Below are 72089 nucleotides of genomic sequence, written 5' to 3'. Positions count from 1 at the left end.
TGTAAAACTGCTTTGTATGCCGCATAACATGTAAAACGTAGAAGATTATTTAAGTTACTTAAAAATGTTTATTAATTAAGTTTATTTTTACCCGATCAATTAATGTTTCGATTATTGGATGTTAATTTGACTAAATCTCCGTTAACCAATCAGAAGCGTTGGCCAATCACATTAATTACTGAATCATAGTTGAGCACGGCGGCATAACGACGGACACTCTGGCTTGAGCGATCATCGAGGACACAGCTCCAAAGTGAAATAATATATAACAATTATTGAAAGTTATTACCGTGCTTAATTCAACTGACCCCATTACTTATAATATCAACACACATTACACTTTAAGTGTAAATCGAATTCTCGTTTTATAAATAAAAACATTTAGTTAAATGCATGCAACGTGTTTTTGTTTGTCTTTGCCGATTAGGGTTGTTTATTCAACGCTGCTAGCTCCTGAAAGTTTGATCACCTCGTGTTTTCACACTCTTTTGGGTAGGACCTGCTGGCTTAGGCATACTCTTCTTTTGAGAAGAATTGGAGATTACTCCTGGCCGACTTTGACTCGACATATGCATTTGTCTGGTCTTTAGCCGTTTTTTAAGTCGTAATTTTCGGTTAATATCGATATATTCCAATCACTGAGCCAATCAAGGTTTGATCCAATATATGAATAAATAAAAAAATGTTTGTTGCTTTGTATGTTTTGCGCTCCAAAACTATTCATTCTTCGGATTGAGTTTCAACTTTTTATACTGTCGTTGGCAATGAGAAGTATGACTGGTATTATATACATAATAAAATCAAATCAATCAATTTTAAGACAGACATATATTGAAACCAGTAATCTCATTCTAAATATTGATGTATATATAACTTATAATACTTAATATTAAATAAGAAAATTACGTTGTTTGCTTATAAAGTTTTTATATCTGAACTACACAACTGATCATTATGAAATTTTGCATGCACGTTGTCAGTGGGTTTACACGCAGTAAAGTAGTAGAATTTAGTTCAATATTTAGAAGCATTTCCATTTGATATTAGTGGACGTAGATACGTAATAAATTGAAAGCACATAAAATTAATGACAAGCAATAAATTTTACTACTCATTTATATTACCTTCGGCTAGTCATGAATCTTAATGGTTGTATATTGACCATTAATATTGACCATCAATGTAAATTGGCAATTTTCATTGGTCGATAGGATATGAACTCAGATTGCGAACGCAGACCATACCCTCAGATTATAAAACAAAAGTTAGATAGCGCGAGATGAACAGACACGAAAGTACGTATTAACAGTGTACAACAGTGTACGAAAAGAGGCGGCAGGAGAATCTTTCATTGATTCCCTCATCGTAGTATCTTTAATTGCGAAATAGGCGCTAAAAGTAATAACAAATAATTTAACATCTTAACACGTTTGATAAATATTCATTTACATAATAATTATTTATTATAAGGTCTTCAAAAATAATTACCCTAAAAATAGTTACCCTACAAATCAAGAATGCTTGAAATAGTTCTAGAATGTTTGCAGTATTTTCCAATTGAACCGCGATTCCGATTCTCTGGGCAAAAAATGTACCTATTACCTTCTGGTTAAGGTTCGATCTGTGTTTAATTTATCGAAACATCTTGTATATTCAGCAAAGTATGTTATTTATTTGTGTTTTTAATTTTGATATAGGTATGCGGACGGGCAAATAGGCCACCACCCACAGACAATAAAGCTGTAAGAAATATTAACCTAACTATTAAATATTAAGCCATCAAACTTGAGGGCTAAAACGTTATGTCTCTTGTGCCTGTAGTTAGACTTGCTAACTAACATTTCAAACACAACAATTATTGCTCCGTGGCGGTGGGTAGAGCGTATATGTATTTTAACCATATAATTTTTAAAATATAATATTTATTTTATACCAATCGTAACATTCTTCTAACAGAATATGACTCACTAACAGTTACCAATAATCCAACAATTACTAATTTGACATTAACTCCAAAGTTTCGTTATACGTAATAATTATAATGCATACATTACATTGTAAAATTACTTCTACTTGTGCCGACACAATACATATTTTGAATTTCAAAGGAATAAGTTATATAATATATAAGCACATACACGCCATAACTGTTCAATAAACTGACAGTACTTGTGACGTATTAACCACAATACGCTTCGAATCGTACTACAGGTGCAAAAGAAAGTTTTTAATATTTGCTCGTGAATATGTGTTTAGTTCTATTAACCGCTTTGATTTATTACACAAGCTTCACCTTCCATTTTTTTTTTAAAACCTGGAACTATAACAATTGTTACTGAACGATGGGAATCGCAATCGACACAGTCATTTTTAGGTCGTATAATCGTTACAAATTGTTGAAAGCGATTATAAATATTAAAAAAACAGCAACATCAGCTTTTTTTTCTTGTTTTCGGGTATTTTTTGTGTCTAGGTTTATTTGTTTCTGAACAGATGTCAGTTTCATTTTCTACCTTTGACTATAATTTATTAAAAAAAATGTTTAAATATGTCGAAAAAAAAATCGGTTTTAGCCTAACCTGTACTTGCTTCCTTATTAAAAAGAAAATGAATGGATATAATATGGAGAATTTATATATTATTTTTGTCAATAAAAGGAATAAGGCAAGGGTCGTAATCTAAGCACTTTGAAAGTAGTAAAGGTTTTTATCGCTAAAACCACGCACTACTTTATAGGTCGTCAAGCTACCATAATGGTCGCTATTGTTTAACGAGAAAGAGGCATTTGTTTCTTTAAAGTACCTTAGAAATAATAGATTTTGAACGAGGTCGCTTTATTTCACAATTTTTTACTTCAATCGTTATTGTGTGCTAATATTTGTTTATTCAGTTTAATTTGGGTGTTTATTTTGCGGACGTATTTATTTAATTGGTGGTTTACCTCCCATATCTACCTGCCCAGACGGGCTTGTGCCCATCTGGGTATGTATCACCCACTCATCAGATATTCTACCGCCAAACAGCAGTACTCAGTATTGTTGTGTTCCGGTTTGAAGGTTGAGTGAGCCAGTGTAACCATAGGCGCAAGGGACACAACATCTTAGTTCCCAGTGTTGGTGGCGAATTGACGATGTAACAAATGGTTAATATTTTTTACAGCACCATTGTCTATGGGCGATTGTGACCACTTAATATCAAGTGAACCCATTTACACCTCGCCAACGTATATAATAATTTAAAAATATATATATTTGTATATGTGTTAGTATTTATACATCTACATTATAGCGCCAGTGTGTGCGATTATTGTTGTGTGTTCGAGTAACTATATTAGCAGTCTTAAATCTAAAAGTTTGTAGTAGCGTAACGTATGATCTCACATTTCGCTTGTATTATATTATATTATATACTAGCTATCCTTCTCAGCTTTACACGGTTACAATAGTTGCCTTTATACAAGTTTTAGATTAAAAACATTAAAACAACTTTAACTTTTCCAATAATATAAATATATAAAAATGGTTATTATGGGTTATCCCTGAGAGATAGCTATATACCATCGCGAACTTTTATGTAGATTTTTTTGAGTTGTACAAAACTGTAGTACATTATTTTGATCTATGTTGTACGGTTCAGCCAGCGATTACAATGTAAGCGTTGTAAAGTGTGTTTATTTACAACATTGCAACACATTTATATAAACCTTCCCCTTGTATAACTTGCTTATTTATCAAAACCACATTAAAGTCAGTATTAATAACGTTGAATAAATATTACAGTACAAGAACGCTTGAAGCTCATTCCACAACTCTGCTCCCGTGTAGGTTGGTATATTTCCAAATAGCAGAATATCATCTGACACACGTTTCTGGTTCGCTTCTGGAATTTTCCTCTAAGACAGAGTGTTGAAAGAAATTAAATGTATATTGTAAAATAAATCACTATTGCGTTTTCATTATTCAATAGCTGTATTGGTAAAATTTTTGATTAGACTAGCTGTGCCTGTGACTTCGTGCGCGATTTAATTTAACAAAAAAATCAATTGTTCTGTTTGCAGATTTTACTTCAACTTGTTAATTCTGTTTTAGGCAGCTTTTGTGATATAAAGTCGTGGGTGGGAGGCACCCGAAGTGACGGAGTAGTAGCATGCGCGAGGGCAGCGAGTGACATACTTATTATTTTATGTATAATTCTAAAATAAAAGTAGTCTAAGTTACTCCTCATTACATCTCCTATCTAACCGGAACAAACAGAAAGACAGACAGACAAAAATTGTAACATATGTTATATTGGTATATGTACCGTGTATATACATATGCGTTTAGTAAAAAGTGGTTATGCTCGTTAAATATCACATAACTTTTGAATATAATAATATTAATAGCTGCTATGACATAAGTACTGAGTATATCAAACGTACCTGTGTTATAATTTATATAACTTAGGTAGGTATATTTGACATTTTATTGGTTAGCTTTTGTGTAAGTATGTGTAAGTACCGGGAGGTACTTACATATACTTACACAATGCTACACAATGCTTTTTGGCGCTAGAATATCTAATGAGTTCCCACTCATTAGATATTCTAGCGCCAAAAAGCAATACTTAGCATTGTTGTACTCTGGTATTAAGGATAAGTGAGCCTATTTAACTACAGGCACAAGGGACATAACATCTTAGATCCTAGCTTCTATAGGTCATTTAACATACATTAAATGCTTAGATTGTATATAAAACATTCCAATTTTGTAGGTAAAATATTTGTCTACATTAATGGTTTTCATATAAATATGAAAATAATCCTACTAAGTTAGGGTTCAAGGTAATAACGCTGTTAGTTCTAGTAATAAGATTTTAATTAAATTGCCGCTATCCGGAAAATATCCCAGTTTAAAGCTATTAAAACGACGATCTTTTATCAAATTATCACAAAGGAATTAAGTGCTATCTTTGCGTTTTAAATTATAAAGTTTATTTTTCAAACATATCGACGTCTCAGACAAAAAAAAAGGTCGAATCAAACTATAAACAAACATTTAATTATAGGAAATAAAATACTTACATCTAATCTTATAGAAAAAAAAATAACAAAATGTAATTAACAGATGATTAAAAATGTTGAAGTGTGAAGTCCAGTGAAGTGAAGTTTGATTGGTTCACGCGTCGGTTACTTGTCTTAACTGGAGGTATTTTTCTATAAATACCCTCTCAATTTTAAGTTAAGTTGTTGGGAGTATTATTTAGTTTACGCCGTTTTTTTGTGTAATTAATATTGTATTTATGATATTAATTGTATACTAAATTTGTTTGAAACTAATATCTGAAATATAAGCTCGGCTTTGTTTAAATATTAGTGAGCATCAAATAATGTATTAATTTTTACATTTACTGTTATGGCTAGATTAGTTTACATCAATATTATGTTACTATTTTTGCAAATAAAATTATTATTATTACAAAATTGTAATGATTATTAATATTTTTGTATAGTTTACGCATCGCTCATTGGTTACATATGACGTCGTAGCTTATATTGGCCAATGATAATATGTCATAAACAATTTAATTAGAAGTATTACACTTACTTATTGATTGTCAAATTAAATACGGTTCGGAAAAGAAAATACCGTGACCTGAGAAGAACCAGCGAAAGAAACTCAGTGGGTCGTTTTTTTCAATTTTTTAATAACATATTTACATATATTCAATATGAAAAGAAATATCCAGGAGGCGATCGTTTCATTCCCAAGGTATGCTATCAGTCATAAGCTCACTAATTGTATAATAACCTAATAAACAGCGTCCCTAAATATATATATTTTTAAATTGGCAACAGAGCCATTTTGACCGCTTTCTAGGATCCTGTTGTTGCAACGTACACATTGTCCCACAAAAGAGTTACGGACTCTAAGCAGTCGGGTAACAGGAGTAACAAGCTTATGTTTGTTCCTTGTTGTTACCAATGTTACCAATCACATTTACTCATAAAATTAATAATATTTTTCCGTATATACATAACATTACAGAAAATATATTGAGAAGCAACAGTCAATTTCTTGATTTCTTTAAATGATTGATTAACCTCAATGATTCTTTAGCTCCTAGGTTATAGATTGTGCCAATATCTGTAACACAAATATAGTATGTATAGCAGCTGCATTACCCCAGAGCATAATACCGTAAGACATTATACTGTGAAAGTAACTGAAATATACTAAGCTAGCCTTATCAACTCGTTAAATGATCTAATTTTTTTGACCGCAAATGCCGCAAAACTCAGTCTACTCGCCAATCCGTAATATGGGGTCCCATTGCAATTTGGCATCAACTGTAAGGCCAAAAAATTCAGCTGACTCAACTTGATACATCGATTCCCTATTGATAAGTAAATAAGCTTTTACATTTTGCACATTTGGCGTACTAAATTTTACAATTTTTATTATTTAGCCTACGATTATTTACGCTAAACCAGTGTACTACATCAGAGATAGCATTGTTTATTAATTTTGAAAATTAAAGATATATGTAGCAATCAGTACTATATCATGTTTGTTCCCAACAGGAAAGGGCAAGTCATTTATGTATATGAGGAATAGAAAAGGTCCAAGAATTGATCCTTGAGGGACCCCCATAGCAACTTAGACCTCAGAAGACCTTTTTCCTTTAACGTCAACCCTCTTAATTATATTGTTAAGATAAGAAGTCAGAAGGTCGAGCGCTCATTCTCTAATTCCGTAGTGATAAGTTTATTTAACATCACCGGTTTAGAAACTAAAGGATAGTAGTTAAATCTCTCGATTAATTATTTTAAATTGCTTAAACCAAAACGTAATGTGTACACTGTACATCTAAAATAGGTTTGTATTCAAATCAAATAAAAACAATAGTTACTTTATCAGTTGACAAAAAAATTAAGAATATATAATTTATCAAAAATAAAACGCATTCGATTTTTTTCTTTGAGTTAAAAATAGAACAAATAGGAATAATACTGACCCAAACGAAACATAAAACAATCGGTTCCTACATGACGGCGCTCTGAGGTGACAAACATAAAAATAACACAACCGATTAATGACCTCTTTCTTTTTATCAAATCAGTTGAAAAACATATAGGGTTAATTAATACTAGATAGGTATATTGAAATTGCGAAGTCTGTACGATAGGGCGCACTGTGAGCCCTCAAAGTATTATTCACGTACTGTAGTCGTAAGCTATTGCAGTGTATATAGACCTTAGATGTAGTTGTAGTTTTTCAACAAAAAATATGCTTCTTTTTTATAAAATCAAATTAAATATATTTTCAATATTTCATTCAAACTTTGGTCATGTGTGCAGTTTTTTGTGTAATTACTTATACACAAAAAACTACACACATGATATCTTTTTGCTTAAAATAATCCCTAAGAATTAATATTTAAATAATATGTCTGTTGCTAAAATTTACCCTCCAATAGAGTATTAAAGTTAAGATCAGAAGGATCAGAAGGAAGGAAGGGTAAGGATGACCATAGCCTGAGAGTTTAGAAGCGCAGCAAACTAATCGCTAGGCTATTCGTAAATCATTGAGCTATTGTGGTTTTTAATATGATTATGGATACTATATCCATACTTTTTTACGTACAAGTAAACAAATGTCACTGACATGGTGACTGAACTTTGCCCAAGCCTACAATTCACTCAACTATTCTAACAGCAATACTTAGTATAGTTGTGTTCTGCTTTGAAGGTAGACTAAGCTAGTGTAATTACAGGCAAAAGGAACATAATTTCATGTTTTTAAAATGGGTGGCACCAAAACATATGGGTGGTGGTGACCATTAATTACCATCAGTCACATTTAGCAATAACAATGAGATTAAAAAATATCTTCTTTATAATAACTATGTTGCAATAACAAATGTTTACGAACGCTGCGTTTTACAGCAGTGTTCGATCATTACGGCTAAAATTAATTTCATAATGGATATCAAAATTCACATACATAAGCTCAAATAGACACCTGTTGGATTTAAGTTAACATAACACGAGTAAATTTAGTTCGTATTAATCAGTAGCAATATTGTTCTGAAACGTTTCAACTGCTTAAAATATTTGTTGTAATATATTAACATATCATATATGACACATGAATTATTAAAAATTCTAAACAAAATACACACAGGCATAGAGCACTAAAAAACTTTTCTTTATCTGCAAGCCTTGCCTTGATGGATATTTTCGATAAAGCTGGTTTTTTAAGTTTCGTTGGTGTACAAGAAAGAGTATTATTATATTGAAACAGATTTGTACAATTATACTGTTTTTGATAGTTTTCTCACGTAAAATAAAAACGAGATAGTGGTGCGTGTACTTTAACTTGACTTATTGTACAAAAATATCCACAAAAAAAGAATATATATATACACTATACACATATAAAACTACTACTAAACTATACAGTTGTGTTGAGATGGTGGTTCTAATCTACTATTGGGAACGGTTTTGTACAATTTTAAATAAAGTTCCAATAGTAATAAATAACCAGGCTATAAACAACCAGGCTATAATAAATAAAATTATAAATCATGAGGCGATAAATTTTCTTCCTTCTACCTGATAGTATTATCTCCTATCAGCTTAATTAAAAACCACTATTTGCATGCCTAATGATATGTTGATCCCGTAACACGAAAGCCTTGAATAATTTCATTTCAGTAACCCATCCGTTCCTGTAAAACGGGATTTACGTAAACACTTTAACACTCCGGCTATACTGTAAAGCCTATTTCGTTAATTAAAACGTTGGATATCAATTGGCGTATAAATTGAACATTGCTACACTGAGCTCAATCCAACCTTGTCGTATAAAGATATTTCATGCATTTAATTTGTTTAAAACTAATATATTTTTATATAAATCTTATGTCCTTTTTATCGACGTTTTCTAAATATTAAAATTATTTAGAAAACGTCAACGATATTTAGAAATATATTAAAAATTTAATACACTTAATAAGATACACTTTACTCGGTAGTAGTAGGCTATAGGCTCTAAGTAGGAGCTAATCACTAATTATTCTACCGGAAAACAGTAATAGTTTGTAATATTGTAGGACTTTAAAATCAATTTTACTTTGTAAAATGAAGAATGAAAAATTCTTGCAGGAGAAAGAGGTACGGGACATATTTACCTACGGAACTATAGGAAGACCTACGTTGGGAAGCACATTGACTATGTTTTAAATGCTTCATATATATTTCTTTGTCCGAATTAATTCTGTCATTAATTTGATCCATTATATACAAATAAATTTATCACGATCTATTCGATTTGGTTATTGGTCGGATTTCGTCCACGACGACCATTATCAACATAGACCAGCTGGTACATTTTATAGTTATACGAAAACACAAGAACCCTGTCAAATTTCTGCACTCTTATAATCCGATGGGACGGCAAATCCGATACGACCGGTAAGAATATAGGCAAAGGATCAACGGCTTTTCGTGCTTCACGAGGCATAGGAGTGTAAACATTGACCAATTTCGTGACCCGGGGCTGCCGCTGAGAATTTCTTGACGGAACAAATCCATTACATTACGGTGCAATCCAGGGGTTTGATCTCAGGGCCACCTTATAAAATAGCCACTAGATCAGTTATAATTCCTCTGCTATATAATACTCATACCGGTACCGTGGTACCGTCGTTAATTCTGATTTTCCATAACACAAGTGATTTAGCTACTTACATTGGGATCAGAGTAATGTATGTGATATTGTCTAATATTTATTTTATTTATTATTTATTTACATAGTCGTAGAAATCTAAAAGGATGTTCATCAAGAGGTCTTTCACAAACCAATTTCTGCAAATCAATTAAACTGTGGAAACAATTGAATTAATTAGCAGTCGCTGCTGAAGAGATCTTAACCCCACTGATTCAAACTTAAGCTCTCTTGCTCAAACTTGAGCAATAGTATTGAGGTATCTTTATCCCAACACGGACCACAATTATTTGTTAAATAAGAAGTGTCATTGTTTGTTTTAAAGATCTTCTCTACTCCTCTATAAAACGAATATCATATGTAAATAGTTACATTTGTTATCAAATTCAGATTCGGACGATCATAAAGGCTTTACTAATAAATAAAAGTGTGCAGTCGGACTTATTCGAATGAGAGATTTCTTTTATATGAATTATTTTACTAACAATGCTCTTTGGTTTTATTCAGTTACTCCAGATCTATTCATTGGTTTTCTTTGATTACAAATGCTTTCAATAACCATCGATGTCTTACATCTGCCCGTCACGTGACAGTCACAAATGGTCCATATCGAATTCTGTATTCACAATTACATAATAGCAATATTTAATGCTGTTCTTCGTATTCGTTAATCTAATTTATTTGAACTTACATTAGATCTTGTCAAAGGCCGATTTTTAATCAAATTTATGGAAATGTCATTGACTAAAAAGGTGGAGTAGGATGATATGAGTATATCATATATACTGGTCAAGGCCAAGCGTGACCTTGACCTTGACCAGTATTAAACCTAACCGTACGTATGACTTGGAAAATATTAGGAAGATATTATACTTTTTGATTAACATTTATTTTTAAGTAGTTTTAAAATTAAGTTCAGATGTTGATTTGTTTTCTCTTTGTGAACGCTGTGATCTTCTATAAGTAACTGTGACACATAGAATAAAATTTTACTTTTGATATATTATATTATTTTAATCAGAGTACACTTTGTTGAAGAACCAAATAAAATAAATAAATAAATATTCTTTATAGTCAGTTTAGCCAACGTATTCGCACGTATAACACTTAGAAAGAGGAGGTGGAAAGAGCCCATGTTCCCACATTCCTTACTTCTGACATTAGAACCAAATCCCTCGTGCACCTCGACCGGCACACTTAGATTGCGCGTATTGTGTAACTCTTTACCACGTTGGCTTGTTGTCAAACATGAAAATTGCTGTCGCTATAACATGTACGTCTTTACTATAACGCAGTACCAAAATCGGAGATCCAGTATATAACTTTTAAACATTTATTCACGTACATATATTATTTTGAATACGTTGAAGCCTCGAGCACCTGGAATTTCATTACGAAATCCACTCGGATTCCGCGTAGACACTTTGTAAGCCACGCTCTGAAATCTGTTTAGTTATTTTGCAACGTAAACGAATTAACAGTCTGAAGATAGCTTTTACTCTTTTTTAATGTTTTTCAGTGTTCCGTATGTGAAGGGATAAATAGAATTTAGTATGACTTTTAATGGAATTTCTCAGTCACTTCTAGCTATATTGGTTTAAACTGTTGTAAAGGTTGTATCGTTGTATCGATAAAAATAAAACTTAGAAAAAAAAGGATACTTTTTTTAGAAAATGTCTAAGATATTTCTTAAAAGAAAGAAAAACAATATTAATTTGCTTTATTATTTTTACTTGACTTGACTTTTTCATTATTACACATTTTTTATTTTATTTTTTTTTCCCTAAAACTCTAAATCATCAAGAAATAAATTACTATCAACCTCAACGGAATTAATATAAGATGTTAGTTAAATATCGAGTATGATTTTCGAACTACAACATCACCTAAAGCGAATTAATAAAAACCAATAAAAATTAAAAAAAAAATCTACACGTATGTTTTGTTTGAAAAAAATATAACTTCACTGAGAGCAGTATTTTTAATTCGATTTGACATTACTAATGGGACTTCTTGTAAATTAAGTTTTATGCAACGTTATTATATATTGCGTGATGCCTTTGCAAGTAAATATACATACGTATATAACAACAATCTCAATAGTTGATATTAAATTAAATTGAACCAAAACTATATTCAAATTATCTTGTACAAGCACTTTTGAATTTAAATTCTACAAATATTTCCGCCAGGTCGTATTTCTGTTACTGAGTAAGACCATTTTTTTTTCAAACTTATTTGATAATTAAATCTAGTTTAGCTTTAATTGGATATCGAGGTCTATTAAAAGTAAAAAGTAAATTTTAATCAAGTTATTTTATTGCGTGGTTACGTACTTAGTTACAACTCAATTGTCGTACTGTAATTAAGAAAAGATTCTGTACTTATATCTTAGTGACATCTAAAGGGTTCATTTAATTCAACACTTCCAACAAAAAGCGTTCCTCCTATTTATTTTAAAGCATAATTAAAAAACAAGTACATATTAATTATTACCATAATAACACCATATAAAAAATAGTCGTAGAATGCATCCACTCTCACCCAAAGAAAACAACGTAATAAAATGACTCGATTTAAATAAACTTTTATTTTTGATTAATAACATCAAAGAACGTGTAAATTATGATATATCTGCGTAGGTTTTGTGCAAGTCTGTCTGTGTAGAAACTACTCATCATGTATTCTACCGACAATACTTAGTTCTGTTCTGTTTCGGTTTGAGTGATAAGTGAGCCAGTAGGTGCATTGGCCATATGTGGAATGATGTAATCCCATCAAAAACATAAATGTAAAAATGAGAGCCAAGTTAAATATTATGATATATACCTTGGTTGTTGTTTTCAACGACAAAAGAAGTGAGATCTAAATTTGTGCCAAGTTAAATAGCCCTTTCTGAAATTTATTTATAACTACATAAAATATCATTTCTTCTTATAACTTGGGATAATATACTGTTGCCTAAGGTCTGACTTGGCTAGTTCTCAAATACAAATTATATTATAGCCTTCGTAAGTTCTAAGCCTGTTACAAATGAATTATAAACACAAATTAAGCATGCAAATATTCAATGGTACTTGTCTGGATATGAACTCGCAATATCTGGTTAAGATTCATGTTTTCTAGTGACTGGACCATTGCAGCTCTTAATGTACGTTAATACTAACTAAGCAATACTGAGCTGTCCTCCATTCTTCTTAGATGTTCTGAGTTATAATTTGTTATTCTAAACACAAACTACAATTTGTGTTTATAAACAAATAAGAACTAGCCAAGTCAGACCTTAGGCAACAGTATATTATCCCAAGTTATAAGAAGAAATGATATTTTATGTAGTTATAAATAAATTTCAGAAAGGGCTATTTAACTTGGCACAAATTTAGATCTCACTTCTTTTGTCGTTGAAAACAACAACCAAGGTATATATCATAATATTTAACTTGGCTCTCATTTTTACATTTATGTTTTTGATGGGATATCACTACTTTTTGTATATAAATTATTAGTAGGTACTTATTAATAACAAAATTAATACCAAATGGTTTTTGTTAAACTATTCTATTTTCTTATGTTTACGGGATATAATTGTCTTTTTTTTATATTGGTTCTTATTTTTCTTGTAGGTACCTCTGAAATGTTCGAGTGAATTGCCCATTCAGTGACCGGATTTTTTTTACGCGTTTTCTGTTTATACTTAATTTGCCCAAGTAGGGTTGGTATAACGTGCGCAGGCGGTTGTACTCTACAATAGAGCTCTCTTGTGTCTTGATTTGACTTGCACCTAAATTGATAAGATGTACTCCATCTAAGTTTTTAACTCTAGAGAGGCCAACGTAAGCCTGCTCTTTACTTAATATAGAGGAGCCTATGTCGAAAAGAGCACCGTCAAGGCGAAGGCCTTGTGATTTGTGTATATTAGTAGAATATGCTAAGCAAATAGAGAATTGTTTCCTTTGAACATATATGTACATTACTTAATATCTGTAACTTGGTTTTGACTTCTAGTTCGCAAATTAAATTATGTTTAAATTGAATTATTATTTTACGTGCGCTATTGCTGTTGTCGACGTCCTCAATGTACTTTCTCTTTTTTCCATTGGACCCATTCACCAGTCCTTTGCTGACATCAGCATGCTTGCTCGATACTGTTCTTCCAAGCAATAAAGATCCCCGTTTGTAGCGTTAGAGTACAAACTGAAATCATTCCTGTTGCGATATACATACTCTACTACAGTCTCACGAAACCTATTTTATTGTTGTATACTAGTATACTCAAACAAAAATATGCAGTCGAATAGACTAGGCAGCTTCCATCGGAAAGCATTGAAATAATTCTTATGAGCGCGGTTGCCACTCGCTCAGACACGTCCGCGTTAAGGTTTAATCGCAACGCTCCTATCCCGCTGCTCCGGCGTCGCGTCGCGCGCCGTGTACCGAAATGCCTATTATTATTATTTTTTTAAGTATAATGATTTTGCACCATTTATGTGCGCTAAATGCTAGTTAATAACGTAATAAATACCAAAGTCGAAAATACCAAAACTTAAGGGTGGTATTCAACTTGTTATATATTCACGTGAAGACCTTAAAATCCACATTAAGACCGGCTGTCATAAGTTTTGATTGCTGGTTCTTACATCATTTTTTTTATTACAGTTGTATCGGAACAATAAGTATATAAGTGTTCCTATAGACCCAATAAAATGAAAATTTTAATAAAATGATAAAAAATTACCAGTTTCAGATTTTTCCCTTTATATTGGCCTAATTATCTACCTGCATGCCAAATTTCAACTTTCTAGGTCACCTGGAAGTAGGATATAGTTTTGATCTATAGGTCAGTCAGTGATAAAAATGACGATTTTTAGACGTTAATATCTAAATAACCATTTGAGATGCGTTTATGAAATTTGGAACACATATGTATCTTGCGAGTCTCAATATATGAGCCAAATTTGACACATTTATGTCAAACGGTTTTTGAGTTATGAGGAGGTCAAAAGTGGCTCCAAATGGTTCGTGTAATATTACACACGGTGCTACTCGCCAGTTCTGTTACTAGAACTTGGCTGACACGCTCCCGCGTGTCTAGATAATTAACATTTCCTAAAGTACCAATGTTATGGACAGTCGTGGTCACTTACTATCTGTTGATTTGCAAGTCCGTCTACCTATATGACATAAAAAAACGTCCCTAATTAATATTTTTCCAGACTGAAAAGGCTTTCCTGTTATAAATTTGTATGTAGACAACGAACCAAGTATTTTAATGTACGAAAACAGCTCGGTATTTTAGCGCTGTTTTACACAAACTAACGTAAGCTCTTAATTTTGTAGAAACGGCTTGACAGTGCTTCGCGGTAATAACGTTAAAATACGCTCTAAAATGTTCGTTTGTTTTCTTTGATATGTAATATTCTGTAAAAATCATATTATTTATTAAGTAAAATTTCTGTTTTAAACTTGTTCGAGTGACTTTTGTATTTAATGAACTTCCTCGTCGGTTTAGTGACTCACCGGAGATCCTAGTTTAAGTTCCGGGTTTAATAAATATTTGTTAAATTGTTTCTGTATGGAAATATCCATTTTTTTACCATTAACAGCTTGTAAATTTTCCACTGCTAGGCTAAGGCCTCCTCTCCCTTTGAGGAGAAGGTTTGGAGCGTATTCCACCACGCTGCTCCAATGCTGGTTGGTGGAATACATATGTGGCACAATGTCTTTGTAATTAGACACATGCAGGTTTCCTCACGATGTTTTTCTTCATCGCCGAGCACGAGATGAATTATAAACACAAATTAAGCACATGAAAATTCAGTGGTGCTTGGCTGGGTTTGAACCCGAAATCATCGGTTAAGATGCACGCGTTCTAACCACTTGACCATTTTGGCTCTTCTAAATATGGCTCTTCCATTAGCAGCTTGGAAAGGCTTCCAGCAAAAGCAGTCTGAAAGATGACTGTGTTGACATTCCCGTGCATGAAAAGACACGTAAAGTCGATGGTCGTACATCTGCCTTTCTTTTGTGCTTTCGGATATGTTATGACATGGTTAAAAATATATTCGCTTGCTGAATATTTTTAAGCATTCTTCTGTTATTGATTATACATAAAACAGCGAGACATTTACAGGCTGTAACGTTATTTACTACGTTCACTTCTTTTATCCACATATCGCACATAAATAAAATAAAGGCAGGCAAATTATGGTGTTCGTTTATTTTATAACGCGCAATTTTCAGTCACAATTATGTAAGATTATATCAATTACGAAACTCATGCTCTAACGTAACTTAAAATTAGATATTATACAAATTATCCACGTGACGTGTATTGTGAATGAATGAGCAGTAAGTACATTGAAACTCGTCCTACTGGAAGTTTTCCAGCGATTGCGCTTTCTCGCCCCGCCTCGCCTCCCCTCGCCCCGCCTCGCTACACAGCTTTGAGCTTATTTTCCGCTTTAAGAGTTCGTTTTCTTTCACTTGTTTACATTCCATCGGTTTTAGTTTACGATGTTTTGAGATTGTTTAAATTGTTTGATTTTTTTTTTTCAATTTATAGCTATGGTTAATTCTGCTAAAATACATCTTAAACAAATGGTTTTGATTCCGTTCCTATTTATAAGAAATATTTTTTTTTTATGAATAAAAATCCGACGAGTTCATTGGTCTATAAGCTAGCTCATTAAGTTGCGGATTTTGAGATTCAGCGTACACCCACACACATTTCAGGTGATTAAAAACTTTTTGGGTTTTTCTGTCAACAAATGCAGAGAAGCAGCCGGAAGTTAAAATTGACACTTCCACATCTCAGAAACCTTGCAAATCCATTGCTGTTACACCTTCTTCCGATGGTAGCCATCCTATCGGATTTCGAGACCGCGAGAATAGAATGCACACTCATACGATTTTATTTATTAAACAACTATATTAATCTTGTATGCTTGCTATGTCTCCATTGAACGCCGCCGTGATCAATTGGACAGAAAAACATCATCATTATAGTCAATTACTTTATGTTATTGCATGTATATTATAAGTACTAAACAATATTACGGTTAACATTAACAGCAAAAATATATTTTCAAATTATTTTCTTAATTTAAATTTAATCCTCAGCGGTGAAGCTCATAGCGAGGAAAACTGCATCTATCAGTTAATATTATAACAATAATGACGATAGATATTTGCGAGTAAATTAAAAAGTTGTCTTTAATAATTGTGCATATATAGCATTTAAGAAACTTACGATAATCTAACTTAAGGCGATATTTGCACGTACATTTAATAAAAGTATATAAAAACTCTAAAGTAGCTGAAACCACAAAATGAACTGGAACATATGATATTAATTATAAGTTAAAACCACAAGATTAATCCAATTTGAATTGAAGACAATATTATTCTCAACAATTTAAACAATGATAGACGATGTCAATGACATATCTATAAGGACTATTAAAAGGGACGAAATTAAGGGTTAATTGCTGAGCTTGGTATGTTTAAGGAGACATGACTGTGGCTGATCATTAAAACGGTTATAAGAGTCGTGTTAATTATAGTTATCGAAATGTGTTATTTAAATATTAGTTCTAATTTTTTTTTAAATTTTTAGATGCCAATATTTATATTGTTAATTCATCGTGTTTTTGGGGAAAATGTGAGGAAACCTGCATATGTCGAGTGAAAATGTTTCCCATAAGTATCCGTCAACTTGCTTTGAAGTTGAATGGTGAAATAGGCTCCAAAACGGAATATATTGCCAAAAGCAAAGTAGGAAAGTTTTTATTATATGTTGTATACAGTTATATATGTACCTATTATGCATATCTTTTATTTATATTTTTTGATCATTTTAGACAATATCAACAATTCTCATACAGTTTACACTTTTGTGGAAAACTATAATTTTGTTCCAACAGTAGGTATTTATATTTCATGCGCGTTAAATCTAGATTTACCAGCCTTACCAGTGAAATAGTTGTCATTTTGTTAAGATTATATAGAGAAAATTCTATATATTAAATCAGTTATATTTATTTGTATCCCTGTTTCCAAGAAACTTTTCTATTCTTTGAGGATCAAGTATTTCCATTCAGGCTTTGGAAATAGCTTGGACAGCAAACGATCGAACAATGTATACATTACGTACATATGGTGGTAGGACTTTGTGCAAGATAGAGAAGAGAGAAGAAGTTGTGAGAGGAAGCGATATTATTTAAATTTAGAACACAATAACTACCCATTAAAATGTTTATTGATAAATTTGACAAACGAAAACAAAAACATTGTTTAATTTAAAATTATAATTATAAATGCTCACGATGGAAATCACATTTGTGTCGTTTATTATAAACCGAATTATGTAATCGTAACTTCTAATCTTTTAAATAATGTTAATAAAAAATAATGGTACTTGTATTGACTTATAAGATCAGACGGCTGAGATTGGATATCTGAGATGTTTAGAAGGGATAATAAACTCACCCTTGGTCGGCCTTTTTGGATGCGCAATCCTTTTTTAAATTGCTTATTCTAAATAAATGCGAACTGAGATTGTTTAATTGTTTGTTGGTTTAGGCTTTTACGAAGCCAGTGTAGGTACCACCTAACATCAGGTATTCCGCCGCCAAGCAGTAATACTTCCTATTTTTGTGTTCTGGTTTGAAGGGCAAGTAAGCCAGTGTAACTACGAACACAGTGCACATAACACCTTAGTTCCCAAAGTTGGTGGCGCATTGGCGATTCAGGAATTGTTTATATTTCTTACAGCGCCAAAATCTTGCGGTGGAGGTGACCACTTATCAATGGCATTATTGCCCGTTTGCCTGCCTATATCATAAAAATATATATACATTTAATGAAAATCTAATTGAATACCAATTTCATAATAAATACAAAAAAATTATGGTTTACAAAAAAAATACTTCATAATATTTCTGTAGTCTCGTTACAATCTTAAAATACTTCGAAATATATTCATTGAAGAATACAAAAGGCTTTTTTCTGCCCGACCTATTACGTAACTAATATAATAGCGGGTTTCAACACGTTCTGATGATCCAATTAAAATTGATCCAACATTGGTTACCAATGTTGAAATTGAATCTACTGTGATATAATAACTATGTGATATTTTAAATCATTATGAGCGAGATTGCCAGAATGCGTGAATCTTAACCGAAGATAGTTTAAATTATTTTGTATGTAATATTCATTTTATATAAATAAAAATTATATTATAATAATAAACACCATTCTCATATTTACCATATTTCACCAATTTGTAATACTCAAAATCAAAATAAAAAAATACATTGTTCAAGTAGGACTTTGTAAGCATTCTTCAATCGAAATTTTTCGTCGTATTTAGTTGAAGTACCGCGATCGGTTCGGGATGTAGTTTCTACGGAATAGAACTGGCAAGAAACTCAGTAGTTACTCTACCAACATTTGAGATACATTGAGTTAAATAAAATTATATATATATAATATATCCTGCCTGAAAATTAACAAGTATTAGTTTCACGCCTTTTCATCTACGTATATAGTCATGTGTTGAATAATATACTTTATTTATTAATGTGTGTGTAATATAAATAACAATCTTTATATAATATTACTTGTGTTATAATGTTAATACAAATACAATAGAAATAACAGCTAATAATTTGTTTATGCTATCGATTCAAATGTAAATTAAAAAAAAATTAAATGGCAAGCTTTTGTTAAATCGATTTTTATTGCGTCGTTATTAAATGAGAATCGATTCGTATGAATATGCTATAATGATTATGTCTTGCTGGAAAGAAAGTAATAAAGATTCATTAAAGTTACCTTTGAAGTGTGAGTTTCATATACATCATGATATATTGATATCAATGTACAAGCTTTTATTCATGCTTCAGAAAAAATCAGTCTTAAGTTTCTTAAGAAGTCTAGAAAGATTAATTTTCTTACGACAGCTGTAGACGTGTTTGAAATATTACAAGAATATATTAAGAACTTTTTGACTTCTTATTTTTACAGATATTTTTATACGACCTTCATAATTACATAATTATATACTTCAAATTTAATTAATTACGAAGAACAATATGTACCTACTAGAATAACTCTGCAGAAGATCATTTTTCTATATTTCTATAATATCATATCATTAGCAGCCTGTAAATTTCCCATTGCTGAGCTAAGGCCTCCTCTCCTTTTGAGGAGAGGGTTTGGAGCATATTCCACAACGCTGCTCCAATGCAGGTTGGTGGAATACACATGTGGCAGAATTTCGTTGAAATTAGACACATTTAGGTTTCCTCACAATGTTTTCCTTCACCGCCGAGCACGAGTTGAATTATAAACACAAATTAGGCACATGAAAATTTAGTGGTGCCTGCCTGTGTTTGAAACCGAAATCATCGGTTAAGAAGCACGCGTTCTAACCACCGGGCCATCTCGGCTCTATACCATCATATCATATTTCATATATCATATTTTTATATCATCAAATAATAGTTGTTGTGCATGTATTATAAAATAAATTACTATCTGAACAAAAGAAAAAAAAAAACATAAAATACCAATTTGTACAAATTTCATGGAGAAATGCAATGGGATGTGCTAAAGCGCTATCTAGCGGTGTTACAAATAGTATATAAACGTGTCCTTTTCCTTTTAAGAAGTATGTAATATACCTATGTTTTAACTTATATTTTAATCGATCAAACCGTGTTAAAGTATATTAATTTCAATCAGATATATCAAAATATTTTTTATTAAAGTAGATAGCACTGATTATGTCGAAAAAATTGGTAAATGTAAAGTTTTACACGAAAACATTTAAGGTAAGTACATTTTAAATTTATCTCCGCTCGAATAACAAGAAGAAGAACCATTAGATCGAAGCTATTTGTCTTATCCGATAGCCAACATTTAACTTCGTTTTCAGGCGAAAGAATTTGTTTAACGCAATTATTTTTTAAGTAAAGGAACATTCTTTTGAATTAAAGAAATTATCCTTTTAATATTACAAATAATAACCGATCTGCTATTGACTAAAATGAAAGTTTATTTTTAAAAAATACAAAGACACAGAAAATTTACCGAAAAATTCCCTTCACAGTGGTTTAGTAAATTATGAAAATATGTCATGTCTTGTAAATATCCCACTGTTGGTCAAAATACTCTTCTATCGATCTCTCAATTCAAGCCGGAGCACAACAATACTGAGCATTGATGTTTCGCAGTAGAATATCTGATAAGTGGGTGGTACGTACCTAGGCAGATTTCCACAACACCAAGTTAAATATATAACATTTAAAAAAATAAATTATTTTGAAAGCAAAATGTGTTTATATATTTTTAAATTAATGTGAACTGTCGGCATTTAGTCAATTTATTTGTACAAGTTAAAGTATTCGCAGTATATTGCCACGTGCAATTGCAGTGCGGTAAACTGGAAAAGTGATATAAACTTTAAACGAGTTTATTCTCAAACAAAACTAATTTGTTACGTTTCTTAATTCCAGCGCATTTAAGCTAACAATACTGAAACTTTTCATCACATTTGTTTTTAATTTAATTTGATTAACACTAATATATAAAAATGCTATATAAAAACCCAGCTTCGCTCGGATAAAATAAATTAAACTAAGCAAATACGGTTTATCATTTATTAATAACTAGCTGTATCCGCGATTTCTTTCGCGTTTGAATTTAACAAAAAAGTTATTATTGTAACCTAAGTCACTCTTTATTACAAGAGCTATCTGTAAGTCCCATCAAAATTGATCCAGTCGTTCCAGAGATTAGCCGGAAGAGACAGACAAACAGACAGCCAAAAATTTAAAAATATGTTATTTTGCTATATGTACCGTGTACATATATATAATTATGCATTTAGTAAAAGCGTTTTTTTTAAATATTACAAACAGACACTCCAATTTATTATATGTATAGAATAATTATTGTGGATAGTTTTCATTGAGTTTACCGTACCCTTGCACGAAATTATTATTTGAAACACACTTACTGTATGCAACCGTAAACGTCAAACATGGCCGCCTGTTGAACTTCATGTCATTGAATTTTATGTATGTAATATCGAAATATCTCGATTATACGAATCTTGTGGATATATGTTGTCGACTTAAAGATCATTATGTTTTAACGATCTATAATTTTGGATATGTTTCGTTCGGGTCTATCGTAGACCAGCATAAAATTATTATAAAATATATGTAGTAGATTTTTTTCATATATTGAAAAAATCGATTTTATCATATTGATTATTTGTTACAAGAAGCGCAGTTTGGCGGATAAGTCACGTTAAAGTGTAGTCTAGTGGCTAGCTTGTAAATCTGCAGATGGCAAGGTACTGGTAAGTAATAAGAGATTGAGAGAATACTGGTGCACTGTGTACCTGTTACAGAATTTTGTGATACCAAATAATATCTTCGGCAAAAAATATTTGCAGTGTAGAAACTTGAGATTGATTGGGTAGTCTTAAAAAGACTAGCAGGAGTTTTTATAGTCCACATTATAATATGTGTGAGCACTTACACTTGAGAATTATTTGTACCGTGACTTTCCCAGTTAAAAGAAAAATAAATTCGACACAACCGCAGAAATTTAAGGTGCAGGATCTTACGGTTTTTGTGTGTATTTCAAAGACCCGTCCAACATATTAAATTTCATATCACTGGCTACATACTAAAGTAGAGAGTAGAGTTTTTAACTAAACATATTATAGTTTTTAGCTGGCCATAAACGAGACTAATTATTATAAAGATTATACTTAATTTCTATATGTAATTGATTTCAATTTATTATATTGTAATTATATTATAACAATTGTTTCTTTTTTGTAACATAACGTATTAAATATATACAATTATGAATTAAAAATAGTTACTGAATAAATCGTGAACGTGTGGAATGGTTGCAAGAATGCTAGAGGTATTAGTAATGTGATTTACATAGTAGGATTAAAATACCAAGCCATAAATCAAAAACATGATATTCTCATGTGTGTCATAATACACTAATATCCTAATTGGATATCGCTGAAGTAATAAAGTCACAAGAATATATATTTTTATTCAAATTTCACAAAATCTCTCTCAATTTCTAGATGAAACTTATTCACAACACAAACTCGTACAAAAGAGACGCCTATTTTCAAAACGTCTCGTTTTACAAACTGGATCATAGCGTTCCGTTCTAGATTTATTTGGTTGGAATTGTTTAGAAAGTAATAAGGATGTGATGGCCTAAATATTGGTTTCACTTTCAACCGATACGACGTGGGAACCTTCAAGAAAAGAGCGTACTCCTTCCTTAAAGGCCGGCAACGCATCTGCAAACCCCCGGTGTTGCAGATGTTCATGGGCGGTGGTATTTACTTTCCATCAGGTGAGACTCCTGCTCGTTTGCCACCTATCATATTAAAAAAAGAAACGGAAACCAAAATAATTAAATAATAATAAGTTAGTAGCATGAGTTATGTTAAATTGTGTATTTTTCACATATAACTGTACTGGCGTATCGTGCATATAATAAGAAAGTTAAGTGTTATGCATGAACAAAATTAATTAGTTTCATCCAGCCGAATATATATTTTAGAGTATCAATTATAGACACAACATAAATAATTATCAATAAAAACAAATTACAATGCTTATAGTTTTTTACTCCTTCCAACAGATATTACGATACATCCTCTCATTTTACAACCAAAATCCACAATTAACTGTCAAACTCAAAAATATCCTTTTTTTAAATTTATTTATAAAACTTCAAATCAAAAAGTATTTATTACATTTATATAATTATATGATTGAATATGACTCAATGGCTAGGAGTAATACAACCTTCTGCTCAGTAAAAATCTGTTAGTTAAATTAAGTTTTATAATTTTATTAAACAGTATTTTATGTTAGGAAAATATTTGTATTCATAAAACAAAAGACGTTTTTAATGAAGAAAAAGAACCATTTAAAATTATTTACATTTTAATTTTAAGCATCACAAATATTGTCAAGTCAAGAGTTTATCTTAAAATACTGAATTATTTTAAGTTTACCGAATGTACACGTATAAAAAAAACATACTCGTTATGTCCAAGATGTGGAAATAATACGGCCCGAAGGAGCTGGCTTACTCTAGCACCTTAACGAGGATGGATTACTTCGGTAAAGTTAAGGGTATCAGGTAATATCAGACAAATATACAGTCTCGGGGGAGTGCTTTGTCTTTTACTTAAAAATAAATAAAATAGTCGCTAGCTTAGCATAAAACAGTACAGCTTCATAGCATAAAAAATTTACATACATTTATTTAAATTATGCAAGTTCAAGAAAATTACAGTTTTTTGCGAGATGAAGGAAAATTTCGTGAAATTTGTTGGGGTAAATGCCGTCGTGCATTGGACTAGTGGATGTCAAGAGGAGGGGAGGCCTTTGCCTAGTAGTGGGACATTTATGAGTGTTACTTGTACGTTACTTTACTGAATACCAAATAGATTTGCAATTGTTTTTGTTTGTTAAATATACAGACACATCTAATCATGCAATTATTATTGCAAACACTAAGATTGCTTAAGGTAATGCTATGAGCCGAGATGGCCCAGTGGTTAGCACGCGTGCATCTTAACCGATGATTGTGGGTTCAAACCCAGGCAGGCACCACTGAATTTTCATGTGCTTAATTTGTGTTTATAATTCATCTCGTGCTCGGCGGTGAAGGAAAACATTGTGAGGAAACCTGCATATGTCTAATTTCAACGAAATTCTGTCAAATGCAATACGCATCAAGCCGCATATGCTCCAAAACCTTCTCCTCATAGAGAGAGGGGGCCTTAGCCCAGCAGTGGGAAATTTACAGGCTGCTAATGTATGTATGTTTGTAAAATGCTATGAGGGATTATAACATCAAAATGGTCCTAAAATCAGACCTAATATTGTCTGAAGATAATTTTAATTCTATCCTACTTAATACTTAACTTATATACAAAAACGCAAATTAAATTAATATTTAAAGTATATAAAAAGTATACTACAATTTAAATTCACAATTGACTTAGTAATATAACACTTGAAAAATAAAGCATTATTAAAAAGGCCGCAAAAGTCTATGGAAATACAATCTACACCAATATTATAAATGCGAAAGTAACTTTCTTTTTGTCTGCTCTTTCACTTCCAAACCATAAAGCCGAATTAATTTGATATGAAGTTAACTTTGACGGACATAAGATTTTATATACCTAACCAAGACAAAGCCGCGGGTGACAACTGGTTATGATTAAAATAAAATCTATAACTAGCTGCCCATCCTAATCACATACGAGTAAAATGAGGATTTAATACATTGCTAATTTTTAACTTAGGAGATTCCATATAAACACCAGCCGATTTTAAAGATCTAAAAAATACTTACACAATCTTTGTGTATCTATTAACCTTGTGGCAGAGTTCACAGTGTCCGAATATCGCGCCTGGACTGTATATTCAAGTAAAATATTAAAAAATAACAATGTCACATAGTCTATGTCAATTCCGAAACTATAAATAATGTTATAACCGTTGCATAGCAATCATCAAAATATACGATTGTTTTAACAAAACTCAGCTCCTTATAATATTAGAATGATAATAAAAAAAAATCTACGTCGAATCGTATTAAATATATGAGACACACCTGTCCCTGTTTCCAATTTCAATATTATGGAATGTCTTTTTTAATATATCTAATGTATTTCCCTCCTTTTTTTCACAGACTAAGTTTTATCTATCTATAGCTTAGCTAGCAATTTTTCACGTCACGTAAATTTAATACGAAAATCGAAATATTTTACTCAGCGACCCTTTAAGAATTCAATTTGAATATTAGCAAAATTTTTCTACTTTTATTGTTCGAGTATATCGACCAATGTCTGCACACATTGTTAACACATTTAGTACACGTATTTTTTATATAAATTCTAAAGCCCAACTATTCACAATACCTTAAATTAACGGACTTACTGTAAATTTATTTTGCTATATTTAAGTTTTAACAAGATTGATGTAGGGGTTGCCTAAAAAACTTTTCAACCTTTTAGTATTTATAAAGACTCCTCTCAATACGTGGTAACAATTTTAAAACGTAGATTATTTTTATATATTTTATCTAAAAAGCGCCCCTTGGGAGTAAAACCGACTTGTACGCCCTGAAAGCCAACAGCATGATAGTCTCAATAAGTTTTTGCTCGTAATTATTTTCTCACTTATTGGGAAATCTAGAAATCGTTTCTTATACTCAACATAAATTATGAGATATGTGTCAAGCTAAATAATATCCATGCAAGCTAAATAATATTGAATATCGTTGAAGCAGAATTAAATAAGCTGAAACAAATATGTTCTTGTGAGGAGTGTATGTGTCAGGTATCTCATCATGGTCATCATGGTCCATATATATATCCTTGAAAGCGTGTAAGCAAAATTTCACGAGGAATTGGTGTATAGTTAAGACGAGACGTGAAAGCGTAATAAACAAACACACTTGGGAATTTATTATATGATATCCCCTAAACTCACTATACAAAAATTCATGTCTGAAAAAAACTAATCCATCCCACGGAAACCGTATAATTTCCGGGCTGTAAAGTAACCCAGGTACTGTCCTATATCTATCTATCTCGGTGCCAAATTTCATTGAGATCCGCTCAGCAGTTCTGAGGTGATTGAGTAAGAAACATCCATCCATCCTTAATTTCGCATTTATATTCATAAACTAGTAAGCTTCTAACACAAGTGGGTCGCACGCGAAACTTCTCTTTTATTCCACAGATTTTTACAAATGTAAACTGACGACGTATGTTCCCACGATTAACACTTATTTATATACAGCCATAGCGCTGATCTCTACGTGGCCAGTAAAATTTCCGCTCTCTAAAATTATTTGTTAAATCATAACAATTGAATAAATTGCAATCAAGAATCCTCTTTATTTTCCTGCACGTCTACGGCTGGAGCTCTTAAAAATGAGACTTTAATTGATTTTTATGTGCAGCTATCGTCCCATAATCACTGAGATATAAATCGGCTTACACTACTAATATATATAAGACGTGGCCGTCACGTGATCGTGACCTTCACGGCAAGTGTGAAACAAGGAAATTGATGGTTATTGAAGTAATTTATTATTTGAGAGAGCAATTAATTATGGGGTAAAATAAATTAAGCATAGTTTCGTTAATAATATAAATATATATTTCTCTTTAGTATTGCCTCGAGTTATAAATAGCTTGTTAATATTTTGATAAGGGAAGTGTAGTTTATTATTAAATAATGATCAAATTCCGTTGGCATTATTGACACCATTCCTAACGTTTATGATTTGAAGATAATTTAGTTTAACAATATTAATGTACTTAATTTAATGTTGTCAAATAATTTTATTTATAACCCTTCGGTATTTCATCTCAATTTAATACTAATTTTAAATATAATCTCTTAGTTGGCAGATCGTAATTAATGATTTATCTCAATTATAACAACGGTTTTAAGAGGTTGTCAGAAAGTTTATACAGAATAAACGCAAAAGTTATAAAGGTCAATTAGTAGTTGTCATTCGTGATAAATATTGAATTGTGTTAGTGACTTCACTTCAACAAAGAGCCGGCTAAATTGATGCTATTAGCACAAAATGAGAAAAGTTTTTCTTAATAGCTCCACAGGTTCTTTTACTAGCTCTTTCCTTGACGGTATGTTTAAATTTTAATTTCGAATGGGTGTACAAATAAAAATATCGCCGTCACGGACGCCTGCCTGATGGGTATTAAAGGATTTTTAATTAAAAAAAATAAGAATAGAGTAAAATAAACAAAACATAGAGTTTTGTTAGTAAAGTATATGTTTTTGCTGTGTCTTCAGTGTAGGTTGGTGTCCCCTTCATCTTTTTAGCAGAGAACTTCGTGGCATCGAAAAAGATCTGCACCCGTACGTAGTTACGAAACGATTTGCTTCCTCGTTTCTTCGAAGATTGGGAATACCCTCCCGACTTCCGTATTCCCCTACACATATAATATACGTACCTTCAAGTCTAGGCTGCACCATTACTTTCAATCAGGTGTGATAACAGTCAAACGCTAGCTTATATATTTAAAAAAAAGTACACACTCATTTGGAGAAGGTTCGTACAAATAATATACGCGCTGCGACACAAGACAGTAGATAACGGTAGCCGAATGGGGGGGCATGACGACATTAGAGAGCATTATGCCGTCTGCTATCACGACATACATGTCGATCTTACTCACTTACCCAGTAGGTGTTACACACCAAAAATTTGTACAAAATATCGCAACAACACAAATTTTATAAACTTAATGACCGATTATACGACAATAATATAACAAATGCGAATGACTTTAACAAAGCTTTCCCCAAAACAAAACATAGATGGTATATTCAATCTTATCGCGATTGTAATAAGTCATTTATTGCATCGAACGTATTTCGATAGCTGGTAACAGTTCAGTGAAATTGTTGTAATTAAATCGGCAGTTAATAGCGATTTAAAAGGATTGTTTAATGTAAATGTATCTGTTTTCGGTTTCTATGTAACAATACCGAATGGTAAAATTTACTGTAATTTTTATTAACACGAATCTTTAAACGATTACATGTTATCAACGTAATATATTTGAATTAAGACTTGATATCGTAAGAAAAAAATGTACAATCATTCGCATTTATAGTCATATTAGTAAGACGGATAACTAACTAAAAATTTATGTACAAAGTAAATATTTTGCGTTGATTAATAAATGATTAAATTAACTGATGTTTGTGTGTATCTTAATTGCTATTTATTAGAAGTTGTGACTTCAATCTATGTTCATATTAGGAATGCGAATGTAACTCTGTCTGTCTGTTACGCTTTCAACGGATAAACCACTAAACCTAATTAAATTAAATTTGTTAAGACGCAAACTCGAATCCCAAGAATGAGTATAGGTTACTTTTGTATAGCTAAAACCTACAACTCCCCAAAAGGAGAGCGATTTTAATAAATGATAATAATAATACCGTTATGGCCCAGTGGAGACAAGACATCAATTTCAACCGACGATTTTGAATTCAAACCTTGAAAATGCACCACTGAACACATATGCTTAATTCATGATTATATTTAATCTCGGTGGCGAAGGAAAACATTGGAAGAAACCTGCACGTGGCGGATAAGATTCTGCCATGTATTTCCACCAACGTGTATTAGAACAGCATTTTTTTTTTTTTTCGCTGGAAAAACGCGTTACGCGTTTCCCCCACGTGGAAGTGGGGGGGTATGTGGGACTCGCCGGTGCCCAAGATGTTAGCGGCACACCGGAATACCCACTAAAAAACCAGCGGTACCCTCTCCGTCTCATCGGTAGGCGCCACGGGATCGCTTTCGCATACTACCGTGACGCCCTGACGGTCGGCCCACCTATGCGGGCCTCCAATTCCTAGGGGGGATTCCCGGGGTACTGAGAACCCTCCTAGCTCCTGTGGCGCCTATTGAGGCGGGGGGAGAAGGTGCGCGTAGCGTTGTTTCCTCCTCCCCGGTCTTCTTCGGCGGATCGGGTCTGCAGCAGCATCCACCTCCCGCTCCCGTTCCGCTGCCTCCTTCTGCGACATAACGTTTTCGCAGAAGGAGCGCATTTCTGACCAGCACGCCTCGCTACCGAGCATTGCGATATTAGAACAGCATGGTGGAATAATGCTCAAACTTTTTTTCTTTCAATGAAACATTAACAGGCTCTTACGGAATTACTAAGAATAATTACTATGTTATGAACATTTATTTAGAGGTAAATTTTCCGAATAAATAAACAATTTTTTAAATTTTTGTATTTTTGCACGCGTTCTAACTGACCACTGATTTGCTTTAGACGGAATCTATTTCAATTGATGATATTTAAAAACAATAAATTCAAGATAAATATTTAACTCTCTATTAAAAAAATTGATTGCTATTTGGCTCTATTGTATAATACCATATCAAACTCTATTTATAAAAAGTAACACTAATTTATGTACATATATCAACACAATTACGCTGAGATACCCGAATGTTTAGAAAGTATTAATTATGAATCTCAGATCAAAATTGCATGTCCACATAAGAACTCTTAATTTATATTTATAATTCTTCTCGTTTGCATCCACCAGCATTAGGTTAAGATGGTGGAATAAACTCTAAATATTTTCCTCAAATGGGGAAGAGGCCTTAGGAACGCTTTGGAATATTTACATGCCGTTACTAAAACAAAGTTAATCTTTAAATATACGTAGTGAAAGCTTGAACCAAATGATTAATTCGTCCTTCAAATTCCATGTCGTGACCTTTTAATTAAATATTTTACTGGCAATACTAAATTCGAGATTCAAAATTGATCGTTCTGTGATAAGGCGTGTAGATTGGCTCATCATAATAGGATTTAGTTTGTTCTTGACCCAAATCTGATCGATGGAAAGTGACAAGGCCGATCTTGAAGCACGCTTGCTTCACTTCACTCAGCTGTATCGATGAATTTTTAGTTTTATTTAGTTTGTATCGGTATTCCGTGTTTTATATTTATCGTGTGTTCAAAGTAAGAAAATAATGCTTATTTTTTAAAATTTTATCTTATTTTAAAATTTATTTTCTAATGCTTTGATAGGGTTTGTAAAAATAAAGTAAAGGCTGCTTCTACTGAGAATTTGTCAAGAGAAAACCCAATAAATTTTAATGGCACTAACGTGGGTTTGATTCCAGAACGGGATCAGTAACCTTATAAGCTAGCCACTAGACCAACGAAGCAAAAATAATTTAACAAATAAATGCTGGTACAAAGCTAGTCACTTAAGCCAATTTGAGTTTGAGTTCGGATTATGAATTTACCCTAACTAAGACCAGCGATGTATTCATAATATAATTTTAACAGATCGATTGATATCTCATCCCTTCAACCTTTATGAGTGTCCGAAGAAGTGTGGAGTGAGTGAGTAAGGAGGTAAATAATAATAATTATAAAACCTTTTTATTTCCTTGACATAGATAGAAAAAAAAAAAAAAAAAAAAACATTAGAATACATACATTTAAAATGTGAAATGTAAATGTCTCCAACAGTTGCCAGGTTTTTCTTACCTATGCTTTCTTTATCCAGTCTTTTCCAGAATTGTATTTTATTTTTATTTTCATCTTTATCTTTCAAGATAGGGCTTCCTCTGGCTCTCTTGCCACTTGGACCGGATCAAAAAGGTGACCAATTTTGTCCACCTTCCATCTGTCGATCTCACCATGTGACCAGCCCTTTTCCACTTCAGTCGTTTCAAATGTTGGAGAGCATCTAGGTGTGATAGGTACCACTCACTAATAACATATTCTACCACTATAACAACAAATATACTTAATATTGTTGTATTCTATTTTATGGGGTGAATTAACCAGTTTTATTACAGGCACGAGTAACGTAGCTGTTTAGTTCCCAAGGTTGAAGGAACCTTGACGATGTGAGGAATGGGTTATATTTATTGCAGCGCAAATTACTATGGCTGGTGGTAACTTCTACCATCAGTTGTTTTTATACTATAAATGTCAAAGATAAACTAGATATTAGTTTTTTTAAATTAAATTGTTAAGTGGACGGGTAAATAAGCCACCTGATGGTAAGTGGTCACCACTGCCTTAAGACATTGGCGCCGTAAGAATTTAATGATTTCATTCATCTTCAATGCTCCACCAATCTTGGGAACTGTTATTATGTCCCTTGTGCGTGTAGTTTCACTGGCCCACTCATTCTACAAACACAAAAATACAAAATATTCTTACTTGGCTATATTAAACATGATGAGAGAGTAATATTTACCCAGATGAGTTCGCACAAAGCCCAACCACCAAGTACCAGTTAAAAACAAATCCCTGAGCTCTTCTGTCGGCTCTTTTGATCCGCGTAATGTAATTGACCGACCCGTGATATTTAAATAGAAATCATTTTCTTCATCAAAAAAGGTAAATTTAATTTAAAAATAAATAGGTAACAATGTTTTTAAATTTCAATTTATCGTCTACAAGATATATAGATAGATCGCATGATATTGAGCCTTTTTTGTTCTCGCTGGAAAAACGCATTACGCGTTTCTCGCAGTAGAGCGGAGGGGTATGTGGTACTCGACGGTCGCAGGACTGCGCTTAGTACACCGGAATACCCACTAAAAAACCAGCGGTACCCTCTCCATATTTTCAGCGGGCGTCACAGGATCGCTTTCGCATGCTACTGTGATGCTGATATTGAGCCTAGCGAATGTTACTTTTAAAAATATAAAACACTTGTAATTTCATACCATCATGGCAACGTCAACCATGAAATTTAAGATGGTATGTCTCTTGTGCCTGTCATTTCACAACTGTTTTCACCATTGAAATACCAGCAATACCAGCAATACAGAGTACTTTTATTTCATAGCAGAATAATTTTGTAAACTGCCTCGTTGATCTAGTGGCTTTATACAGGTGTATAAGGGCACAGATCTTGTGGGTTTAAACACCAGATCAGACCGATAAAAAGTTATTGAGTATTTCTATTGAAAAATTCTCATTAACAGCCCGAAGTCTAGAAGTTGGATGTGTGTAAATTCCCGTGCTTTGGATAGCACGTAAAGTCGTTGGTCCCATGCTTAAATCCTCATGATTTGCCGTCCCATCGGATTATGCGAGTTCATCTGTGTTTGCCCATATACTTGTACACAAATTATGCCCTATGTAATTGGCTGGGATTCCCAGTCTGGATGTCATCATCAATTTTGTTGAGTATCCTCAGAAAGATGGCTTAAATGAACTACGTAATCGGTTACTTGATGTGGCTGTGTGCAACCCCAACTCGGTACTCTACATCATATACTCTACCACCAATTGCGATACTTTGTATTATTGTGTTCCAGCTTAAAGAATGATTGAGTTCCCAAGGTTGGTTTTGCATGCTTGGAGTAAGGAATGATTAAAATTAGATGGTGCCAATGTCTATGGGCAGTCGTATCCACTTACTGCTGAAAAAAAATCTTTAACAATTTTTTTATGATATCGTTTGACGGATGTGTAAATTCGCCATCTGGTGGTAAGTGGTCACTATCGCCCACAGACAATGGCGCAAATATTTGCTATTCTTACATCGTTAATGCGCCACCAACCTTGGGAACTAAGTTGTTATGTCCCTTGTGCCTGCAGATACACTGGCTCAGTCACCCTTCAAACCAGAATACAACAATACTGAGTACTACTGTTTGGCGGTAGAATATACCTTCCCAGACGATCTTGCACAAAGCCCTACCACCAAGTACAAATACTTTATAGCTTATGTGGTGAGATCAAATGAAAAATATTATCATGACGTCATGGTTTCTAAATATCCCTTGCTAAGTGCTCCCCTATTTTTTTAAGATGAACTTTGTCGTTTTTGCTGTTACGCCGCCGGCTACAAATGTGAGAGAATTTCACATGCAGTATTCCTCGCGATGTTTTAACACGAATTAAACAAATGAAAATTCAATTGTGCTTGCTCAGCTCAAGCCCGGATCGGTTCAGATTTCCGTGTTCTAATCACCGGAACGTTTCAGCTCTTTGCACTTTACACAAGAACATTATAATTAATTATGAGAGTGATGTTAATCTGGATTTAACAATAGGCCATTATCTAAATTAAGCCGATATAAACGTTATGCAAATTGAATAGCGTTTTAACTAATACGGACAAACGTATCGATTCCGCGGTCGTTTGTATTCCATTTTATATATTATTTACGTACAGTTCCACTTTATTGATGAACCTCCGTAAATAAAAATGGTTATTTAAAATATATGTTTATTCTTTATATGAATAATAATAAATTATTTAGTTTTCTTAGTAATAGGGCTTTGTTTTGAACAAGTTTGTATGGGTAGGTACCATATGTTCTATGCGGCAAACATCCCAAGATCAGTGATAGACGATGGTTTTATGGTGTCTATTAAGTCTTATAGTGATAATTTATCTCGAAAAATGATGATGATTTATTATCAAACGAGTCTAAATTGGTTAAAAAGTCTATTCCGATGGATGGTCTAAAAATAATATATATATATATATATATATATATATATATATATATATATATATATATATATATATATATTATAATAAATAATATATATATATATATATATATATATATATATATATTATTTTAAATACAAAATCATCATTTACGAATTAATTTTTTTGCATACACAAAGAAATTATTAAATAAAACATAAATCGAACTTTTAGGTAAGGAGGGATTTATTTCAAAACCTTTTTACAAATTTAGATATGATTAACTATTTTATATATATCTTACTTTTTTTTTTAACATTAACTGCCTGTAAATTTCCCACTGTTGGACTAAGGCCTCCTTTTTCCTTTTGAGGAGAAGTTTGGAGCATATTCCACCACGCTGCTCCAATGCGAGTTGGTGGACACACATGTGGCAGAATTTCGTTGAAATTAGACACAAGCAGTTTTCCTCACGATGTTTTTCTCCACCGCCGAGCACGAAATGAATTATAAACACAAATTAGAGGTAACTTTGTGATTTTTGTGAATTCTGTGGTGCAAAGTGGTGCTTGAGTGGGTTTGAACACGCAATCATTGATTAAGATGCACACCTTCTAACCACTGGTCCATCTAAGTTAATTCCATATCTTAATTATAGACATAATCGTATTACGCCTCTGAGACGGCCTTATTAAAAATATGAATTGATCGCTTAAAGCCGTCTAACTAGACTTTAATCAATAAAATTTCAAAGGGAATTAAAGAAAATTAAGGCATAGAATTATTAGCCTTGGTACATATATGTAACATTGGTTATATTTTTGAGAATACTGAATGAAGTCCTGACCAATATCAGGGATCATCTTTGATATCGATGAGGACGCTTAGAATTAGATAAAATAGATAATTGCGCATGATACAAGTGCGCTCTCATATTCAGATGGAAAGGCGATCTGGGTGGGTGTTGCCAACTTGAATTTCTTTAAAAAGAAACCTAGTCATGATTCCAACCTAGGACTTTAACCTTTCAAGATTTGTAGCCTTATAACTATTTTTTTAATGAAATCGGTATTAGGACTGGTTTAAAAAACAGGCGCTGTGAACTATGTATAACTAAGATGTAATTTCCTGTGCCTGTATTTACACTGACTATAAAGTAAGTATTGTTTTTTGAAGGTAAAATATAGGATTAATGGGTAGTACATAATTAAAGGGGCAAACAAAGCTCTACTACTAAGTACTTGTAGCTAGTTGCTAGACTACATAGGTAGTAAATATAAATGTTTAAGATTTTAAATTAAGGGGACTACATGAGCTAAATGCAAGTTTTATAATGCAAAAAAGTATATGATCCAATGCAGTAAACCAAATGAAAAAAATATATGATAATCTTCAGGATACATGCTAAGTATTTGTTATTTTGAAAACATGATGTAATTAATTTGGTACGATAGAAAAAAATCACAAAGTTACCTCTAAAAAGATCTTTTAATCAATAATAACTATACTTATATACGTTCCATAATTTTGGTTTTTTGTCAGATTATTCTACAAGCAATATACTATTTAACCTGGGTGTCACTTTTTTAGTAAAATCAATAGATTTTTTTTAAATCCGATATTCTTATTTTCGAACAAAATGCGTACGCATGTGTGCGTAAACGCCGTGTACAGACAATGCCGGCCGAGGCCTGATGCTATATAGACGTGTCGATCTTTTCGCCGCATCATTCATTACGTTACGAGATATTTTTTTGTAATTTTAATTGTAAATTCATTGTTTCATGTTTTCTTATAATAAATTTTATTCTTTCTTGTAAATAAATATATTAAGTTAAAATAGTGTAGTAGTAATTAGGCATTTGTTTTTTTATTATATTATTTGTTATAAATTTTAATTGTGTAAATATGGGAAATAAAGTGAAACGCGTGAGGAAAACTAAAAAACGTTTATATAAATCAAGCGCCGAACATACATATGAACGATATTAAAAATTATGAATATTGAAAACATCTATTAGAAAAATGTGCAATCAGTTCGCATATAATCAGATTTTTCGAGCCATTCTTAATAATTACGATAGAGTATTTGGTCAAAGGAAGGAAAACATCAATTGACCATCATGGGGATCAAGTGACTACATTCGATCCCCATGAACTCTACTATGACATATTAAGATACATATTTTTTAAATACATAATTTTATAATTAATAAAAATGTAATTACTAACATATATTTATTTTTTACAGAATAAAGAAAGTCGAAAACAATAACACGGAAGCTATTTATATTGCGTAAGAGTTTAATTTTATCGATTGTATTATATAAGAATATATAAGAATTAAAGTTATGTATGAACTAATTTTAATAATAATAAAAAAAAGTAAAGTCGTAACAAAAAAAATGTAATTGTTGTGAACCAGAGAACTAGAATATTTAGAAGTGTCATTTGTACGTAATTCATAAATTTAAATTTTTTTGTAACGTCCGCCATATTGGATTGAATATAGCAGCAATTCATGAATCGTGCATTGTCATCGAGATTAAATATGTGTGCCAACTTTCAGCTGAAAGTGGGTGTAATATTTATTCCAAGATTCCAGGACATATGTAATAACATTAATACATACAAGTGAAATTAAATAAAAAAATAAAAAAAAAATTTAACACTAAATGTTTTTTTTTTGTAGTACTAAATATAAATAAAAATTATTTAAGTTTAATTAAATCAGTTTTATTTTTAATCATTTTCGAATAACAGTCAAAAGCACTACAAATAATTCTAATATCCTATCTATTTTTATGAGATTTATGATTAAACCTATTATGATTAACCTTTGATTCATCAATGATTCAACCAAATCGAATTGACAACATTTTTTTCTAGTAAATATTTAGATTTTTTTTTTTTAAATTGAATATATATTTTTTCTTTATGAACGAATATTAATAAAACGAACAAATACTACGCTATATGTTACCCCACGGTCACTACACTACAGATTTCGAACACTTACGATTTTATTATATAAATAGATCATTAAACTTTTATAAAATGCTAAAAATTGGTATGTTTCAATATTTAGTATAAGAACTAATTGTGGTATAATAATATAAATAATAGAAAAAAAAAGGTTAAAACTAACTGTATATTTTATTGTATACAAAATATAAATAAAAATATTGTAAGTTTAATTGAATCAGTTTTATTTTATAATCATTTGTTAACTAACATCGAAAGAAATAAAAATAATTCTGTTGTCCTATCTATTTTTTATGAGATTTATGATTGATCTTACGTCGCTCGGTTTGGCGCCATCTATTAGAATATTTGGGCGTAATCTCGTCACCTCGCTTAACCCTTAGTACACGGGCTTGCCGTTTTTGTCGTTTTTGTAAGTGTGTGCGTACGATTCTCAAGGGCACTTAGCTCTTGTAGTCCTCTTAACATGGTTATTTTTATTACTAACAGTGTTTAAAACGGGATATTTACCATGTTTTTTATTTTTATTTGGTGGAGCTCGATATTTTAACATTATCTACGAATGTCTTGTTCACGAGACTGACGTTTGCGGGTAGATGTTGACGGCATTAGAAGTGTCCATATAGTCGAGCTCCACCAAATAAAAATAAAAAACATGGTAAATATCCCGTTTTAAATACTGTTAGTAATAGAAATGTTTCCTTAATGCGGGTAAAAAATAAAGGACTTCATTTTAATCATCAATATCATACTTTGGCTGTGGATCAACAAAGATGTTCCATAATGAAGTTATGTTTATTTTATGCGTTACGAAACCATTGATCTGTTTGTGACGCAATTTGCTGAGTCGTTCTGCATATACTCGAGAAGGTTCTTGCCTTTTCTTTGAATATTGCCCTACAATATAAATTTGATATAGAACCTTATTATATCCGTGTGAATCTGGTACAGAAAGTTAGTAATAAATAAAATAAAAAAAAAAAGTTTATTATACTGTATATAAATATCTATAAGTTTTAAAGATCGTTGTTTTTGCGACATCTTGAAAGTTGAACTTAAATGACTTTGTGGTTAGATTGTGAGAATCTTACTCGATGATAGTGGATTCAACCCATTCAAGCACCTTTGAAATGTTATGTGCTTAATATGTGTTTATAGTGCAACTCTTGCTCGGCAATGAAAGAATGAAACACCAGGAAACCTGCATGCATCTAATTTCACTAAAATTCTGCCACTTGTATATCCACCAACCCACACAGTAGTGAGACATTCAACGATTTTTATACAGTCAAACATTGTTGGGAAACATGTTATATAATCTTCTAATCCATTAAGTAACTAAATACCCAATAATCGTTATTTCGTATAAAGACGGATTTACCAAATTTTTTGGTACCAGAAATACAATTCAAATACTATCACCCCAACTTCTCCTTTCCTATAACGCTTAATATTGTATTGAACGTATAATTCCTTCACAAATATTTATCGCAAGCACGTACACGAGTTTTTGGGTCTTTCAAAACGTACGTGTTTCCACAGCGTATATTATATACGAACACACAGTATACGAATAAAAAATAAGCAATAACATCTATGATATCATCAAATATTGTGTCTCGAATATTTTATTTTTAATACATTGCTTTGATCACTACTTATGCAGATATTTCAGCTTTAAATATACTTTAGAGACATCTAATCAACGTTGCACATAGATTTGCACTATTTCTGTGTTCCTGTTCGAAGGAAGTTTAAGCCAATGTACCGCTACAAATATCATACTTTTAGTTTTAGTTTCCATAGTGAACATTGATAGTGTATCGAATGTTTCTTGCGAGCAATAATAAGCATTATTGCTACCTTCCTATAAGAATGTAAAACCAAAATAAAATACTTATAAAAACACTTTTACTGAACTGAAAATACCTCTACTAATAATATTTTCTTTGAAGTAAATATTTATTCTAACCTATATATTTAAGCTGTGACACTAGAGATGTGCCGGTTAGAATATTGTTCCCGTATTCTCGCAGCAAATTGCTTGGGCACTTGAATTCGTGTGAAAAAACCTATGCAAATTCAATTGTGATACACAATACAGAACCATCGTTCTGCGGTTTACCCGAACGCTATCTTATTTAAGCTGTTATAAAGTATTTATTATACCCGAAAAAAAACGGGTAAAGCGATTTCTTTTTAAGTTTTAGTTTGTAAATATCCTATCGGTAAATGATATTATGATAAAGGGTGCAAAGCTGACCACGAAAAAATATGTAAATACAAATACAGTTATTACAAATTATTTATTACTGATATCCTCCACGCAAAAAGTCGTCACATGTTTTTTTTTTGGCAAAAAGAGATTTTGGTACTATAATGTAATATTTAATAAATACTGCACATCCGTGGAAACCATATTCTCATATCTTCTCTAAATACCGAGATTTTAATTCACTAATTGTCTTATTTAAAGGACCGCGCATATAGTCGTGTCCTCGGTTGCGACGATTTGCATTGACCTAGAGGACATGTGAACCATGGCTCAGTTCGGACGTCGTATAATGTAAAAGGAACAAAATATTACTACGGTGTTTAAAAATTTAAAAATACAAGAAGCTTTCTCTCTTTTATATTTTAATGTTAAAAATCTCCCTTCTGAAAAATCACAAACTTTGTCATAAGACTTAATGAGCGGACGGTGTCGATGTATTCCGACATTGATGAGAGAGATACTATTCATATTATCTCTGCCCAAGTATTATTTGTTCAATCCTTAGCTTAAGATACTATAACGTTGGTCAGGGAACAGGAATCTAAACGCTCATTGGACCTGACGTTTCAGAAATCCACTGTTAGTTAGTAGGTTAATCACCTAATAACTAACAGTGGATTGGCGTGAAAGAAGTAACAGACCTGGTTGTTATAAGTAAGTTTGATCTATGCCCAGCAATAAGATATATACAATATACATATATTATACCATGACGATACGACAAATATGAGCAAAATCAAAATCAAAATATACTTTATTCGAGTAGGCTTTTACAAGCATTTTGGATCGTCATTTAACAAACTATATTAAGTAAAGCTAATAGTAATTCGGAATGTAGATTCTACCGAGAAGAACCGGTAAGAAACTCAGTAGTTACTCATTTATCTAAAAATACAGTCATGTTAGTTAAATACAATTATATATGTATGTTATATATATTGCATGGGAGAGTACAAGCATTACGCGGCGTATCAATTAGAAAAAATATATTCGGCATGTATTCGGTATATAGCTATTATGAACAGTCCGTTATGGTCGCGTAGATACGACGACGTCACAAATGTTTTAATGTATACATACAGGTACGTAAATATATTTTTATTTTATTCGGTCAAGGACATTTCCGTGTCGTAACCCATAAGTTTCAGTTATTTCAAACTAACGTTCCATGAAACGAATTAATTAGTTTTAGTAATAGTTGAACTGTATTAAAATTAAGGTGTACCTAAACAAACACTAAATAGTTAACATAATTTGGTTAAACAAAATTATTAACATAAAATCAAAGTACATCTCTTTCCGTGTACGTGAATATTTGTATAATGTTTTGACGTTATTATTCGTACGGATTCAAAGTTGGATTATGAATGTACACGATGCTTAAACAATTTCGCAACGAAAGTGCGACTATCGTGATTTAATAGCCATTGCATATGAATTGTAATTCCGTTTACATAAAACATGTATTTACTAGCTTCCGTCGGTGGCTTCAATCACATGAATGATAGGTGGCAAACGAGCAGGAGGCTCACCTGATGGAAAGTGACTACCACCGTCCATGGACATCTGCATACACCGGGAGGCTTGCAGATGCGTTGCTGTCCTTTAAGGAGGAGTACGCTCTTTTCTTGAAGGTTCTCAAGTTGTATCGGCTTGGAAAAACCGACGGGGAAAGCTGATTCCACAGAGTTGTGCGAGGCAGAAAATGTCTTAAAAATCGCGCTGTTGTGGATTAAACAAATGTATTATGATTAAAGCAGATGTGTAAACAAATTCCATGATAATCGATTGAATAGTTAAGACATGAAAGCGTAACAAGAAAACTCACTTTCACATTTAATATAAGTTACCCTTAGGTGAACAGAGAAGTTATCGGCAGATATGAAACGTCGCAAGCGATGGGTATTGATATAAATTATAGTTAAAAAAAATGTTACTTAAATTTGTAAAATAAACAAACGAAATAATAAAAATATGTAGTGGCGTCGGTGAGGGGACGTGACGACATAAAAGAGGGATTTGACGTGATTAGCGTCACGGCATGCAATTCGATCTTACCCCCATGGCGTGCTAATAGAAATAATAACAAAAATTCAAAAAACGATATAGATAACACCAATAAGCAATTCTCACACCATACACAAATTTAAAAAAATACTTTTAGCATTGAATTATTTATTTTTTAATTCGCCTGAAAAGTGTTTCATAAAAATAAAAATAATAAATAAAAAATCATGTTGTTTCATAAAAATACTGACCACATCGATTTTAGGCCACCGTGATATATTTCAAAAAGAAAAATTGTTTCTACGCTCAATTAATAAATACACTTAACAAAATATCCTATTATTATAATATACTCTGCCAAAATCACAAGGACATCAGAAAAGGCCTAATTTAAAAAAAAAATTATCGGGTCGAATAGATGACTCATTAGGTACTCTTTTTCTGTCGTCATAAAATTGACATTTAAAATAAAGACACAACATTGTTTAACTTATCATCTCCTAAATTACATTTCTAAGTAAAGCGGCTTATGTTTTACAAAGTTACTGTATTACTTTAATATGTTTGGGATATATAACATGTGATAGGCGATTTCTTGGAAACGTGCGGTGAATTTTATATGAAAAAATATAAATCGGTACACGTCACAACAACGTTTTATTCTTGTTTTTATTTAAAAAAAAAAGAACAATTTTGGTTTTATAATAATTCTCATCGACGATCAGGAAATTATTGTCTATAGAATTTTGTTATTAAATTTCTTATCCTTTTTAACATTGATCCTCGTAAATATTTGCTAAACTTTGATATATATATTTGATATATATGTTATGCTATGTCAAATATGTATCTTGGAAATTAAATAATAAGTAATATTTAAACAAAAATCAGTATGTATGATCACTACACTGTTTAAAAATCGAGGTTGAAACAAAACAAAACCAAAATTTTTAACTAATTTTTTTCTGATCACGTAAACGCGCGCTTAATAGGTACCTTTACGCAATTGACCCAGCTAGGGTCAAGAACTAAATACAATTGTCGATAACATTATTTATCCCTAGTGTCTGTTCGTAAAGGTTAAAGGAGTTATTTATTTGGATCGCATTATGCGTATTCCTAACTTTCATAGAGTTAACGTGAAATTATACCGTCTGCCATTCTAGATTCCATCATTTGTGAAGTATGAGAGAACTAATTTTAGTTTTCGTTATAAATTGCTTCTAAAATATAATACCGGCATATAACTTCGATACACGGTTGGCAAGATGTGCGGGCTCTATCTTCTATGTTACTTTATAAAGAATAATTTTGAGCACTCCTAGAAGCCATGTCAAAAAAATTAAGTGCTCGAGATGTAGATTCACTGTATTACAGAGATGTCTATTACAAATACAAAACTCGAGTATTTTGGGCATATTAGGCGAAACAATAACACATATAAACTATTTTAACTTATCATGCGGTGGGAAGTGACAGGAAGGAGACGTATTGGTCTCAGAAGGACACTATGGGTTAAATTGAATTTTATATTCTTATTTATTTATAAAAAAAGAAAAAATAAAACACAATAAATACTTAGTACTAGTTGAAGTACAAGATGAATAACGAACTTAAATGAAGCTCATGAACATTCCGCTATATTTGCCAAAGGTATGTATTCCAACCACTGACATCTAGGCAGGTGCCCATTCAAATAAATTTATCGTTTTATCAACTCATCCGAAACTGATCAATCTTTTTTCAAAAGAGAATGGGAACAGTAATAATAGCAACAAGTTTCAGTTCCCAGCTTGAGGATAATTTGTCTCTTCCCGCGCCCCCGAAATAACAGTACCCTTCTTATCACCACAACCTAAATGTATAACAGCTATATCAAACATTGATTAATTATTGTTAAACACGGTTTTAAACGTGTGTGGAATCTGACTAAAGTGTTGAATAGTTCTCGTGGTTTTATAACTTATAATATGCTGAGAACTTTAAAAGACACACTACTACTCAGTCAAAGATACTTTTGACAACCAACCCAATGGTAAATTGATTCAAAAAGGAAGCACAAAAGATAACCAAGCAGCTTAGATAATTGTATTTGAACCAATAGCGCCAACATCTTAATATTAAAAAATTACCATTATATATTAAGCAAAGACCTCATAACGGGAATATAGTATTGGTCATATACGTTGGTAAAGAGTTACTTTAATTAAAAATAATTCATTCACTAATATCGCTCTTCGGCATTGTTGTGTTAAATACGATACAAATGTATTTCTTTCGATTTGTGTTTATATATACATCCTTATTTATGAACATCAGTTTTCATTAAAAAAATTCAATATTTCATACAAAAGATCTAAGTGGAAAGACTGATCAAAGGCTGTGGCAATTACTTGGACGTAGACAAAATATATGACCATCAAGGGAGCATAGATTTTATGTAGACCGCACTCGTTCTACACCTTCAGTAACTTATGTTGTAAGAAAATACGATATACTAATATTGTTAGTTGGAAGAAAATACTTTATTGATTTGGGCCTGTTTGCAACATACATTTACAGCCTGTAAATTTTCTACTGCTGGGCTAAGGCCTCCTCTCCCGTTGAAGAAAAGGTTTGAAGCATATTCCACTCCGGTGCTCCAATGCGGGTCTGTGGATAAACATTTGCAGGTTAGACAGATGCAGGTTTCCTCACGATGTTTTACTTCGCCGCCGAGCAAAAGATGAATTATAAACACAAATTAAGCACATAAAAATTCAGTAGAGCTTGCTTGGGTTTTAACTTGCAATCATAGGTTAAGACGCACGCGTTCTAACCACTGGGTCAGGAAGAAACTGGATCATCTCGGCTCTGTTTGCAACGAATGTCTAAAATTCATCTTTTTTATCTAACAAAGCGCACCTTGCGTTAAGAGTAGAACCAACAATAGTTACCAACGTATTAACATACTGTTTACCTTTTGGTCTGAACTAAAACTTTAACGTAAAATTACTACCAGTATTTAAAACGTGATATTTACCATGTTTTTTATTTATCGATATTTCGACATTATCTACAATTTATACAATGGTAGTGGTGACCAGTGTTTACGCAGCAAACGTACGAGAAAGGAGGTAGTCCGATATGAAACTTTAGTCTCGTGAACAAGACATTCGTAGACGTGTAATCATATTTTGATATTTAAAGATGCTACGCGTGTATGTACATATCATTTTCATTACGTGGAATTTTAATTTGGACTCTTAGTTTAATAAAATATGAATAGTGGGTTAAACTAATATTTAATGGGAAAATCTTTATAGATCTAAAAGCATAAGCTGCTTATATAGAGAACCAAATTTCCCGTGAGTGTCCCTTCGGTGTCCCAAGTTTATTGAAAGGACTTTCCAACAACATAGGCACGGGTCTGTGGGTTCTCTCAAAGGTTGACAAACATCACATCAAGTTTTTTTACATTTAATTTGACTAAGCGTAGTAACGAAGATGATTACAATGAATCAAAGATCAACAAATTTATTGACCTTTACCTTATTTTAATCATCACTTTGGAAGATATATTCAGTTGCAAGTTTTAATCGAATCGGAAACTATGTATATATGTGTATGTGAGCGATAAATGGACTGTATATTACTGAATGAATAAAGAGGGAGTTCTAAATCGAAACCGTAATCCGAGCTCTCACTCTCGAAGGTACTTTCTTCTTGGGAGCGCTTCCTTGGTCTTCACACACTTGATGAAGGCGAGCAAAGATGGATGATATTATTTATATGATAGCATAGAAAAAAAATTATCGATCGTTACATGAACTAACTTTATAGCGTAACGTACTTACAATACGTACGTAATACGTCAAAATCATACCATCTTATACATTAAAAGCTCGAGCCGATTTCTTCCCAGTGATGAATGGTACGAAAGCTGCACATAAAAAATTGGTTATGGTCTCTTTTTGAGGAGCTCCAACTATAGATGTGCAGAAAAATAAAGAGGTTTTACAAAGAATGAATATTAGAGAGCGGAAAGCTACTGGCCGGTTAGGGAGCAATACTGCGGCTGTATATGAAAAAAAAATGATGAATGTAAAAAAAATTAAAGTGTATACTTATTAACAAAACACCGATTCTAACTGAACTGATGTATACTATTTGACTTAAAAAAAAAAACATTTAAAAAAGTTTTAATCATTTCGGCGCCAAGTGTAGATAGTGACAGTGACTTGCCGTTTACAATGAAATGAAATAAAAACAAAACCTGTCATAGGTTTCGAAATTCCTAGAAAATATTTTGAATAAACGCAAAGTTTCGCGGGAGACCCACTAGTTGACAATAATCCACAAGTATCTTATATAAGTAGCTTTATCATAAATACAATACAGTATGTTAAATTGGTTACAATAATTACCACGTTCATACAAACTTTAAAAACAGCTCATTGATATAACTTTAGATTCACCCTGTGTTCCTGATTGATCAACGTAATTCTTGTTTAAAAATAAGTCTTCCTTAACACTAGTGAGGTAGCAAGTTATCATTAAATCCAATCATTAATATTGATCTTGTTTGTTTCAGATATGTAATGAAATACGATGGAGCTCTTTCATATAGCTTGGGTTCGAAACCTGTTGGAGTGTTTCCTTTGGAAGATGGACACGAAGATCTGAATACAGCATGGTGATGACAAACGTTTAAAATGGATCTCAACTTCGTGTCGCCCACAAGTGTGAGTCACAATTTAAAATTCTTATTAGCGCAGTATAGTAACTTAATCCGATAAAATATTTTTTGCGCAGACAATCAACCAAATATCATTGTCCTCCTGACCTATGCCAGCCACGGTGGCCACCGTCGAAAGACTAGTCTTTTCCCTTACTCTTATAGTCCGGTGAGACGTCAAATCACACATGACCAGAAAGAGTTCAGGTACAAGCCTTCAGGTTTTACATGCTTTTAAAGGCACTACTAGCTGCTCATATCGAGAATTTCCGTAAAGAAAGCCAAATTACTTGGAACTCAAAACCTCGTGATCTTTGACCGTACACGCTAGCCTCTAGACCAATGATGCTTACTGCTAGTCCATTTCTAAAAACGCTTTAATCGGTTTTTTGGATATCTCTAACTCTTTAAACCATTTCTTAATATCTTGGAAACGTTCAAATCTTGTACAAATAATTTTCCCTTTAAACAAAAGAGCTGGACCCTTCCGTATAATTTATCTATAAAGTTTTTTTTTATCAAGTGATGCTAATCGTTTTACTGGAAAAAACGCTTGAGGCATTTTTTAAATATTAATTTAATTTGATGATTCCAAGAATTCATGGACAAATTAAGATAAATCTTCCTAAGGCCTTTTTAAGGTCCATTCTTAGAGCTAAATTTATTTTTAAAATTTTTAGTAAGTTATTTAATTAATTTTAAGATGTAGTGGTTTAGTCCAGAAAAAGTAATCTTAGTTTTAATAAGATTTATACGTAACTAAACTCAAACAAAAAACCCTGAATTAAATATTTAAGCGTAAATAGCGCAATGGTTTAAGGGCTGCCAAGATATGTAAAAAGTCGCAGGATTGATCTTGACTCTTAGGCTATTGTCGTCCCCAATCCTAACACACGAGATAAGCTTAAAAGGGGGGGTAAAATACGAATATAAGATATTCATAGCATTGGCTGCTCCCATTCTTTGTAGTGTGGGGTGGGTTATGTGGGACCCGTCGGTGCCCAGGACACCAAGGCGCCCTACTAAACCGGGATACCCACGAAGAAGCCAGCGGCGTACCCTCCGTCGTTAGAAATCCCTGAATCGATGAAAGAAAAAAGGAAATAAATCGTTTGCGCATGCAACCATGAAGACCTTGACCTGCATTGACTGAATATATCAATTCTCATAGCGGTATATGATTATAATAAATACATTATATATATTATAATGATGCCTATTCCTAGTTTTATATTAATAGATCAAACGACGTAAGTTTTTACAAATAAACCGCCCGCGGAAAATAGGACAAGAGTAATTTAAATGGACTAAAATTTATTGCAAGAATTTACATTCGGAAAAGATTCGAAATAATGCGGATCGTTATTTATTCATTCGACGTTGATATCGACATTTTCAATTGAACTTAATCCGATATAAATATTTAAATGTTCACTTTTTATGCGCAACATATAAAATCGAATTTTAATATTTATCCTATATTTAATTATAAGATTTAATTACTCCGAAACATAATTATTGAAAGCGTTATTAAAAAATGCTATTTTAAATAAATTTATTCGACTGGCCACATTTATATTTTTTATTTAACAATTTATTTGGTCAATAAAAAAAAATAACTATAAAAAATATTATTGTCCGGCAAACGATTTTCCCAGTGCAGCATACGTTGTCATGATGAATTACCTTTACAAATATAATATACAACGTTCAGAGAAACAAAAAATATTGTCAACCTCCAAATAGCGAATGCTAAATTGAGAATTACTTGAAAGAAAAGAATGAACCCCGGTCGTCTAAATCTACAGTTAACCACAAGAGCAACGAGGCATTTAATAAAAAAAAATAATATAGATGAGAATCATTAGGAATTTAGTCCCAATAAATCTATACCAATATTATAAATATGAAAGTACTACTGTCTGTCTGTCTTTTACTATCGAACCACTGAACCAAATTTGACGAAATTTGGTATGAAGCAAACTTGAACTTCAAGGAAGGACATAGGCTACTTTTTGTCTAACACCAACCAACCCCTAAAAAGCAAGCGAAGCCGCGGACGACAACTAGTATTCATAATATATAGTATAATAGTAGTATAGTATATATAAGTTTTATTCATGTCTTCACATCCGACCAAAATATGAAACTTATAATTACGTCTCGAGAAAATTAAATCCCTTTTCAAAATCTCGATGTCTTTCGAGTTTTACTTTACGAATGATGTCTCAGCTACAATTACGTCGCTCCAGTTGCGAGGGTTTAAGCGGAAAGAGTACACAACCACACTCAATAGAACAAGTGAGTAGCTGTGAGCTCGAAATTCTCATGAATGTGTGAAACACACATTTAGAAAATTAAAGAACATGTCTTGTGCACGAACAAAGACAGACAGAGATATACATTTTAATTTATATGGATAATATGAGTTTTGCATTCCATATTTCGAAATTCAAAATTAATTTATACTTCAAACGACTAATTTAATTAATTACATGGTTATGACGTATTATATATTGTGACGAAAAGGATGTTTGTTTATACATATATATGTTATTTGAAATGGTCTTAATTAGCTAAAAATATTAAATTTAATTTTTATTATATATTTTCGCAAAATGTTATGTTCTTGTGTTAGTAACGTTTTATTCCTTAGCTAAGTGGCTAAGGAAATAAATAAATAAAATAGAAATATTACATCGCTAAGAATTTCAAGACGCGGGACAAGTAAATATTTTTATAACATTTATGCCGCTTTTTGTATCACTAAATTAAAAAAAAAAACACTGTCACATGACTATCCTGTATGCATAATAACATAACATAACATAACAGAATACAATCAGAACATACATTAAAATTACGGATTTACACAATTTTGAGCTAGATTACATCCCTAAGCATGTGTACATTTCTTGCTCATAATAATTTTATAATTACAGTCAGGCGCTGTTTTATATAATAATCAAAAAGCAATAAATTACAGTAAATATATAAATTAAAATCATGTAATATTAACATTGAATATTTATCATTATTAAGCCGATAACAATACATTCATACATTTGAATTATTTGAATAAGAAAATAAATTAAATTCAAACAATACAATTATCGATCAGAAATTTGTCAATGTCAATGTCAATGTCAATGTCAATGTCAATGTCAATGTCAATGTCAATGTCAATGTCAATAAGTATTTACAGTCAATCATTGAATCTTAGATATGATATGCCTTACAAAGTTTTTAATTTACTTTGTTCCTGTGACACTACCTTAATATGAGTTATAATAGAATAATCGTTGAATTGGTAATACCTACCCAGATGGGGTGCCACAAAGCACTATTCCCAGTCACGTAGTAATCCTATAATAGATAAATTTCCTTTTATTATATACGGAACACCGTAACATAAGGATACCGGCAAAGGACTGTAGACAGCAACTTATGAGGCTTAACAAACTTTATAATTGACAAACTTAGTTAAATAGTTGGTTGTAGACGTAAATTTAAAATGAACACGATTTTTTTCCATACATTGAATATGACATTGAAACTAAATATACGTTAACCTTGACCATTTGACCACTCATCAGATGTTCTACCGCCAGCACTCAGTATTCTTGTGTTCCGGTTTGATGGGTGAGTGAGCCAGTGTAACTACAGGCACAAGAGACATAACATCTTAGTTCCCAAGGTTACTGGCGCAATGGTTATCTAAGGGATGGTTAATAATTCTTACAGCGCCATTGTCTATGGGCGGTGGTGACTACTTACCATCAGATGGCTCATTTGCTCGTCCACCTCGGATTATTATAAAAAAAACAATTGTCTCGTCGGTCTAGTTACTAGTTTGTAAGTGAAATTACGAGACTTGGGATACAAATTTATGGCCAGCAATTCCTTTGCATTCGAGAACAAATATTATTTCGCCAATCATCAGTAATAATTAGTATTCTTGTTTCCCGGTTTAAAGGGTGTATAAGCCAGTGTAAAAGCACATGACAAATCTTAGTTCTCAACGATAGTGACGTATTATAGCTGGTGAAGGCAGGGAGTCTACTTCCCCTCCATCAGATATATTGAAGCGTAAACTAATGTATTGTCTATGTTATCAGGTATCCCATATGCTTATCCGCCGCCTATATAATAAAATAAAATTGTAAAGTCTTAAACCCAGCGTCATCTATCGCTTTCCATAGAATTATGAAATGAATAGAGGAGACTAAATAATACACTTGTGTGTATGAACACACACTAATAACCTGTATACATACAATAGGTCACGGATTTTGGTCACGACGACTTTATAAACCTTAAGCTGTATATAAACTACTAATGCTATTACTATAAAATATTAGACCTTCAGACGTGTTTTATGTTCAAGCCCATTGAGTTTTTCGAGTGAGCATACAATTCGTGTTTAGTTTGAATAAAATATCGAGCATTTGAATATATGTTTGTAAACAAATTCTAAAGCATTAGACGTACCAAAATAACTCTTAAGGCTTCTCATAGGTTGGATTTTAATTGGCTGTTATCGTTATTATATAGGGTGATTTTATCTATACAATTTGTACTAATAAATAAAATTTAAATGTCTGTTTGTGGTTTAAATTATTATTATTATTTTGCATTTAAAAATAGAACAAACAATTACTTGGTTACCAACGAGCTGAACTCAGTTAGAGTAGGTAATACTCACTCGACACTTACTACTCTCCTCCTACTACTCCTAGTGATATTTAGTAGCGCTTTGTTCCAGTTTAAACATTTTGAACGCGTGCATCATAACCGATGATTTCGGGTTCAAACCCAGGCAGGCACTACTGAAATTTCATGTGCTTAATTTGTGTTTATAATTCATCTCGTGCTCGGCGGTGAAGGAAAACATCGTGAGGAAACCTGCATGTGTCAAATTTCAACGAAATTCAGCCACATGTGTATTCCGCCAACCCGCATTGGAGCAGCGTGGTGGAATATGCTCCAAACCTTCTCCTCAAAGGGAGAGGACACCTTTATCCCAGCAGTGGGACATTTACGGGCTGCTAATGTAATATATGGGGTAGCTAAGAATTCTGACCGAGCTTATGTACCTCTACGAGTAGTGATGATAACTTACCATCAGGTGACTTGTTGGCCAGTCACCCTAGCTATTTAAATAAAAAATTGTATACATATATATGTATACAGATAAAATTAAAGGTTGTGATTTCAAAATATGCCTTTACTGATACAAGCACATACTTTGTTTTGGTTATGGTTGGGTTAGTTAAGCCGTGAAAGCGTAACAAATAAACAAACTTACGAATGCCCTTACATAACTCAGTTACACGAATCCTTAATTTGTTTGAACTCTTGGTTTCTTTTTGTAAATTGCAAAGAGGAAGTTTAAATTTACTTTAAGAATAAATAATAAATACACGTTGCGCTGAGCATTGTAAAATAACTGGAAAAATTCTAAGCGCTAGTACCACTTTAAGAATACAAGTGTTTTGTATTTTGTTAGAAGATTTAAAGGTGTTTTAGAAATTGTAGAAATAATAAGATTTGGAATATAAGCATTAAAAAACGGTTTATTAAAAACAAGTGCAAGTGACATAACATATTGACAGACATCAGGAAAAGTTAAGAGATGACAAAGAAGTATTTAAGCCATTAGGCGTTGTTTAACTTCTTCCAACAGAAATCAACTGTCTCTTACCGTGAATAAGCGAAAACCACAGTCACGTGCAATTTGCTAAGCTATTACCAAGAATCCAGTTTCAGATTTATAATATTCACGCATATTACTTTTATATTATGTATGTATGTGTGTGTGACTGTATATGTCTTTACGACTATGTAAGCGCAAACAAGCCTCCGTGGCTTGTGTGTGTTTATGTGTTCCTATAGAATAATGTATGAGATTTGAATTTTAGTTTACATTTTAATATAACATTGTGTGTAATTTCAAACAATATAGGATTTATAAATATAATTTAAGCTATTTCTTGACATATTCGTACATTTACTGTAACATATTTTTGAAGTTATTTTAAAATAATAGTAAATGTAGCATTTAAGCTAAACAAGGTGTAAGTGAAGATTAATACTATATTTACTTACATGTATATTTAAAAAAATGTGGTAAATAAATTACTCCAGTTCTACGGATAACAAATACATAAATTTTTAGTGTCTTAATCATAGATCACAAAGTTTTATTTGTGGTAATCCATGTAGATATACCTACATATCTACGTACATTGTTTATGAGAAACGGAAACGGCCAAACTACTTCGTCGGTTGAAGACATGAATTTTTGCAGTCAAACTCTCTGACAAAAGAGCGTTATGCTACTTATAATTCGTTTTTGAATATAGTTGCCTAACATAAACGAACATTCCTTTTTTAAATGACAACTACAGTAACTGAATTATTTATGCGATTACGAGAACAATATTCGAAATTCAACCTATAAAATGTAACTGAAGCTTAATGCCATCAAAGTTAAAAAAAATGTTGTTCGAATTTCAATTGAATATGGAACTTTACACGTCATAAATTCAAAGTGACAATGACGTTGAATAACATGACATTGTATAAAAGAGTCGAGTCAGCTTGGAATAATGGAACGGGGTTGCAAAACACGAAGCTCACTAGAAGATCGTAAAAATGTCAAAATGTATTATGCGACATTGACTATAATTATCATATCATTTAATGGATATAAATATAAAAATCGCGTAACATGGTCGGTTTCAACATTTTACGAGTGAGATAAGTCAGTTCTGATTTTTTATTCAATTAAGGATATTTTGCTATAGTTACCTTGCTTGAATTTTGATTAATGACCGCAGTTAATACACAAAAAGACACGAATAAACCTCCAGGTAGAAACGGAAGGGATGCTATTCAACTGTCAGGCACGACACGAAGAATTAATGGCGCCAATTAGGAGAGATTTATATCCAACGTTGACAGGCTCGTTAGTTTAGTGACTAGCCTATTATATTTAATACTAGATGTCACCCGTGGCTTCGCTCGCGTTTTAGGGGTTGATTGTGATGTGCTAGGCTAGCTTGTATCCTTCCTAGGAATTCAAGTTTGTTTTATAACAAATTTTATTAAATTCGGTTCGTTGGTTTGGTAGTAAAAGAGCGAAAGACAGACAGACGGATAGACTTTCACATTTACAATATTATTATAGATAAAAGAAAACTCTGAGGTCCTGGGTTCAAATTGAATGGTCTTTCTGCTAAGGTATTCTTAGTATCAGCTCGGAGTCTGGGAGTTGATAGTGTTTAAACTCCCGTGCCTTGGAATGCCCGATTAAATTATGACAATGATGGAATAGAGAGAATAGATAATGCACTTGACTTGGTCACCTGATAGTATGTGGTCATCACCACCCATATACATTGGCACGATAAGAAATCCTAACCTAACGAATCCTGACATCATCCTTAAGAACTGTAATGGTGTGTCCCTTCTGCCTGTGGCTGCACTTGCTCATTCACCCTTCAAACCAGAGCACAACAATATCAAGTATTGTTTGTAGGTGGTTGAATATATGATGAGCAAGTGGTACCTACAGAGACAGACTTTCATAAAGATCTGCCACTGAGTTTGTTTTATAATATGTCCGACCTTGATGGCTACTACGCCTTGAGTATGCCCCCAATGATATCGGTCAGCAGGACAAAATTGCATCCAGCAGTTGACTTTGACAGGCTGATGAATAAATGATTCAATTAAGTAATATTTAAATATTTTTAGAGTATCGTTGTCATGTGCTATAAGTTCGTACGTCATAAAATCCAATAGCCGATGCTATTCACGTCAATGAAAGCTACTGAATATGTATGATGGCCTGATTTATACATCAACTACTTTAAGAACTAATTTAGGCCTTCTGCTATTGTGATAAAGTTCGAACTTAGTTTGACGATGAAAAATAGTTACTAAAGAGGCGTTTATTAGTGGTTTACTCGGTAGCTTTTAATTTATTCTTGTAATAGACTCTGTTGTTTAGTATTAAACGTGAGCTCATTTACATGATAGAGCCTTAGCTCTGTCTCTCTTAAGAGATATTTAGAATTTTTATACACTGCCTTGCGAAAAGGGCGTAATACTAGTTAAAAACTGGCAAATCGATCTTCTGATAGAAAGTGGTCTCCAACACTCATAGACTATAATTCCAGTGCTTGGTACATTGGTTGACAGTTTTGAACAAAAAGACGATCACATTCTTGTGACAGGATTATACACGGGTTTAAATTAAAAATTGATTTGTTTGTTTAATGTTGATTTGTAATTATATATTTAAGTGAACAAAGAATATAATATGATATAATATCTAGCAACCATCTATAGTAATATTATAAATGCGAAAGTAACTCTGTTTGTTTTTCTGTATGTTTGTCTGCATTCGTGACCAAACCACTGAACCACATGTGAATGAAAGCTTGAACTCTAAGGAAAGACGAAGGCTACCTTTTCACACCTGATGACCAACCCTTAAAAACGCAAGCGAGTCGAGGGCGTCAACTATGTATGCTTCTTTCTAACTCATAAATTTGTAGATCTCAAGACAGGGCACAGACCACAGAGTAATACACATACAATGAAATGTGTTCGGGTTTTTCCATCAATAAATTATCATTCGTTTAGGAAATTAAAAGATGGCCTTGTTAATACCCCCGTGTCTCGGAGTACATAAAGCCGTTAGTCCTATGCCTACACATGCAGTCTCTTTAGTCCTGTCGGATTACAGACCCGTTGAATTATAAGGGTGCACCTGTGTTCGCACACATACTCAAGCACTATTATAATTCCTACGTAATTGGCTATTTAGCGTTAAGAATATTCACCGTGATCGAAATAGGTCAGGAGGAATATTTCAATAGCGTTTGATAATTTTTTTTTAAATGGCAAATAATATTTTTAGACTCGAAATAGTTTTCACGAGATTCAGTTTTGGATCGTCTGTCATCCACTTGAATGCCTAATCCTAATCCGTTCCGTTCTTGAGTACACTCTCAGTTCAATTTCCGTAAAAATCATTCTAAGTGAATACGTACTACAACATACCTGCCATATTTCAAATATTATTCGGTATTTTACGTATCATTTTTATATCTCATATCCGAACGCTTTTAACAAAGATAATTATATCATGAAGTGATTTATATTACAATCATCTATCAAAACTGTTATCATTCATAACATCTGCAATATGCAATGTTTTATATTAATATTTATTCATTTTATTTTTGATTATTCGATCACAATGATTATTTAAATTATTATTATTTCATGTAAAATAACCTACAAGAATAAACGCGGAGCTTATGAATAAACCTTAATCTTATATTTGTTTCAGCTGGCTTAAGCATTTCGTCTCAATCTTATTTTTGTTACTTACTGTTAGTACTGGGCGTTCATTGATATTAGTATATATGGAGTCACGTTCATTAATGTATATCTATATATTATATCAAAGCGAAATACCACTAACTGATTAATCTTGAAATCTCAGAAACTATAACACCTCCAACTTGAAATATGACAGGTAGGATCCTTATAGGGTGTAGACATTTTTTTTTTTTTTTTCGCTGGAAAAACGCTTTACGCGCTTCCCCCACGTGATGGTAAGTGGCGGGGTGTGTGGGACTCCCCGGAGCTCTGGACGCGGAGTGCGCCCAGGTACGCCGGGTTTACCCACTAAAAAACCAGCGGTACCCTCTCCGTCTTTCGGCGGGCGCCACGGGATCGCTTACGCATGCTACCGTGACGCCCTGACGGTCGGCCTCCAACACCTAGAAGGGGTTCTCAGGGTACTGAGACCCTCCTAGTCCCTGCGACGCCTATTGAGGCGGGGGGAGAAGGTGCGCGTAGCGCTTCTACCTCCTCCCTGGTCGTCTTCGGCGGAGCGGGTCTGCAGCGGCATCCTCTTCCCGCTTCCGCTCCGCGGCTTCCTTCTGCGACATCACGTTTTCGCAGAAGGAACGCATCTCCGACCAGCACGTCTCGCTACTGAGCATTTCGTTGACGATGCTCGGCAGCGAGAGGTCTCCGCCCATATTCGCCGCCAGGGTGTGCCTCTGGGGCCCCCACGCAGCACACTCACTCAGGGTGTGGTGCGACGTGTCGACTGGCGCACCACACTCGTGGCAGGAGGGTGACACCTCCCGCCGCGCTATTCCGTGCAGGTACTTACCAAAGCACCCGTGCCCGGTAAGTACCTGTGTCATCCTGAAGGTGAGTGTGCCCTTCTTTCTCTCGACCCAGCGACTCAAGTGGGGACGGATCGCCTCCACTGTCGCCAGGCCCGCCGTGGGTGACCCCAGATCCTCCTGCCATCGGACGATCAGGGCTTGCTGGGCTAGAGCCCTGATCCGCCCGACCTCCGCCGACCTATAGGGTGTAGACATCCGCTAAGAACGGATTTTCCGAAACTTCACCCCTAAGGGTGTAAAACGGAGGTTGGAAGCTTGTGTTTTATAAATTTCGCGCGGGTAAAGCCGGGTTCAGCTAGGCTCAATGATTTAAAACAAGTGGATTTAAAGCAATAATCGTGTACACCATTGATTTTAGGTGTTTAGCTTTGTTTATTAAAATTGGCAGTGAAGTAAAATTATTAGGAACATTGCTTGTGTGGTATCAAAAACTACCGCACCTTTTCCACCAATCCTTTTGACTTCTCACCTACAACATAGGTACGGCGAATTTTCTTAAGATATCATCCGAATTATAATTATAATTTGTCTAATAATCTAATATAAATAATAATAATTGATTTTAAAATATTTTCTTAGAATACAATTACTGTTCTATTTTTCATATTTTCTGTAAAAAAAAAAAAGATTTATATTTATTAACCATTTTTATATGAGTTTGCTGTGTTTGAATAAGCTATTTAAATACAATAACATTACAATACATGATAAATATGCAAGCTTTTGAAATAAAATTAATTTCCTTCGTTTTCTATAACACCAAAAAAAAAGTGACGTCAAGCGTCTAGTAAAGGTCTTCTCATCGTCTCGTTTTTTATAAACTTACATTAAACATCACTTGTCAGTATATTATATGATCTAATGTTGCAACTGAATGTAAGAAGTTATTAATTTTCATATAATTAATATGGCGTGTATGTAAAAATGTATCAATGGCTAATTAAATTCTTCAATAAAACTTAGCAAATTACTACCTAGATCTAGAAACTAAACAAAATAAATAAAAACCAATTTAAACAAAAAATACGTGATATATTTTTTTGGTTAATTAATAATGGCTAGATTTTTGTGCCTAATATACCATATACGATTTACCATTGACTTTAATAGATTGGAATTCACTTCATCGTGGTCTTTCTGATTTTCCTTGGTCAAGCCGGGTACGAGCCTCGACCCCGAGAACCACCTCTAGGTGTTGGAGGCCCGCATAGGTGGGCCGACCGTCAGGGCGTCACGGTAGCATGCGCAAGCGATCCCGTGGAGCCCGTCGAAAGACGGAGAGGGTATCGCTGGTTTTTTAGTGGGTAAACCCGGCGTACCTGGGCGCATTCGGCGTCCAGGGCTCCGGGGAGTCCCACAACCCTCGGCCACGAGCCGCGAGGTTGCCCTCCTTGCCCGGGCATTTCCTCAACGGTAGCTACAGCTACCGTGTCAGTGGTTCAGATCCAATGGGTCAAGGTCTTATTAAAGTGATGTCTGATGATGTCTGATTGTAATTATTAAAATAAACGTTTTTGTTATAGGTGGCGCTGCTCAACGACACGACTGTGGAATATGAAGATGCCGAAGATCCAGATGCAGTTACATTGCTATCTATATTACTCGTTGGTGAGTTTGTATAAATATCTAATCATATTATTATACCAATACACGAAAGCCTTATACTGCTCATAATAATAAAACGTTGTATAGTCCAAGAAAATTATTAAATAAGATTTTAAAAATAGAATCCTAATAATCCATCTTAATTGAAAACGTCCCGTTGCTCGAGAATTGCTGTAATTTTGAATAAAGAATGTTGGACAATATCTCTGCGTGTAACGAATTTTTCGAACAAATTTTTATAGAAATAATGTTGTGTCCAGAACTAGAACTAGAACTTGTCTAGAACTTCTTTCTTTATAGTAGTTACTTTCGAGCTATAGTTAGTAAACAATTTCAATGGTCGCATAATAGAGGTTGAAAATGCAGAACCTTGTGCGATTTAACTTACGTACCTCGATTGCTAGTCTATAGAAATATTTGAAATTAATTTTCGTCACCTTTTAATACTTGCTTCATAAACAATATAATCATACCTCGCATTCCCTTACCAATAAAATTAATTCATAATTATGAATATTTAATTCATAATTATTTGACTCACAGTTTTTATAAGAAAACCCATGTGAACTACTAATGCGACATAACTGTTTTTAAGTTTTCTGATGTCCAAATTTCTTTGCATTTTTCTTACCGTAAGAATTTTCTACAAAGTATTACAAAACTCGAAAAGAAAGATGCACGGAATCGTTTTAGTCGTTCTCAAGTTTGGGCGTGATGAACCTCATTATAAAATTTAAAGCTTTTGTCCAAATAACATTGATAGATAAAGCATATAACTCACAAAATTAATTATATTAAGTTAGGTAGGATATACACAATTTTAATTGTATGTACTTTCTCGACATAGTCTGTAATTAAAATGGTGGAAAAGAGTTACAACTGAGTTTCATGCAGGTTATTATCGGTAGAATCTACTTACCAAATCGTCGGTAGATTTACATTTAATCAATACTGTAACATGACATGATACAAAAGTGCTTTTTGAGCCTATTCGAATAAAGAATAATTTTTTTTTTTTTTAATAACATAACATGGATATACTAATAAAAATATCAAAAGATAACCTTATTTATTGCCATACAACAAATTACCCGAAGGAAATTTATATTTCACATAAAATGTTGTGGCAAAATTAGCCATCTCATTATACAGAGCTGAGGGCAATTCTACTAAGTTATACCGGTAATGATACATTGCTGATTCAATTTCGATCCAACTTCGACTATTCCTCAGAAAAATAACCTCAACTTAATCGTTACGAAACGATCTCGATACAACTTTGACCGAAACACTTGGATTTTTGACTTTGTAGAATATATACCTACTAGGGATGAACCGTGGCGATTACGTCATTCAATTGCGATAAACTCTCAATTTGTTAGTAGAATTCAGGTCCTGTTAGCTCGCTAAGCTCTTCATGTTTAAATATCAGCGTACATTAACAAATAAATTCTAAAACGTATTTTTTTCCGTCTTAAAGTCTTCCATTAGTCCTCTCACGCATACTAAGACATTTTGTAAGTACAAGCGTCAGTCCTAATGCTCGTCCATAATTCAATGTGGAAGCGCGTGCCTGAACAAATCTATGTCTAAATACGAAACACACACGTAATTGAATAAATCTATATCTGAGTACGAAATACTGGTTTTCAGTTGGTCCATTTATCTCACATGTTACGCAAAGTCAATAAACAATATCCCATTCAAATGATAACAAATAAAAAAATAGTATTTTTCGTATTAATATCAAGTTCTTCTTCTCAGGTATATTCCTCTCACTCCTTATATTCGTGAGTGCGGCTGGTAACATACTGGTCTGCATAGCGATATACACGGATAGAGGCTTGAGACGCATTGGCAATCTGTTTCTGGCATCGTTGGCAATCGCTGATATGTTGGTAGCAGCCGCTGTTATGACTTTTGCCGGAGTCAACGATTTGTTAGGGTAAGTTTTGATTTTTTTATGTTTATGAAATGTATAACAATATAAAATGATTTTACCAATGCATACACTTTAATGTACAATACAAACACTTTAAACGTTATGACAACGACAATATAAATAGAGAAAAAATTTATAACAGATACAGATGTATAATTGTATATCTATTATTTTGATCGTATGATGTGTTATACTTGTGTATATACATCATAAAAAAGTTAAAAAAAATCGAGCTTTGTTTTTTTAAATTATATTCAAAATCTCCAAAACGAATTTAAAAATATTATGTTAGTAAATATTTAAAAAAATAAGTATCACATGCGTTTTAATTATGTATATTAAAAATTCTAAACATGTATTAAAATATGATTATTCATGATTAAGTACTTTATGATGTTTTATATTAAAAGTATACTGAAATAATTATAAGAATATATTTTCGTTAGCCCCTCTAAATCGAAACTTAGACTTATTTTGGAAAAAAAAAAAAAAATTGCAAACTATTTTATTTTCTCAGGTACTGGGTATTTGGTGAACAGTTTTGCGATACTTGGGTCGCTTGCGACGTCATGTGCTCAACTGCATCTATACTGAACCTCTGTGCTATATCCCTCGACCGTTATATACATATAAAGGATCCTTTGAGGTAAGTAAGTAATAAATATTGATTAAAATTTATATTTCTTTAAAATTAAGGTTTATATATACTAGCAAAGCAACGACATTCTTGTAACCTCTTGTTTACGGCAATATTAAATGATCATGTTATTTTTATTTTATAAGCCGGCCATTAGTGTGAGATTAAAGGGTTTTCCTGCGAAATGTTTTAGAGTGTTACACACCTGAGCCTAAATTATTTCTTTCGGCGTCTTTAGTGTCGTTACGCAACACCTTGTTAAGCTGAGAGGCTTTCGTTGTCTTATATAAAAAATATTAATTTTATTTTTTTTTTCTTATAAAACATAATTGTACGCTAAACATGTTCGCGTGCACATACAAGATTGTTATTTAATAATATAACAAAAACGCTTGACGAATGAATTTTGATATAAATTTTGATTCTAAATTTGAAAATTTGATTTAAATCTAATTTTTATCATATAAAACCTTATCGCTAGTATTATATATTAAAAAATGTATTCATAGTAGAGCCATATCATTTTTAATTTCATTATTATTAATGATTTTTACATAATATTATAAATACTTCAATCTTTCACAGATACGGTCGCTGGGTAACTCGACGAGTTGCAATCATAACAATCGCTTTGATTTGGCTATTGGCTGTGTTAGTCAGCTTCCTCCCGATATCTTTAGGCCTTCACCGACCACCGGATGAAATCACCACCACACAACGACCACCAAGATACCCAACGTGTGCGTTGGTACTGACACCTACATATGCTGTGGTATCCAGTTGTATTTCATTCATCCTACCATGCATTGTTATGATAAGTATTTATTGCAGGTGAGTCTTATTTTAATATAAAGACATTTTTGTTATACCTAACTGAAAAAACTGTTAAACCATTATATAATAAGTATGTAAGCAAGAAATAGCTTGTCAATGACCCACTGGTGGGTTTAGGTTAAAAAGAAGGCTTAGGAGCTTATTCCACCACGCTACTCTTATGTGAATTGGTGAATACACATGCGGCGGAATTTTATTTAAATTATACACATGCAGGTTTCCTTGCGATGTTTTCCTACACCGGCGAGTTCGGGATGAATTATAAACACAAATTAAGCAAATTAATTCAGTGGTGCTTGCCTGGGTTTGAACCTGCAGTCATCGATCAAGATGGACGCGTTCTAACCACTAGCTCACCTCGGTTCCACCATTAATCGTTATTAAATAAAAGTAATACCAGTAAATGCAGCGCGTTTCGAAGATGAAAAGTAGTTACAATTCGTAATTCCGCCGCTTTGAATTTTGGCATTAACGTGACAAGACTAATGTAATAATACAACATTTTTCCCATATTTTTTCTTACTAATATTTAAGTTGTTCATTCACCCGTACGCCGTCTTAATAACACAAAAAATGTATTAAAATAATATTTCTACAAAATTCAAAGTCTCGTTTGCGTTAACTTAACAATTAAATAGCTCTTAGCCATACTTTATAGTTCGCTTAAAATTTTAAAGGAAAATTTTAGCACTTAACCCGAGGAATTCAAGTGATTGATGTATTAAAATTTATCGTTCAACTAACCCTAGTATCGGTAAATTCCTTTCTCATTAGCGAATCTTAGCGGCGACGTATTACAAGATGCTGGTTTATAGAAATTCTAAGCGTTTGAAGATAATCCGAAGATTATTATAATGTGAGAACTTAAGATTGCTGAGTTTATATTTGCAATTATAAACTTAAACATAGGTCTACGAAGTTATACGAGAATTTACTATAGAATAGATTTTTAGTTTTAAGCATATGCAAGAGAGCTGAATTAAAAAAGGATGTCCTATATTAAAAATGTGGCATACATTCATGACCTTCTCCGGAAATCAAACTATCTCCATACCGAATTTCATCAAAATCCGTACAGCTTAAGCGTGAAAAGGTTACAGACAGAGTAAAAAATTACAGTATGTTAATGTCCTACTGTAATATCTATAAATCAATACTATAAATACTTACGTGACATGTTTAAATCCGATAGCAGATTTCCTTGCAATGTTTTCTTTCACAGCTAAGCATGAGATGAATATGTATACCAAAATTAAGCAAATGATAATTCAGCGATACTTGTCTTACAGCGACACCCGTAGTTAAGTTTCTCGTTTTCTAAGCATTGGGCCATTTTGTCTTCGTAGAACATCAATATAATTTATTGAAATCAGATGTATTATTAACTAACGATCCTTACAACTAAACTGCACGCTACATAAGGGATGTAACATCTCAGTTCCCAAAATTGATGGCATAAGTGGCCAATGTCTGTGGACAGTATTGACCACTTACCATCAGGTGGCCCATTTGTTAGTCCGTCTACCTTTATCATAAATAAAAACAATCAGTCATAACAAGGTTTTTCACCTCGATCACCAAAAGGGTCAGCAACAATCGATCTTTTAATCAAATAATTTTAAAGCTACTTTAGATTAAAGGTAAATAGCTCTAAAGTATTTTATACAAGATAGACATTTTTCACAGATTATATTGCTACGCACAGAAACATGTGAAGTCGATCAGAGCTGTCACGAGAACTGTCCAACTTCCCGACAACCGGACCAAGTCTGTACGAACAAGGGTTCACACGCACGTCCACTCATCGCCCTACCACGTGTCTGACCACAAAGCCGCCATCACCGTTGGTATAATAATGGGAGTATTCCTACTCTGCTGGGTGCCGTTCTTCTGTGTGAATATTGTGGCTGCGTTTTGCAAGACATGCATACCAGGTAAGCGTTTTATTAAGTACTTCACTAAAATTAAATAAAATTAAAACTCCTTTGTTATTTTTTATACAAAAAAACTAAGTCTAATATTTCATTAATTGATTTTTCCTGTCTGAAATAAATATCCCCAATATTATTTACTGGCAAATATTTAATTACTATGATAAATTAAATGAGTAGATCATTAGAACTGAGCTAGGCTTATTAATCATTTAAATGGCACTATGTTGATAAAATTCTCGCGTACATATTTACGCAATTAATGACAAGTCTTGTTATTTAATTATGAATATTCCAAAGAAATGCCGAAGTTAATTCCATCGAAGGCAGTTCTGGAATTTCTCATACATTTTTCTTTTATCGTTATATTAAAACATTCTTCTAATATCACATTACTCCATATTAACGTGACGTTCACCTGAATGAGGGAAAGGTCAATTCGAAAATGTCATCAAAACGAAGAAAACATTTGTGACATAATGGAAGATCTAAATCAAAAGCCTGAGCTACGTGATAAGAAAACTACTGATGGAAGTCGTACCATAATAGGGTCTGAGATGCTATTATAAATACTGGGTCAGTATTCGGGTCAAGTGCGTAATGAAAGGGCTTTGAAGATAATTAGACAGACAAGCTGTATCCATTATTAATAAAATTGTAAAAGCACATTTAATGGGCTATAAACTTCCTCCATCGGTTTATTTAAACCATTAAAAGGGTAATAAAATTAACTTGAACGTTAAAACTGCTATGATACTTTTATGTATTGAATACGAATTCGTCTACTAACTGAGGATTATATGGTTTTTATTTAATATTATTATTTGTTTGACTTATAATATCAACTGGAGCGTCTCCCTCGTTACAGATCTCGCTTTCAAAATTCTCACATGGCTCGGCTATTCTAATTCAGCGTTCAATCCGATCATTTACTCCATATTCAACACCGAATTTCGGGAGGCTTTTAAAAAAATCCTCACGTCGAAGTATCCGCCTTGCTGCGGCTACCAGACAGTACGAGCGAACACACCAACGAGGAACGATAACTTCGTCACCGATTACGGTACGAAAACCTTAGTCGTAAGGAGGAGTGGATCCTTAGGATTGTCTGGAGTCGATCCAACGCCTAGATCCTCAGCTGAATCAGTCAAGCCTCTTAGAGATTATCACATCTGACAAGAAGACGGGAGCAGCAATAATGGTCTGCTCGATAAAAGCGATGTTGTGTAAAATACTTTTTCATTTCACTCATACTCTTAATTACTATCATACAAATGTATATAGTTTAAAAACAACAATGAATACTATACCATATGCATAAGGACAAGGACAAGTTCAACAAATATTGGGAAAGAGGTGATCTTGGATTCAATGTATTTATTAAGAAAATTGTTGTTCTTGATATTCTGAATTGCTGCAAACTACACGATCTACATTTGAATGTTCATTAATAACATAGCAATAAGAAGCCTAGTTATTCATACATTATACATATCAAATAGGATTAGAAATAGATGACAGATGAAAACATTAAATCATGAAAATTTTATTCTTGTTAAGATAAATCTTTGAATATAATTTATAGTTTTTCGAAATAAATAAGTATTAGTAAAGGTAGATATATAACAAACAGTATTATTGTTACGCTATTACAATGTGTAGATATTAGAACTATCTTTGTATCTTTCATTGTTTATAAATATTTAATTCTGTGATACTTTTGTAAATAAATTATAATTTTATTTAGTATGTAAATAATTTAAAAATTAAATAATATCATTAATTTAATAAAACTATCAATATATTTCATGTTGGAAATAAAATAATATTTAATCATGTTGATAATACGAAATTTTATTGTAGACATTTAACATTCGTTAAATAACTTCCTAGTTCCTACTTATTTCGAATCGGAATACCTTTTTTTATATCCAACAATTTACCAATTTACTAAATTCATGTTCTAAAATTGTATAAAGACTTTGAAAATACTAATCTTTCAAAATATAAAGAATACTAATCGTCTTTTATATTCTTTGTAATAAATAATTCCCTTACTTCTACAGAGTGATCCATATACTTAAGTCCATGTGAAGAAGTTTAAAACTATTAGAAAAAAAGAAAAAGTCCTTCAATTAGAGACCTAAACAAATTATGATAATTTAAATTTCACGTATAATGTTGTGTGGCAAGAGGTACCCTGTTCAGTATACAGATCAAAATACAGATTTTGAACTGAAATACGCACTATCAATAAACAAACGATTATATAAAACAGATAAAAAATGACTAATTTAAGAAGAAAAATATTATAATAAAATGTTTAAGCTAAGTCTTCTTCTTCTGCCTGACATTTATCAATCTCAGCTATCGCCAGGGTCTGACTTCCAACTAAGTCTACTGCACTTTGCACGGTATTTAGTGTCATTTTGTGTGAGTCCAGTGGCTCTCATGTCTTGCTTCACGACATCCAGACATCCATAACTCAATTCGACTCAAGAACACAAAAACTCAACAAATATATCTTACAATTTTAAAATTTAACTGTTTTAACGAATCTAAAATGGATCACTCTGTATAAATCGATATAGAGGTGAACGTAATAATGACTTTTGTATATAAATATTGTCTAGTCTAAGGTGACGTAGATTTCCAAATACCAAGCTTTCCTGATAATACCTTTAGTAAATGTTAAAATTACATAAATGGGGAAAAGCGCTAATGAATTAATTATAAATTGTATAAATTATTATAATTCTATGTATCAGCTATACAGAAATCTGAAATTTAAATATTCTTTGTAAATACATCTCAATGGATACTTTTATAATTATATACGCGTAATTATAATACGAGAAAAGATTATAAAGAAATATCCATTATAATTTAAGGTCGGTACTACATGGTACGAATATTATTAGGGTTCTTTAATATTGGATATAAAAAAAAAACTTAATTGTAAATACAATTCAAAGATCATGTTTAAGAAAAGAAAAATTTTAAAAATAAATATTTATCAGTTCTAAAGCAATGTAACTAAAAGTTCGTATTCTTTTTTTTTATTTCGTGGCAAAAGTAAAATAAAAAACAGCTATACATGTTCCATTACTAGGTAAAATTCTACAAGCGTATTCATTTCTCCAATGCTGTTTCACACATTTGTTCTAGTCACTGGTCTGTATCGGTTAATTTTACAGTGATACCAGGAAACTATAGACTTAAGAAAGTATAGAATAACTTATATAGAAAAATGTACCTAAACTCTTATGACGTTTAATCAAATCTATACATTCCACGCATGTTGTATTCGAAACAATCAACAATAATTATAACAAAAGCAGAATTGATTGAAATAAACTAGTATTTATAGATACACAAAGAGAGTATTTTAATTTACGCTTTCAGTACAATAACTTTTATTCGCATCATGATTACTTGGTACGTGATTTGGAGTTTAAGATATTGTTGCAATAAAACCATTGGAAATGATAACTTAAAATTTAACAAAATCGTGTATTACGTGTATTTCTTAAAAGAAAATTGTAAAAATATGATTATTAATAAATGTGTTTGTGTTTTTTAAGCTAAATTATAAATGGCGGTACTTCAGCTGGCTTAATGTGTTTGTGTCTTGTATTTATAAGAACATCTACTATTAAACGAAACTTCTAATAATGTGCTAAATGAGTGAATACCAATAAATCAAAACATAGAATACTATTGATCGAACCAATTACGGAAAATCACCGCAAATATTTATCCTGGTTGACTGTTTTGATAATTTTATTACTAAAATAGGAAATGTGTACGCAAACAGATTACGCTAAATGAAATACCGCCATACTATCAACAGTAGCAAAGTATGGATTGGGTTCCATGTTTGCTAATCTTATTACGAGTATGTATGTGTTTTGTTTACTTATAATTTTAAATTTGCTTAAATAAATAGTGAAATTCTACTCATTTCGTTTTCTTTTCGTTCCTTATATTATCGATTATCATTAAAAGGGACCACTCTAACGCTCTTCTATGACAAACAAGATCATAAGTGAACGTAAGGTCATTTGCCGTCAAACATACGAGTTAGACTCATCGCCAGACGTTTATAGATGTTTCATAGTAAATTAACTCATTGGTCCTTAATTGAACCCACGATCTTCAATCCAGTTCCACGTAGTCTATCTGCTGAGACATATGGCTTCTACAACAGTAGAAAATTAATCTGATAAAATGGACTGTGAAAACGACAGATATGAGTTCGTCAGTATTTACTTTGACATGATTGATCACTGGTATCACCTTATCTGATCCTAATGGCTTTTCGTAAAACACCTATTGTCTGCATGAACTAGACAATTAAGGTCACTTAGTATTTAATGTAAAACGCTACTACGACGTCATTTTTCCCATTAATTAATATTAATTTAAGAAAAAAAACCATTTTAGGATTTTTATTTTATTTTTTGTTTTTATATAAAGTTCTTAAAACTCTCATAAAAATTACTATTATAATTTATTTATGGAAAATGCGGGATAGAACTATAAACATACCATCTTAATTAAAATAAATCCGTTCTAATATTTCTTAAGTCTATGATTTATCTAAGATTAACTAATGTGATTAAATACTGAATGCTCATTGGTCGCCTATTGCGTCATCGGTTGCCACCGACCAATGACTATTCAGATTAAAATCACATTAGTTAATCTGACTTTGATCGGCGTTTCAAAAATAAGTTTCGAGCAATAATTTTATCCAAGGTTATTTAATTACACAAGTAATGCAGTCGTCACATAATAATCACGAGAAAAATTGCTGAATTGTGTTTATTTTTACTAAATTATATTGATTAAATATATTTGAAAAAACTTCAATCTAATAAAATTAACAAATGCCAAACAATGTATTTTTTTTGTACTCTCTATTTTTTTTAATACTATGTTTAATAATAATTAAAATTGCCTACTTATAATGTATCTTATTTCTTTCTAACTTTCACCAATTCTTAGTTGTTTAAGTGTTTAAAAAGATCCACTAATTTTAATGAAATAACGACGAAACGGTACCTTGAAATATTTACGTATATGTAATATTTGTAATTCATCATTTCTAAAGAGGTCCTGTGTAAGACAGAGGGACGGACAAAAATAGTAATTGCCTTATACATATTACTACCATATTATACCTTATACTCACATATAATATTACTTTTATTAAACGTTTATTTCTAAGTTAAGTTTCCAAGTTATCCAATGCTTCAAACTAATTTCAAATTTCGGCTACATTCAGCTAGTTAGCACAAATTTCGACTTCAATATATGTTTCACTGAACTAACTATTAATGTCGAAACCAATCACTAAAATTCCACTGACAAATTATATTGCAACTCTTGTGCCTGTAATGGCAGACTGTCTGACTCCCCCTTCAGACCGGAACACAGCATTCGTTATATAATCACGTTCGAATGACTGCGGCTTTCTTTAACAACAGTTACATTCGTAACCTTCAAACGATTACAAACTTTTTGGTAACATTTCTTTATATCACGTCAAAAACTTTTTATCGTTTTTTTTTTTTTTTTTATTTAACAAGAGAAAAAAGTATTATAATAATGTATACTCAAAAAAAACAGCTGACGTAGTATTTCAATTAAACCCGAATCCTACGTCTGTGTTGATCTCGCCTTAATTTTTGTGTAATGAAAGATTTTACTTCAATCGTTCAATACTCTAAACTAACTTTGAACGTGTAGCAATAAACAATAGTTACCACTTCTAGTATGATAAAATATTATTATTTCTCTACTGAAAATATATTGTCTTTTTTATTTTCGTGAATTCGTTTTATTTTATTTTATGTCATCTTTATAAATTAATTTTATACTTCTTTCTATTTTTATTGCCGTCGTGATAGGTTTTAAGGAGTTCAAGCTGGCATCATACCAAATTTCAGCAAATTCGCAGTGAAGGTGTATCACTATCACAGAGACAGATGGACCGACAAACAGACAGAGCTCATATTAGTATAGATTAAACATACGGCGTGTTGTTCAACAAATAAAGATTTCGTTGTTCGTTTTTTGTATAACCTCATAAATATTGTTTTTTATTTGTTACAAACAGTTAATACTTCGTTTTATATTTACCTTTCTGACTATAAACTCCATTTTACTGTATCTTAAATCCGATATTGCAGTTATACCATGTATACGGTTCCTTACAGGAAACGTCCGTGGGGAAAAGCGCTCGGAAAATTCGATGTTACACTGCAGTCACGCTTCAGTTATTTTTATTTTGCAGCGTAGAACCAGCGAACTCGATACATATACATTGTCTGGTTTCAGTTTATGATAACCTAAAGATCGGTATTTATATATTATTATTTTTAAAACAGTATTACTATTATATTATTATTAATTTTATCTTCATATAATCTTGTGTTCGTGCTATTACTCTCAATTTATCATATATATGTAATAATACATATATATAAATATATATGTATACACTATACAATAATTTTCAAGTACTAAATCAGGATCAAGGGTGGAATTGTAATTATTAAATGAAACTGATTACATCTATTTCATAATATTTACACAATGACATTTATTTACAAAATTTGTAGTATCTAATTACAATAACTTTATCGCTTACAATCGCTTACGACCGAATTGTAGAAGGATATTGCTTGAAGTACGTTACTCGTGCTGATTTATAAGGCGGTGAAAATGTATCTACAAATTTAGTATTAAAAGTTGAATGCCCAACTGTAGTGTACAGAGATCTATAATAATATATTCATTAGCATTAGATTTATATTTTATATAAATATATATTATCTGTGTATTTATGCATCTGTCATCTCGAGTGACACACATCGCAAAAGCGCGGGAAAAGAGGATATACAAAATGGGCGCGCGGTGAAGACGGTGTGTGTGCACAGCGAGCTGATATTTAAATATAATATGTATTTATTTTATTTTATTTTATTGGTAGATCGACTTTACATGTGAACATTACACCAACAATATAATAAATTACTCGTTGAATCCACGGCTTTCAATACAAAGACGGATGCTAACAATAATGTATAAGAATAATAATAACATAAAATTTAACTAACTGTAGGTTTATATGTATGTATATAATGTATAAGAAATTCATAATCAAGAGCGCTAGCAATATTTGAGACTAACACACGTCTCGGTGCGCGATATCTAATCTTTTTGTATGAACAACGACCGAATAAGCCTCTTAAAAAAAAATCTACAAAATATGCTGTAAAATTTGGTATACTTCTTCTAACTTGTATTGTGATAATACAAAGCGCTGACTAATTTATTCGGTAGTCCTCTCGTCTCGTGCTGTAACAACTCATTTGAAAAACAAGTGTGAAGTGAGTATTTGCGTTATGACTCTTATGAGACAGGAGATGGTTTGTCACGGAAAGAAAATGTAATAAGCGCCAAAACATTTTTGTTACCCTATCACCCTATCCGCAGCCCTGGATTATTTGTAAATCTAATTAATAATTATATTTTTTATATCATATTGAATTGTTATTTTATTAACATAAGAATTAATAATATTAAGTGCTTAAATATATACAAATATTAATTACAAATAGTTACAGTATAAATCTTGACCGCGAGAAATGGCAAGAATGCTAACAGCATTTCAATAAAAAAAAATATTTATTAAACATTTTTTGTGTAAATAGCCTTGATGACGTTTCGTGATTTTTCTATCGAGAAAAATTTATTCTTTTATGTTTTTTATTCAAACACAACCACTGGAAATATAATACCCCACACAAATTCAAACGAAAGATAAGCGATGTTGCTTTATACTGCTTCCTAAACAATTCAATAAAATAAAATTTATGTTACAGAATCCTGTGGAAATATTACGAATAATTTAAAACATCTCTATTATGCATAGATAGATATATTTCAAACGTGTAAATGTTTATTTCTGACTAATAACAACAACATTTTCACCCGAATACTTTAATTTATATAATATATTAAATAAATTAAAACATCAAGAATTTATTATTATAATTTTAATGGTTATTGTATACTATTTATCAATAATATGATCAAATATAATAATATACTATACAGCCGAGATGGCCCAGGGACTAGATACCAGAATAATTATCAAAAGTCTAAGTGTTCAAACCTTGACCTGTACCAAGGTATTTTCCTGAATTTGTGTTTTCAATTTTTATTTAGTTATAATGCATTTTTGCATGAAAATCTGTTTCATGTGATTTTTGATATAATATAGCTATGTCGACCGACTTGCAAATGGGCCTTATAAAGGACATTGGTCAACCTGGATATAGACGCTGTACGAAATATTAAGCATACCTTATGCCAATGCACGGCTAACCTTGGGAGCTAAGATGTTATGTCCCTTGTGCCTCAACAAATCCGCTTTGGTACATCGTGGTGGAATAAGCTATAAAACTTCTCAAGATCAGAGGTCATTGACCAGCAGAAGGACATATACAGGCTACATTACTCATTCTACGTATTATATATATATATATATACAGAGGGACTAGTGAATTACTATCAATATTTAAGGAGAATACTCGAGACATGATTCTCATTCGAATTATGTAAAAAATAGGTACCTAATTTTTGACTGAATTTCCACAAAATTCAATTTAAGTAAATGAAGTGTAGACATTGCCAGCGGCGCGTGCGGCGTGGTGTTGTACTGTGCAGCTTTCCATCTGCAAGCCCGTGGGCCGTGGCTAATTAGGTCAGTCTACCCGCGCGCGCGCCTAGTGTTTGCGCGCGATCTTACGTGTTTACCTAATCTGCCGTAAGTAAGTGTGACCAGTCATTAGTCATTACGTATGGCGTATCAATACACAAATGCAGAGTACTTGGACATGGTTCGTGTCATGCGCGTGCGAATGATAGCTTGCCGGGTGCTACCAATTTGTATCAAATCGCTGAGTACCTAATGCCAGCGTAATCTACTGTATAAACGAAATACTATTCATTACAAGAACTCCTAAACTACAGGTCCGATTGACTAGAAGATTAGGATAGTTACTCCTCTCGTGAAGTAGACACTCACTAAGAAGTATTTCTGGGAGATTTATCTCAGCGATGTACGTACTAGC

The 72089-nt window shown here is 32.4% G+C and overlaps 1 protein-coding gene across 1 annotated transcript; it reads left to right on the top strand.

Annotated features, from left to right (window-relative positions):
- The first annotated feature begins 45652 nt into the window (after positions 1–45652).
- LOC125073118 (dopamine receptor 1-like) lies at positions 45653–64191 on the top strand. Its single transcript, XM_047683821.1, has 7 exons — positions 45653–45775; positions 57515–57599; positions 59361–59541; positions 60056–60184; positions 60761–61006; positions 62696–62943; positions 63809–64191. The coding sequence occupies exons 1-7, from the start codon at positions 45746–45748 to the stop codon at positions 64114–64116; spliced, it is 1227 nt and encodes a 408-aa protein (XP_047539777.1). The 5' UTR covers positions 45653–45745; the 3' UTR covers positions 64117–64191.
- The last annotated feature ends 7898 nt before the right edge of the window (positions 64192–72089 follow it).

Source organism: Vanessa atalanta, chromosome 23, assembly GCF_905147765.1.
Source record: "Vanessa atalanta chromosome 23, ilVanAtal1.2, whole genome shotgun sequence".
In the NCBI taxonomy this organism is placed as follows: Eukaryota; Metazoa; Arthropoda; class Insecta; order Lepidoptera; family Nymphalidae; genus Vanessa; species Vanessa atalanta.
Note: the sequence above shows the minus strand (reverse complement) of the source record. Positions and strands in the feature narration are given on the sequence as shown.

What these genes read in the sequence shown, in the direction of transcription:
- LOC125073118 (XM_047683821.1), top strand. Translation starts at nt 45,746, where the DNA reads ATGGATCTCAACTTCGTGTCGCCCACAAGT. An exon ending in ACTTCGTGTCGCCCACAAGT is followed by an intron (nt 45,776 to 57,514) that starts GTGAGTCACAAT and finishes TTTTTGTTATAG; the next exon opens with GTGGCGCTGCTCAACGACAC. An exon ending in ATGATAAGTATTTATTGCAG is followed by an intron (nt 61,007 to 62,695) that starts GTGAGTCTTATT and finishes CATTTTTCACAG; the next exon opens with ATTATATTGCTACGCACAGA.